Below are 61798 nucleotides of genomic sequence, written 5' to 3'. Positions count from 1 at the left end.
CCACCTCTTTGCTCCCACCTCTTTGCTTCCACCTCTTTGCTTCCACCTCTTTGCTCCCACCTCTTTGCTTCCACCTCTTTGCTTAGTGTGAGTGAAATGGGAAATGGCACAGCAGGTGCTTCAGAATGAAGCAATAATATTACAGTATTAATAAGTGACGCGTTCTTACCTGCAGCAATGAGTATGTATGGATCTTTCATAAGACTCCATAGCGAAGACCCTTTCTGGCTCTGTAGAGAGAAAAGGGACACGAAATGTAGAGCTAAACAGAGAGCCATTAATCTGTCAAAACAGATTAATACAAAAAAGGCAGCCAAAATATGATCTAGGGTACGTAATTACTACAGTGCTTTTACATCATTCCACAATGATGTTTAGTTACTATCTGTGCTTATGTCAAACTGGAACACAATTCTCCCTCTCTATTCTGAGGATCCCTGCTCTTACAGTAGCGAATAGAAAATGTCCACACATAGCCAATGAGTTTACAAAAGACTGGCACAGTGTTGACAACAACCCGTTATCAGTCCCTCTGACACCGTCTCTCAGCTTAATGACAGATATGTAGTAATTGTGAGGATTATGTCATGACCCAGACCCATTCCACTTTCCCCTTTTTAATATTCTTCAAGACATCAATATCAAACAAAAAACGATTTCAAACATAAACAACCTTCCCCTATCATCCACAACCAAACAACGTCTAAGCGCCATTGGTCTGACAATCACAGCCACCATCTAGCACTCTGATTCAGTCTCTGTCTTCTTGGTATCCGTGGTGACTGATACACATCAGCCCCATAGACCAAAGTCATAGGGGCTGTGATAGGAATCTCTATCACAGGCACACATCTCCTCTAACTGGAATGGTAACCCATCATACCAGAGACCCACACATTTAGTGGTTTAAATTCAGACAGTTTTTTTTGGTTGTTTTAACTCAGACACCCGTCGCGGGTTTAAAACCTCCCGTTGCGAGCAGCGACCCCGGCTTGAGTATCACTGGTGTAAAGCACTTTAATCATCTGGAAAAACGCTGTTTGAATCCAATCCCAATCAAATCACATATAATACACTACTGATATCACAGTGATCTGGTGATTGTGAACACATTCCAGCACAATTCCAATGAATTTACATCAATAATCCTAAAAAAGAGCTGTTAAATCAATAGCCATACACTCACCTCTGGTTCCACCTTTGAGGGCTGGAGAATGAACAGTTGCAGTGCTGTTGGGAGACAGAGTCTGTACTTAGTTAGCATCCCTAACAGGTAACTTCTGATTGGAGAAAAAAGAATGTCTGCTTCATGATAGAGAGAAACATGGCCACATTACCTCCATCCAGCACAGCCAGAACAGCCAGAATGAGGAAAGGTGCCGTTTTCCCCACAAACTCATACATGACACTGCCAAATGGTGGGCCCACTGGGTGGAAGAAAGCAAAGACGGTCAATGGTTTTGGCCAAACATAGCCTGTTACTGTAGTCTACAAAGAGCTCAAGTGCACCATGAATTGTGTACATACCCAGCACACCCATGGCGAGACCACCGAGGGCTATCCCAATGGCATTTCCCCTCTCCTCATCATCTGTGTACACACTGGCAAGCATCCCCATCCCTAGAAGAAGAACAGGACATGATAAATGATTGTTCAACTTGAGAGACATAAAGATGCATAACAAGGTAGGCCCACAGTAATGAAAATGTGAAGATTCTGGAGAAACTGTATGTTCTTGCGCAGCTGTCTCAAAGTGAAGCTAATCCTGAAAGCGTCCATAAATGTCAGGGGTAATGCCAAGGACCTTACCAGCCACAGAGGAGCAGGAGGAGCCCACACCCTGCATGGATCTGGCCAGAAACAGCAGAGTGTAGCTCGATGAGAAGGCGAACACTTAACAACAACGACGACAATAGAAATTCAGACAAAAGAAAACATCAATCATGAAAAAACATTGAAACACTGTGTGAGATCTGAAAACAGGTGTGGATGTGACGGGTGTGGATGTGGGTAATACTTACTGATGGTTGACAGGAACATAATACAGAACCCGGCAAACATGGGGATCTGGTATCCTATTCTGTAGGCACATAGAGACATCCCTTCTCAATACTGTTCAATGTAATACAATACAATATAAAACAAGACAACAATAACTACAGCTCATCTAACACTCGGCAGTCTAGTTGCAGCAGTCGGGCAGAAATACTCTGGCCCTGTACAAACTCAGGTCAAGTTGTACAACTGATGTACAATGCGTTTGCCACAATGGTTGTGATACAACTGATATTTGTGTGATGCACAACTGAGAGTTGGTCTCCACAGAAATGTTTACATAACCATTGTGTGGTGTCAATGCCTTGTAATTATTTTTGTGCAGGAAAAGTGCTGTTGTATCACAATAAATTGCACATCAGTTGTTATACAACTTGAGTGTGTACTGCGGGCCTTGTTCCATGTAACTGACATGCATGACTTGCCTTGTGTTGTCCTTATCCAAGCCGAAGGTGACTAAGGGGAAATAATAGGATTCTATTGTTTGCTTCAATTACAGCATATTGTGGTGCCCAGTTGAGACGGTAAGTACTAGCCTTGATGCATTTGCCAATACTGAGCAGAGAGCACTGCTAGAGCTCACATCTTGACTGATTCCATACTTTACCCATGGGCGCATTCCATAAGAAAATACCTCACAGTAATGTCTCTGACACCTTGGTCTTCAGAATGTGTGCTGACATATAAAATACTTGTTCTAGACTATAATCGATATTGAGCAATTTTAGAACACAGTAAGTAGTTCAAAACAATAACTACAAGTGCTTGTAAAGCCCTACAAGCAGGGATCCTTACTGAATGCATGCTGCATGCATGCAGGGAAGCATAAATCCAACACAAATCACAAAACAGAAATTTAGCTACATGGGAGCAGGATGGATTAGATCTAATTTACATGACAATTGGTCTCAAAATAGCAATATAATGTAATATAATGTATATAAATGTTATCAGTTTTTGATTTTCCTCCCTGTCACTTGAAAATAGTCTGTTACTGATCTTTCTTTCCATAAATACTGTGATTTGACTTAGATAAATACATAAATATTATGAAATAATGACCTTTGACTGAGTACCCAAACTCAGGATAAGCTTAGTCACCATTCAGCTCTGGGCTAGCAGGAAGCCACTGTGACCTGGCAGGCACCCACACTGCATGGGGCTATGCACTGAACTGGGAAGATACAAACACTGGTCCAGCTTGCCTGCCTGCTGTCATATCATTTTAGTGTAATTCAAAACTACTTGTTTTAATTATTAGTCAAATCAAGTCATAACTGTATGAAACAACCACTTTATACTCCCAGGTGGCGCAGCGGTCTAAGGCACTGCATCTCAGTGCTAGAGGTGTCACTACAGACCCTGGTTTGATGCTGGGCTGTATCACAACCGGCTGTGATCGGGAGTCCCGTAGGGTGGCGTACAATTGGCCCAGCGTCGTCCGGGTTAGGCGAGGGTTAAGCCGTCATTGTAAAATAAGAATTTGTTCTTAACTGACTTGCCTAGTTAAATAAAGGTTCAATAAAAATAAATGAGTTCCAGCAGTGAATCATTTTAAATGCTAAAACTTTTACATTTTTGTCATTTAGCAGACGCTCTTATCCAGAGCAACTTACAGGAGTAATTAGGGTTAAGTGACTTGCTCTAGGGCACACTGACGGATTTTTCACCTAGTCAGCATGGGCATTCAAACTACCAACATTCGCTTACTGGCCCAATGCACTGAACTGCTAGGCTACCTGCCGCCGCTCTTCATAAACAAGGGAAACATAAATAGACATGTCTTATGAAACCTGAATTATATGACTATACAGCTAAGCTAGTTGCCATGCAAACCAGTTCACAGCTGGCATTCAATTTAAGATAATCTAGAAATAAGCATAAAACTATTGTATTTGAAAAAGAGTGAGTAACAGAAAACACACCAGTGTGGACATGGGGAAATGTGATGATGGTTAAAAGCTTTCATTCACCCACCTGTTGGTGAGAGGCCCAATGAAGGGGTTGGTGATGAGCTGTACAGTGGCCTTGGAGGCAAAGAGTAGTCCCACTTTCACATTCTCATTGAGCAGCTGGTCGTCTGCTTTGGGGCAGTCGGGCTGTGTGGAGTTGTGGGGTGTGAGAGCCGAGGTGGAAGAAGAGACCCCCTGCGTCTGACCCAAGGGTATGGGTGTGGAGTCCATTGGGGCCCCGCTGGTTACCCTGACAGAGTTGTCATAGAGGGACACGATGGTCTGGAAGGTTCCAGAAGGGGTGTGTGGGGAGGCCGTAGTGTGATTCTTGGCCATGTTGGCTGCTGCATCATCAATTGTGTATAGGTAGCTAGGGATGATGGGGACTACCAAGAAGAAAGGATCAGAAGAAGAGATGAGGGGGAGGGGGGGTGGGGGGGAGGTTCTATCTACATTCTGATATAACTTCTCTCCAATAGACCCACCCACAATTTGAACACCGTCTGTCGGGAATATAATTAAGAAATGATTTTGTATTTATTTTATTTGTGTAGCGGATGGTACATTAGGACACACACTACATTTGTTTCAAAGGTTAAGAATAGATTGATTGGATTTCACTAATTTAGCTATAAATATGGCAGATAACACAATAATTGGCCCCATGAAGATGGTTTTAACCTATTACTTTCATATTATTATGTTATTATCATGTTTTTATCATATTGTAACGATATGGTTATTAGGGGGTCATGACCGTCCCAATATTTGAAACAGGACAATTGGACCCCCCCAATAATATACCATGATCGGGTTAATTGTTTGGATAAAAAACTCCCAATCTAAAGCGCCTGGCTTTATGTGGTTTTGCACCAGAGTGCCCCTCTGCAGTAACTGTTCAGCAGCCTGCACTAACCGCTCTCTCTCTTTCTCTTTGTATACATGTGTCGAAAGTTTAAAATTAGTAAAACTTCATGAACATTTCATAGATGTATCCCTATGTTGTTGTGTAACTAGCAAACTAATGGTGATGAGATAATAGTGTGTAAAAATAGTTTTATACAAGTTATACGGAATCATGCAATGTTAGGTTGGCTATTGTAGCTAGGCTAACGTAAGCTAAATTAGCTAGCTAAGCTAGCACCAAAGCTAGCACAGTCTCTGGATATTTTCAACTGCAGTTTCCGATGAGCAGCACTCAGTGAGTCAGTGTTCACCTTTGTGAAAAAGTAGATAGTGCCTTTAATGGAGGTGCCAAAACCAAAGAGGATAAAAGTGCTGTACATTAGTTTATTTTTGGGAGTGCAAAAGACTATGTAAATGAATAAATGGCGACAAAGCTAGCTAGCTAACTACACTGTACAATTCCTAATAGACTGGTGCCCAAGTGCTATAACAAATGTTGTTGCCCACATTCTGATTTAATTTGGTTGTCATGGCAGGGGTCAGAGACAGGTAGTATAGAGAGAGGGGGACAGAGAGCACCGCCCATGTTGAGGCAGGGAGAGGACGAACAGGTCATCAGATTGAACCATGTTGATGTCTGTCATATCCACCTGGAAAAGCTGGATACCATAGATAGGAAAACAATCTACCATAATTGTATTGCGTGCAGTGACATGCATAAAAAGGTATTTGGTGCATTTCAGTGAATTGAGACTGAAGATCTGACTCCTCTCTGTACCACTATATGCCCACCTTTGTATAAGGTTGCAACAGGTTATTGACTGTTTTTGAATGTGTTTGTTTTTTACTTGATGGTGAATGACAATGAGTTGTTGCTATGTATTTTTGAAGTCTATTGCTTGAGCATGAGGCCATACTGATTGGGATATTTTGAAGTCTATTTCTTGAGCATGATGGCATACTAATTTATTTATTTTGAAGTCTATTTGCTATAGCATTTTATTCCTTATTGAGGAGTTATATTTTGACTGTCACTGAAGTATTGTATGAAATAATATTGCAATAAAACAGTGTAACCAAGTGAGATGTTTCTGTATTCAGATGGCTTCGACTCCTTTTAAGTGAATTCAGTACGGGAAATGAGTTATTCAAGACCATGTACTAGCCAACCGTGGTGAAGGTTACACAAATAGATTGATGGGTTTTTACATTTAAATGTAGTTAAAGAAGGGTTGTGGTGGTGACTTTCTGGACTGTTAAGAGTAACAACACAGTTAGAAGTAATATTGGTATTTCAGTTTGATTGATGTATATTGACCAAATTATCAGGACATTTTTGGATGTATTTTCCCTTAGAAATTGACGAGAAACAACCATTTCACTGCTATGTTTTATATCTTGAGGGGCATTCCCCCAGACCCACCCTGAGGGGTGTTGCCACCGGAACCCATTGACCTAATATGCAACACAAAGTTATGCCCTTGCTGTATATAGATTTGCCTCCAATCACATATAGGCATATACGGCTAGCTACTCTAAAGTAATTTCTGACTGACATATTCTGACATTCTTCCAATGCGCACCTGTGTCCAGTGCTCAATGGACATGTCCGGGAGACCTGGCCAGCGTTGAGAGTGTAATCTCGCGCGAAATAACAGCATTTACGCACACATATTTGTCATCTATAATCTATCGGATACGACTGGGAGATTCATTGGCAATGGCAGTTTTGATGCTTTCAGGTAAATCAAGTGAACTAGGGACATTGGAACCAAAAACATATCTGTAGCGGGTACACCATCCCGGTCCACCAGATTTGATTTAATAATTACTCTGTACTTGGCTTCGTGAAAGGCAATATACATTATGTTAAATTATGAACAATTCATCTCCTTGTGAAGCTTTACACTATAGGCTACAGCGTTTGAAAATTCCCTAAGGTTGTAAGCAATTTGACGCAATCTGATAACATGACTAATCATAATGGACAGATTAAACGTTTAAGGAACAACATTGTTGCACATTGGCCGCCTACTAATATGTTATTATGGGTATAATAGCATTTTAATTCAGAATCTGTTTGATTTATGAAATATTTGATGCATTCATTCTTACTCATTGTCATATCTAATATTGGATATCGGATGACAAACCAATCAATGTCTATCTTATTTGAATTCAATTAAATTAAATGACCAGGTCTATGCAAAGGTAAGAACTGAAGTAGCTAGTGTCTAATTTCGTACATTATTACAAAGCTTAAGGCAATGCTAAATTATGAGCAAATCATAGGCTTTAGACTAGCATAGTTTATTTCTTTTTTTATTGGAAAGCAATAGCCAGGACGCTGACATGAAGAACTTTTGTTCCACACCAAAAAAATAATAATAATTGAACTACTCGAAACAAAGAGGAGAATACTACCTTCTTAAAATGGAAATAACAAAACATTGCATGGTTCAAAATAATATCTGTTATATGTCCAAATTGTTTATGGGTTATTTAGGCTAGCAACGGACTCGAATTGGTTTTAGAAATGCATTTTTATGCGAACTTCAACGGGTGATATAACAGTTGACGCAACAGGTAAGCAGTGTGAAAATACTTTATCCAAAGTTGAACCTACCGACCACCGTTAGAAGCATATTATCCAGCAGCAAGGCGATGAAAACGATGACCAGGATCAACTTCCTCGATTGTCTTTCCTCTCTCATCCATGACAATAAATTAAATTCTCTCAGTGTGTCTAATCTTCCCATTTTTAGAGTTCACAAAGGAGCAAGTGAAAAAATATTCGGTCTGAAAAGAACAAACGTTATGGACACCAGAGAGTGACAGTCTGGAAACCAAAAATGTAGGCTACTGTAGTATAGAAGCCTAATTGCAAATTACGCACGTTAAAATGTCAAATAAATAAATGTTAATGTTGTATAAATTGTATAGATTTCACACAAGGCAATGTAAAATGCTCTTATACAGTGTGGCGTAAACTAATATACATTGCTTATGTGCCAGTAGAATAAAGTAGAAATTGGGACATCCGCTTCAAAAGATCGTGACCTGAAATGTGTTAAAAGTGCCATAATGGTTGAAATCTTACCTTAGATGCACATTAGCAAAAATCCCTTTGCGGCCGCAAATCCGAAAGGAACGATAGATGCGGGGCGTTTTAGTTACTTGAATGCTCCTTGACGTCATGCAACCTTTATCATGAACATCCTCACATACAGCATCACAGTGAGGGATACGCACAAGCAAATAACATTGAAGACAAAGTCGAAATCGTGAGACAATGTGGTAGTCGGGGTTTTGATGATGTGCATACTATGAAATTAACAAAATTGCATGTTACTCAAAGTTTTTAGTTACTTACACTGCTGAGGGATATCATTATCATTTTGAAACCAACTACAGTTTATCAGAGTAACAGTATGATACTGACAATCAAGCATTTTGTTGACTATGTAAGTCAAATGCGGTTAATTCCTTATCATACATAAGCAATAGCCTATATGTGTGCAGTAGGTGTGTGTGTGTGCGTGTGCTTGTGCGTGTGCTTGCTAGCACGCGAGCAATGTGGAACACGCTTAAAATATATTTCGCATGGGGCTGCGAACCAAAAGCTGGAGCAAGAACACACACTTGTAACTTCCCATGTTTCAATACAGCGACAGGCTCTCTACAATGTTATATAGATGCCACAAAACCTGTCAGGCCAACCGTCAACCCTCACAAAGTCTGTCAGACCCCGTTTTTACACGTTTGACCACTCCTGCCTCATCAAAAATCACTTTTTTTCAACCATGTGACTTGACCTCCTGAGCGTTCGCTCTCTGCGTTTATCAGATACCCTCATATTCCTATATTTGTATGCAAGATCAGTGCAGAATCATCTCTCAATGATTAAACTCTGTCTATTTTGAAAAGGACTCATCATTATGAATGCTTTTGAGCACTTCATTGCAGTAAAGGGTGGCAATGGCACCACCTTGTGTTTTATGCTGTCTGTTGCATCTTCATGAGACAATGCAAAACGAACACTAGCAGGCCTATGTGTTGGCATACACGGGGAACAACCTATCTTTGCATTTCCACCTCTGTGGAGACTAAAAGATGCGGCTGTAATCTGTCTAGACTTCACGCGACTGAAAGTGTAATTGCATTGCATTTTTAGGCCCTGGATTTATCCACCACTTTCATCCAGTTAAACTGAAGCAAATCTTAACCATATTGACATATTCAAACTCCCACCAGTTTCATCCACATCTAAAGGATCACCAAGTCAAGATGTTGTCCAAGATGACTTGTATTATAAAGATTTTTTTTTAAATGACCATCACGTTTCACCCACTCAATTACATAATCCTACAACCATTGTAGCCTATTTACCCCCTTGACTGACCTATGAGATCTCCAGTTCATTGAGTAACCATAGCCTCCTGCCCCTTTGATTACATAGCCAACACAAGTTTACCAAGAACACCTTTTCTCAACCGTAAGTGAATTTGTACCTTTGTTTTTTTGTGATTTATTAGTGCGTTGTTGCTGTAGGAGTAGATCCAACTATTTTATCTATTGGTTACCTCAACATGTAATGACACAGCTTTCCTGAAATGTAGTTGGCCTGTGCTGTTGCTACTGGGGTTTTATGTGAAGTGGTATGTTGGTTGTGGTCTCTTGTGATTGGCCATTGACAACAAACCTCCCTTTACAACATTGTTCCTCAGGTTGAGTTATGGGCCTTTTTTCAGACCACTCTCTACCTTTCTTTTTTCTTTCTGTGCTCTGAGAATTTGCTGCCATACTAAAAGGATATAAGCATATCATATTTTGCTCTTTGGAATATACTGTGTGAGTAATGTCTCACGATGTCTCGTGTCATTTCTTTCATAAAATATTTAGACACCACACATTGACCTGAACGTGTTTTAATGGTGATGTGAAAGCAGGATATACAGTTTGCTAGACAGCATAAGCTTATGCATGCAGGGTGATTAACAACAAACATGCATTTCTCATATTTCTCCATTTCCCTACTATATTTGCATGTTAGGAGATACTGCTGGCACATAAAAAGCACACAGTCAAAGACTACCTTAATAACAGACACCTTAGCTCAATGAACACAGAAGGCAATTTGAAAAAACCTTATTGGTAGTACTTCATTTTACCGTACATACATTAGTATTTATACATGATACATACACAACAATAACCATTTGGTACCAGGTACTATAGCTACTAATTGTGTTGAATTATTTTAAGTAAGCACCAGAAGGTATACATTGATAATAAATACAAGGTAAAGAAATAACAGTGGTACAGTACTGTAAAAATAAACTGCTACCAAAATGCAGGTGAAAGCTTTAATGTGCACTTCTCACAACTTGAACAAAGACTCATAAACAATTCTAACCAATGCAAGAGTCATTGCAGCTTCAGTCAAATCTACCATCAGTAGATTGGGATGTCCCCATCCTCAATCAAAGGTAGAATATTGGACCAACAGGTTGAACTGTAGACCACATGTATATATACCATAGATAGTATAAGTAACTTGTTGGATAAATATATCCAGACAGAGTGCATATCTATATTCGGGCAACAGACATGTAAGATAAATCTCACATACATAAGTCACATAATTTTGCTTAAGCTTTGGGCACATGCACATTTTCATTTGCTCAAGCTGATGATGAGGGGTCAGCTCAAGGGTTAGCTTTGCACCCCACTGAGCTAGACACTGTTCCCAAGTCAGCCGTACAGAAGTTTGTGCTTAGCGCTTTTTGGACCCACAATGGCAGGGCCTCATAACCCTAAAACTCTTGAGCCGCCCGGTGGAGGCCGAAATCCTTTTTCTCAGTCGCTCCCCAACTCATCAAACCTCTCTACCATCCCCCCGCTGATGCAGCGCATGCACTGGCGGTAGCAGCTGACGATGCGTGACTGGCCCAGCTTGAAGGCCATGGACATGATGGCCATGCCCATGATGATGAAGACAAAAGTGAGCATGAAGTACTTGGGGTGGTTGGGCACGATGTCACCAAAGCCGATGGTGGTGAGGGTGATGAAGCAAAAGTAGAAGGCGTCAAAGGTGTGGAATTCTGTCTCCCACAGGGGCAGGATGAGGCCTCCAAACAGGATGTAGGCAAACACCACCACCAGGATGAGGAGCAGCGGCACATTCAGCTTGTCCATATTGTCCCCGATGCCTGTGAAGTCCCAGATGGCAAAGCCCTTGGGCAAGGGGGGCATGCGGTCCAGCTCAGGGCAGGAAAGGCTCCGCACCAGTGGGCCCTGCCTGTTAAAGTTCTCCCGTGCAATGATGCGGTTGAAGATCTCTGTGTTGTTTCGCAGCTGGATGGACTTGCGCTTCACAGACTGCTGGCTGTGGAGGACCTGTCGGATGTCCATGGGCTCCCGGACCACCACCTCGTGGCTGAAGGTATAGGTCCCGTCCCGGAAGCCCCCCTGGCCCCCGTGCCCTGGCTTCTCTGTGTCCTGGGAGGGGGACCAGCGGCCGTATTGGGGCAACCTGCAGAAAAGAGTGTGCAGGTGGCAGTAGGCCCTGGAGAGGAGCATGGCCAGGAGGTCTCCCACATCTGTGATAACCAGGAGCATGAGGGGGATACCCACCATGGCATACAGGATACAGACCACCTTACCAGGCAGGGTCACCGGATAGATCTCTCCATAACCTGAGACAAGAAGAGCAGCAGGGTATGGAATCATACAGGTAGGTAGCTTACTTATTTCCCTCTCATTTCCAAATATTCTCTTTATCGACAACAATAATTTTGTGTCTAACCACAAATTATATTGTAAAAATGTCCGCTCCTAACACACAAAAAAATATGTGCAGAAGATTGAAAGAATATAGTTTGTCAAACATGGTTTTAGATCTATTGCTGCCATCTGTCGGTCATTTCTAATACTGGATTTGCTGATGCTTCTCTCTAAGGGCATTCAGGGGCATCATACACCCATTCTTTTATAAGGGGCACGAAGTATTTGAGGATGGAGGGGGGAGGAAGTTTAGAGCCATAATAATTATTCAGACCCCTTCACCTTTTCTTACATTACAGCCTGATTCTAAAATGGATATAATTATTTTTTCTCTCATCAATCTACACACAATACCCCACAATGACAAAGCAAAAACAGGTTTTTAGAAATGTTTGCAAAAAAACTGAAATACCTTATTTACATAAGTATTCAGACCCTTTGCAATAAGGCTCGAAATTGAGCTCGGTGCATCCCGTTTCCATTGATCATCCTTGATATGTTTTTAGAACTTGATTGGAGTCCACCTGTGGTAAATTCAATTGATTGGACATGATTTGGGAAGACACACACCTGTCTATATAAGGTCCCACAGTTGACAGTGCATGTCCGAGCAAAAACCAGACCATGAGGTCGAAGGAACTGTCCGTAGAGCTCCGAGACAGGATTGTGTCGAGTCACAGATCTGGGGAAGGGTACTAAAAAATGTCTGCAGCATTGAAGGTCTCCAAGAACAGTGGCCTCCATCATTCTTAAGTGGAAGAAGTTTGGAACCGCCAATACTCTTCCAAGACTTTGTCCCCTAAATTATTTCATAATGGTTGCATCACTGTTTTAAATGCGCTTTGAATTTTTATTAAACCATTTAATCATCACATTAATCATTCTATTTGGTATTTGTTGTGGAATTGTTAGATATTACTTGTTAGATATTGCTGCACTGGCGAATCTAGAAGCATAAGCATTTCGCTACACTCGCAATCAAATCTGCTAACCATGTGTATGTGACCAATAACAATTGATTTGATTTCATTCTGGCTGCATGTGTCCCTCTCCTCTCCCCGTCTCTAACTGGGGCTCACGTTACACAACCGGCTCGAACGTCTGCTTCAAAAAGTGTTGGCAAAAACAATTCTCCGATATGATTGAGTTTATTTGGCCACTTGTGATAAATTCTAAAAGGAATTATAAAAGCAATCCGTTTGCAGTTCTCACTGGAAAGTATGTTGTTAATAATTTTCTAAAGGTAATGAAATAATGGATATTATGATTGGGCACTAGTCAGCCTATCAATAGCCTATTTGTTGCCTTACCTTTCTCTTACTGACAGTTCGAGTTGAGATGCATTTGGATTTGGAAAGTTTACGAGGTGAACTCATTCATTCTTTTTTTAATATTCTGTCTGCAGTGACTTTTGTCTGGGCTGCTTCAAATGGGTTACACTGGAGTTCGTTTTAATACCATTACTTAATTCCAACTAGAAAATGTCTTATGAAATCATGCATTCATTGCACATTATAATGCATAAGGGTGGTTTTGAAGATGTGTAATTTTAACATTGTGGGACTGCAGGCTGAGATCTGGCAGGAGCAGGTCAGTGTTGGCAAAAAAAACCTGTGGGGGCGGGCACGGTACTAAAAAATCTGTTCTCCGCAGACCTCTACTACAGAGGACCACGATGTGGGTAGTGGACAAACATTGACATCTATTTGGCCAAAACAGACATCTATATTGTGCTATACTGTACTCTACTGTACCCTACTCTACTATTCTCCACTGTACTCTACCGTACTGTGCTCTACTATACTGTACCCTACTCTACTGTACCCTACTCTACTATTCTTGACTGTAGTGTCCTCTACTATACTGTACCCTACTCTACTGTACCCTACTCTACTGTGCTCTACCCTACTGTACTGTACTCTACAGACCAAGACCACTAGATCAATAGTTCATGGGCCCTTTCTTCAATTGTTAGAAACGCAAGAAGAGTAAACTCGAGCACAGAGCAGTAGAGAACAGTACAGTAGGATACAGTATAGCAGAGCACAGTAACTTGTCATGGTCTCAACTCACTGGGTCTGGGTCTGAATCTTGGGACCAATGTCCTGGTATAAATCTTGGTCTTGGCTCCTAGATATTACCTTAGTCTTTGGTTTACGAACTATACGCAACCCAATTTGAAATAGACAATGCTCTCTGATCATTGGCTGATCACTCCCAACCCATAGGAATCCCCACCCAGTTGACTACACTTAAATGGCGGAAGCCCTCAATGCCAATGTCTATATCAAAACAAGTTCTATATCAAAACAAGTACTATTCAAAAGTTTGGGGTCACTTAGAAATTTCATTGTTTTTGAAAAAAAAAGCACTTTGTTAATTGTAATATTTGTGTTGTGGAGAAATGACCAGGCAGGAGACGGGAGTACAGTTAGTTTTCGTTTAGTCAAAACACCTCGTGCTCTACAGTTCCCGGCATTCCAGTGCGCATGTGCATTTCCTATTAGGTGTAGTAACGTAACACTGCCGTAATGCATTACTGCTTAGTAACCGCACAGTAACTAATATAAACCGATGTAGATCCCAGATACTACATTAATGTTGTAAATGACTATTGTAGCTGGAAACGGTAGATTTTTAATGGAATATTTACATAGGCGTACAGAGGCCCATTATCAGCAACCATCACTCCTGTGTTCCAATGTCACATTGTGTAAGCTAGTGCAAGTTTATCATTTTAAAAGGCTAATTGATCATTAGAAAACCCTTTTGCAATTATGTTAGGACAGCTGAAAATTGTCATGCTGATTAAAGAAGCAATCACACTGGCCTTCTTTAGACAAGTTGAGTATCTGGAGCATCAGATTTGTGTGTTCGTTACAGGCTCAAAATTGCCAGAAACAAAGAATGTTCTTCTGAAACTCGTCAGTTTATTCTTGTTCTGAGAAATTAAGGCTATTCCATGTGAGAAATTGCCAAGAAACTGAAGATCTCGTACAACGCTGTGTACTACTCCCTTCACAGAACAGGCCAAACTGGCTCTAAACAGAATAGAAAGAGGAGTGGGAGGCCCCGGTGTACAACTGAGCAAGAGGACAAGTACATTAGAGTGTCTTGTTTGAGAGTCCTCAACTGGCAGCTTCATTAAATAGTACCCGCAAAACACCAGTCTCAACGTCAACAGTGAAGAGCCGACTCCGGGATGCTGGCCTTCTAGGCAGAGTTCCTCCGTCCAGTGTCTGTGTTCTTTTGCCCATCTAAATATTACATTTTTATTGGCCAGTCTGAGATGGCTTTTTTGTTGCAACTCTGCCTAGAAGGCTAGCATCCCAGAGTCACCTCTTCACTGTTGACGTTGAGACTGGTATTTTGCGGGTACTATTTAATGAAGCTGCCAGTTGAGGACTTGAGAGGTGTCTGTTTCTCAAACTAGACACTGTAATAATAGTATGGAAATAATAATGTATTTTATTTTGTAAAGTGGTTTCTTGCATCAAACAACACAACAACATATTCAGTCACCTACTTGTCTGAAGGACAAGTGGATAAAACAGGTGAATGTCAAGCCCTGCATGCTTTTTTTCAAAAGTCTCATGGAACGTAGGCCCTACATTGAACACCACACATTGGCTGCAACTGAAGGCTGAATGATAGAACAGCTCAAATGTTATAGGATGCATTTTCTCCATTGTTTTTTTTTTATGGTAGTCCACTCTGGTAGGTCTACATTATGATCAAATAGCCACAGTAGCCTACTTGGTCACTGTTAAAACTGTAACTTAAAGGTGGCACAGCCTCAGTGTTCACAACGTTCAAGTTTGCGCTCAGCAGACCTGAAATTTGCTCAGTGCCGTAGCGGCATTTTGCCCTAGTTAAACCAAGGGACCAGGGTGCCGGTCTAGAAGCACAGCTTCGACTGCTCCTACAGTTTTGCTTCGGTACTGCAGCTTAACTGATGCTTGGCCCAGAAAGACAATTTTCATACACGGCTACATAGAGAAGTCAGATTAGAAAATTCCTATTAAGACACTTTAGTCATCACCTTTGTGCACAAAACATCAATTGAATTATTATAATAATTGTCGCTGAGGCCAATACACTTTTTCACAGCCGAAGAGATTCAAAATTCATCCAATGTCTGCCATGTTTTTTTGTCACGTATACTCCCTCTCCAGCCTAGGTCATCAGGTCATCAGGCTGCTGATTATCACGCACACCTGTCACCATCGTCTCGCGCACCTGCGCCTCTTGACAATCACCTGGACTCCTTCACCTCCTTGATTATCTTCCCTATATCTGTCACTCCCCGAGGTTCTTTCCTCAGGTGTTATTGACTCTGTTTTCATGTTGGTGTCTTGTTTGTGTTTCGTGTTTATTGTTTCATTTACTTATTAAAACACTCACTCCCTGAACTTGCTTCTCGACTCAGCGCGCTCGTTATATTTTTGGATTACGTGATGATGTCGTCGCTGCTCACGCTGCTTCCTGTGCACACTGAGTGCTAGCATGTGATGTTGTTCGGTATAAACCGGATGCAATCCGGATATAGACGGTCCATAAATTGGCACATGTGAACATGAGTAGATAACCTTGAAAACAAAGGTATTGGATGCAGTCTCCAGTTCTTACTATACCTCAATGAGCTAAACATGAGCACAATTCCCGCCTGCATTTTAAGCCCTGCCTACCCAAACTTGTGATTTGCTGGTAGAGTTGTCTGTCTGAAAAGGACCCTAACCTGATTTTTTTTTCTCCCTTTTGAAATGTCAGAGAGAGGCGGACATCCTCCCCAGACCTTGTGCCGTTGCCTAGTTTACGATATTCCAAGGTCTGGGATATCCAAGACTATTGAGAGAGTGTCCCTGGTAATGATGGTTTCATGATGGAACAGTGAAGCTTCATAAGAGTGACTATAGACGCAAATCATAGCATTAACAACACATGTATAATAATAACAACATGTCAGACAAGCTCAATCATTTACAATTTGACGACAAAGGGAGAAAGAGAAAAAATAGTTGAGATGAGATCCATTGTGGTTTTCTAGTCGTGACATAAGGATATATTGTGGTGATCTTGGAGATTGGAACCTAGAAAGCAATAATTATCAATAATGTGGAAAGAAGTCCGTCTTGAGACCTCTAATCTGCTTCTGGTGATGTGAAATGCATTTTGGTCTTCGAGGGACTTTCTTCAGCAATTTGCGGCCTTCCTGTTTGCCGACCAAGCTATTAGCCATTAACCCCAACATAAATGGACCATGATAGCTATCATATATCAGACCTTAACAGACTTCCTAATGTATTTTATGAACATAAAGTGGAACATTAACAAAAAAAATAGAGTGCAGAGATGTCATTCGAAATGGGATTCTGATGTAATATTACTTAGTTTGGAGTGTTTGAGTGTTTTCCAACATGTTTTAGCAACATTTGCATAATGCCTTGTAGTCAATGGCAAGTGATGACAATTGTATATGTAATGAAACAAAATATGGAGGGAAAAAAAACGTTTTTGGGGATCAACTACAATCACAGAAAGAGTGAAAAGAAGCCTACATGTAAAAATGTGTGAACTTCCCCTGCAGGTACTCCCACAACATTAGAAAATAACAAATGGAATCTAGCAACCTCTCCCTTTTCACTTTCCGATATATGATCGGTAAATGTTTGGTTCAATACAGCTCACTAGAAAATCATCCTGTTGAATGGTGTATGGCTTGCCAACTGTATAGAGGATGTCCCTAAAAATTGTCAGACTCCAGCTACCCAAGTTATAGACTGTTCTCTCTGCTACCACATGACATATGGTACTGATGTACGAAGTCTGGAACCAGCAGGACCGTGAACAGCTTCAACCCCCAAGCCATAAGACTGATAAATAGCTACCCGGACAATCTGCATAGAACTCTTTTGACTCATCACATACGCTGCTGTTACTGTTTATTATCTGTCCCTTTATTCCTAGTTAAATCAAAATCAAATCAAAGTTTATTTGTCTCGTGCTCCGAATACAACAGTGAAATGCTTACTTACAGGCTCTAACCAATAGAGCAAAAAAGGTATTAGGTGAACAATAGGTAGGTAAAAAAATAAAACAACAGTAAAAAGACAGGCTATATACAGTAGCGAGGCTATAAAAGTAGCGAGGCTACATACAGACACCTGTTAGTCAGGCTGATTGAGATAGTATGTACATGTAGATATGGTTAATGTGACTATGCATATATGATGAACAGCGAGTAGCAGTAGCGTAAAAGAGGGGTTGTTATATGCACATCCTGTATCTACATGTACCTCAATTACCTCTTACCCCTGCACATCGACCCATGTATATAGCTAAGTTATCGTTGCTCATTGTGTATCTATAGTATTATTGCAGAGTTAAAATTCTCTCTATTATTACAGTTTTACTTTTCATTATTTCTCTATTTTCTTTCTCTCTGCATTGTTGGGAAGGGCCCGTAAGTAAGCATTTCACTGTTAGTTCACACCTGTTGTTTACGAAGCATGTGACAAATACATTTTTGATTTGATACATTAAACGTTTCGAGATTCAGAACAATGCTGAACAAGAACTACACAATATGCATGTGTGAAAAACTGTCTGCAAATGCAGTTGATGGGAATGGTCCATTAGCAATCACGGCTAGGCACTAATGCTGAAACTGTGGCTTGAAATGGCTGTTGAGTGAAGTCAAGACTGGGGGTGAGGCCAGGTCAATGATCTATGTTCTTCACTAAAGGAGCGTTGAAAGAGAAGGCTAACCAGTATCTTATCTTGTTACTTTAACCACTGGACATACATTACATTGTCCTCACACTCCCTCAAGATGGTAGTAGTTGTATGACCACATATATCATTAACAGTTCATATTATGTATATAGGCACATCTTAAGACACAAATACTCCTGTATTAATCTAATGGGCACAGCCTCTGATTTCAATTATTTATATGACATCTTCATCTTAAGGTGCAATCAAAATAGCGGTTTTGTCCCTGGTGGTGATTATTGCAATCAGAGAGGGTCTGAGCCCAGCGTGAACCTGCACCAGGGACTGACACATGAAAAGCGCACAGAACATGGCAACCCCCCCCCCCCCCCTCCCATTCTTTGCAGCAGCTGTCTGCAGATGAGAGCCACAAGGTGCTTGCAAGAATTAATGCAGAGCACAGCCAACTGTTTTTTATGTCTGTAAGTTTTATAAAGTGTAAGAATAACATAGTAACATCCCTAACATAGTCTTCTGCCATTTAACTAATTTGGTTTTGAATACTGCCATTATAGCTCGTTCCTGTTGTCCCCGGAAAGGCTCATTTTTTTGACATTAATGCAGTCATTTTAAACTCAATTAAAAAATGGTTTCCTCTGGAAAATAATTGTATGGGAGGTGGTCAAGAAACCAAATTTGTTTAATTTAGGGAACGCGGTAATCTACTCTATGTATATCGACATTGCATGTGCTACTAGATACAAGTATGTCAATGCCAACCATTGTTTTAACAATTCATTTGACAAATGATAAGGGTTAGATGGATATGAATTCGTACTACAGCCCAGACTTTTTGGGGAAAATGTTTACACATCGATCTGTTAATACTACTGATAACTTTATCCATGAAATGCTCTGATGTGACATGCACAAATGTGTAATGTGTATTCCACAGTATTTCCATTTAATGACAAACTATTTATCAGGGAGGTATGGTAGGAGTCAAATCAGCTATGGTAGCAATTACAGATAGACAAATCCACAAAATATCCCATTTTCAATCCCTGTTGGCCAAAACCGTTGTTTCATGGTTGACTGCTGATTGATGGAGAGCGGATCCACTCTCATTTACAGCCTGATAACATCAGTTCACTCAGTGAGCATGGCACACAGCACACTAAGACCAAAGTTCATCAAGCCTGAGGCCAACAACATGATTTAATGTGGTGGAAATTTCAATGACTAAAGAGATGAGAGAGACAGTGTCCTATTTGTAAAAAAAACAACATAGTAATGACATTGTACTAATAATACATCATGCCTGGTGTTCCAAATCCATGGATATTTATTTCAGGTGGGCTTCATTTTGACAGGAAAGCCATTGTAGCTTAGAGGCAATCTATATCAGTGGTGACCATGCATAACAATCCATAACCAGACATAACAATTGATAGTATCTATCTATATTGTCCTAATGAGGCTATACATTTACAAAGAGAATCAAATGAGCCCAAAAAATTAGCAAATGGTCTACAACACCAGCACAATTATATTTTAGTATACTGTAGGCCTAATGTGCTGTCTTAATTAGGCCTATTTTGTGTTTGTTTTGCATGTCTTTTAACTTTAAGACGAAACTTAACTTAAAAGTTGGTAATTTAGATGACTTACCCACGGTTGTGAATACAGTACAACAGAAGAACAGGGATGGATAGAATGTCCATCGCTCTGGATGTTGAAGCCATATGGACTTGAACCCCCCGTTGATTTCTTTCTCTAGTTCTTTCACCAAATGTTGTTCTTGAGAAGAATTGCTGGACAAATTACCTGTAAATAAAAGGCAGTTATTTGAATGAAGTTAATCGTAAACATTTTTGAACACATTTTACAAGACATAAAAAAAAGTGTAATGTAAAAATCCTATTTTCACCCCATATACAAAGACTGTAGCCCTATATTATAACAAGTTATAACAATAATAATAATAATAAACATCGATCTAGCTTTCTGGCCTTTTTAGGCTGAGTTTCTGTATAGCACTTCGTGACATCGGCTGATGTAAAAAGGGCTTTATAAATACATTTGATTGATTGATTTACCTTACCTGGATAATTTTGAATTGTGCGCAACAGTTTACCCAAAAACTCATGATATTCCCCTTCTGTTTTGTACACACTCCCTCCCTCAATGCACCAGAATAGCACCGCTCCCAAGGCGGCATATCCGACGAGTGAAAGTATGAGAAAAACGTGAGGAAACAGCTTCCATAGCTTTGAAGTACACTTTTTGGAATTCTCTATCGAACTTCGTGTTTTACCCAATGCCAACGACATCTTGCAGTCTCTGAAGAGCTATTGGAACGTGATGCCAAATTCTCTCTCCATGGCAAGGCTGTCAAGACCGTCTGACGGCGAGAAGCGCAGAATGATATGTGTCCGCCATCCCCCCGCATTAAGCAAACACCAAATTGAAGTCCCCCGGGAGACAAGTGCTATTGACTTCATCTCTCAGGTAGGCTATTTTGAAACTCCACAAAATAGGACATTTATTCGTTTTGTACTTGATTCCACATTAAAGCCTCCTTAACTGGATAATGCAATTGCCATTTAAATCAGTAAACACAATTTGATCTTGCCCCCTCGCCTTTTTGAGCATTGAGCGACAGGTGTTGATGCCATCTATATTTAGCTAGCCCCATATGAATGCAGCTGTTGTTTCAGAAGAACAACTGGAGCTTGTCAAATTCCAGCCAGTAAAACAGGCATTTCCCTACAAGGCACAGCGACAAAACTGCATTAAAAACATCCTACAAACTTTACAACAAACTTCTGCTGCTGTGAATCACAATGGAAATCATTGGGTGAATTATGACCATTGCCTAAAACATTGACAAAATAGGCATACTGCTTTACTTAGTTGTGATATTACCTGTTTAGGTGTAGGATCTTAATTTGAACCAGTTTGCTACAGCAGGAAAATTAATTATTATGTGGATTATAATTCATGAACATGTTTGTAGGGTTGATACCAGATGAGGCTGGTGGGAGTAAATCAGTGGAAATGTATAAGCACATCAAACACATTGAAACATGTGTTTGACTCCATTTCATTGATTCCATTCCAGCCACTACAATCAGCCCGTATAGCTCCTCCCACCAGCCTCCTCCGGTTGATACATTTTGTGTAAGGGAACATTTAAAAGCAGAAATTACAAACTTCAGAAGCCTTTTTAAACCGCAGATACACTATAAGTTTTACATTTCCTGCATTGCAGAAATGTTCTGCAACAGAGTGATCAAATTAAGATCCTACATCTAAACAAAGAGCCTTCCGTGAAGCAAGAAATATACTCTAAATGTTTGTATTTAGCTTTCAATTAATCCTGTCCTGTTTAATCCAACAAATCACATTAAAAGGTGCACAATGTCAGACGGTCCATTCAAAGTCTTTTGAGACTGTTGCCAAGGTCCGAAAGGACTGCCTGGATGGGTGTGTGTTTTAAGGTCTCAAGCAAGGTGCTTCATCATGTGAGCGGGGGTTCACCGAAACACAAGTAACGAAACTAACCTACCAGAAGGTTGTCCAATTTTGTGAGACAGGCAATGAAGAACCTTCTATGGGTAGGAGCCTTTGTTGCTGCTCTATGCGGGGATAAGTGATAGAGTACGGGTAGGAGCCAACAAAGGGTTTATTCTCAGACTAGTTTTTTCTTATTCTTCATATCATGTTGTATAATGTAGGAGACAGGCGCAGGAATACGAAATAGAGGGATTTTATTTCTCTGCCCAAAATAGAGTACGTCATGAACATGACAGGGACGAAGCCCAAAACAAACACGTATATACAGTTGAAGTCGGAAGTTTACATACACTTAGGTTGGAGTCATTAAAACTCATTTTTCAACCACTCCACAAATTTCTTGTTAACAAACTATAGTTTTGGCAAGTCGGTTAGGCCATCTACTTTGTGCATGACACAAGTACATTTTCCAACAATTGTTTACAGACAAATTAATTCACTTATAATTAACTGAATCAAAATTCCAATCGGTCAGAAGTTTACATACACTAAGTTGACTGTGCCTTTAAACAGCTTGGAAAATTCCAGAAAATTATGTCATGGCTTTAGAAGCTTCTGATAGGCTAATTGACATCATTTGAGTCAATTGGAGGTGTACCTGTGGATGTATTTCAAGGCCTACCTTCAAACTCAGTGCCTCTTTGCTTGACAGGGCCGGCAGGGTAGCCTAGTGGTTAGAGCGTTGGACTAGTAACTGAAAGGTTGCAAGTTCAAATCCCCGAGCTGACAAGGTACAAATCTGTCCTTCTGCCCCTGAACAGGCAGTTAACCCACTGTGCCTAGGCTGTCGTTGAAAATAAGAATTTGTTCTTAACTGACTTGCCTAGTTAAATAAAGGTAAAATCATGGGGAAATCAAAAGAAATCAGCCAAGACCTCAGAAAAAAAACTGTAGACCTCCACCAGTCTAGTTCATCCTACACAGCTGTCATTCTGCTCAGGAAGGAGATGCGTTCTGTCTCCTAGAGAGGAATGTACTTTGGTGTGAAAAGTGCAAATCAATCCCAGAACAACAGTAAAGGACCTTGTGAAGATGCTGGAGGAAACAGGTCCCAAAGTATCTATATCCAACAAGTCCACTATCAACATAACCTGAAAAGCATCTCAGCAAGGAAGAAGCCACTGCTCCAAAACCTCCATAAAAAAACAGACGGTTTGCAACTGCACATCGGGTCAAAGATTGTACTTTTTAGAGAAATGTCTTCTGGTCTGATAAAACAAAAATAGAACATAATGGCCATAATGACCATCGTTATGTTCGGAGGAAAAGGGGGAGGCTTGCAAGACAAAGAACACCATCCCAACCGTGAAGCACGGGGATGGAAGCATCATGTTGTGGGGGTGCTTTGCTGCAGGAGGGACTGGTGCACTTCACAAAATAGATGGCATCATGAGTAAGGAAAATTAAGTGGATATATTGAAGCTGGAAGAAGGTCTGTTCAACGCTGGTCCGACCAATGTGATTCCACACTCCAAGACTGCTTCCATCACGTGGACTGGGATATGTTTCGTATTGCGTCAGGCAACAACATTGACGAATACGCTGATTCGGTGAGCGAGTTCATTAGAACGTGCGTTGAAGGTGTCGTTCCCATAGCAACGATTAAAACATTCCCAAACCAGAAACCGTGGATTGATGGCAGCATTCGCGTGAAACTGAAAGCGCGAACCACTGCTTTTAATCAGGGCAAGGTGACTGGAAACATGACCGAATACAAACAGTGTAACTATTCCCTCCGCAAGGCAATCAAACAAGCTAAGCGTCAGTATAGAGACAAAGTAGAATCTCAATTCAACGGCTCAGACACAAGAGGTATGTGGCAGGGTCTACAGTCAATCACAGATTACAAAAAGAAAACCAGCCCCGTCACGGACCAGGATGTCTTGCTCCCAGGCAGACTAAATAACTTTTTTGCCCGCTTTGAGGACAATACAGTGCCACTGACACGGCCCGCAACCAAAACATGCGGACTCTCCTTCACTGCAGCCGACGTGAGGAAAACATTTAAACGTGTCAACCCTCGCAAGGCTGCAGGCCCAGACGGCATCCCCAGCCGCGCCCTCAGAGCATGCGCAGACCAGCTGGCTGGTGTGTTTACGGACATATTCAATCAATCCCTATCCCAGTCTGTTGTTCCCACATGCTTCAAGAGGGCCACCATTGTTCCTGTTCCCAAGAAAGCTAAGGTAACTGAGCTAAACGACTACCGCCCCGTAGCACTCACTTCCGTCATCATGAAGTGCTTTGAGAGACTAGTCAAGGACCATATCACCTCCACCCTACCTGACACCCTAGACCCACTCCAATTTGCTTACCGCCCAAATAGGTCCACAGACGATGCAATCTCAACCACACTGCACACTGCCCTAACCCATCTGGACATGAGGAATACCTATGTGAGAATGCTGTTCATTGACTACAGCTCGGCATTTAACACCATAGTGCCCTCCAAGCTCGTCATCAAGCTCGAGACCCTGGGTCTCGACCCCGCCCTGTGCAACTGGGTACTGGACTTCCTGACGGGCCGCCAGCTGGTGAGGGTAGGCAACAACATCTCCACCCCGCTGATCCTCAACACTGGGGCCCCACAAGGGTGCGTTCTGAGCCCTCTCCTGCACTCCCTGTTCACCCACGACTGCGTGGCCACGCACGCCTCCAACTCAATCATCAAGTTTGCGGACGACACAACAGTGGTAGGCTTGATTACCAACAACGACGAGACGGCCTACAGGGAGGAGGTGAGGGCCCTCGGAGTGTGGTGTCAGGAAAATAACCTCACACTCAACGTCAACAAAACAAAGGAGATGATTGTGGACTTCAGGAAACAGCAGAGGGAACACCCCCCTATCCACATCGATGGAACAGTAGTGGAGAGGGTAGTAAGTTTTAAGTTCCTCGGCGTACACATCACAGACAAACTGAATTGGTCCACCCACACAGACAGCATCGTGAAGAAGGCGCAGCAGCGCCTCTTCAACCTCAGGAGGCTGAAGAAATTCGGCTTGTCACCAAAAGCACTCACAAACTTCTACAGATGCACAATCGAGAGCATCCTGTCGGGCTGTATCACCGCCTGGTACGGCAACTGCTCCGCCCACAACCGTAAGGCTCTCCAGAGGGTAGTGAGGTCTGCACAACGCATCACCGGGGGCAAACTACCTGCCCTCCAGGACACCTACACCACCCGATGTCACAGGAAGGCCATAAAGATCATCAAGGACAACAACCACCCGAGCCACTGCCTGTTCACCCCGCTATCATCCAGAAGGCGAGGTCAGTACAGGTGCATCAAAGCTGGGACCGAGAGACTGAAAAACAGCTTCTATCTCAAGGCCATCAGACTGTTAAACAGCCACCACTAACATTGAGTGGCTGCTGCCAACACACTGACTTAACTCCAGCCACTTTAATAATGGGAATTGATGGGAAATGATGTAAAATATATCACTAGCCACTTTAAACAATGCTACCTAATATAATGTTTACATACCCTACATTATTAATCTCATATGTATACATATATACTGTACTCTATATCATCTACTGCATCTTCATGTAATACATGTATCACTAGCCACTTTAACTATGCCACTTTGTTTACATACTCATCTCATATGTATATACTGCACTCAATACCATCTACCGTATCTTGCCTATGCCGCTCTGTACCATCACTCATTCATATATCTTTATGTACATATTCTTTATCCCCTTACACTTGTGTCTATAAGGTAGTAGTTTTGGAATTGTTGGCTAGATTACTTGTTGGTTATTACTACATTGTCGGAACTAGAAGCACAAGCATTTCGCTACACTCGCATTAACATCTGCTAACCATGTGTATGTGACAAATAAAATTGGATTTGATTTGATTTGATTTGAACATCTCAAGACATCAGTCAGGAAGTTAAAGCTTGGTCGCAAATGGGTGTTCCAAATGGACAATAACCCCAAGCATACTTCCAAAGTTGTGGCAAAATGGCTTAAGGACAACAAAGTTATTGGACTGGACATCACAAAGCCATGACCTCAATCCTATAGGACATTTTTGGGCAGAACTGAAAAACCGTGTGCGAGCAAGGAGGCCTACGAACCTGACTCAGTTACACCAGCTCTGTCAGGAGGAATGGGCCAAAATTCACCCAAATTATTTTGGGAAGCTTGTGGAAGGCTACCCGAAATGTTTGACCCAAGTTAAACAATTTAAAGGCAATGCTACCAAATACTAATTGAGTGTCTGTAAACTTCTGACCCACTGGGAATGTAATGAAAGAAATACAAGCTGAAATAAATCATTCTTAAAAATAAAGTGGTGATCCTAACTGACCTAAGACAGGGAATTTTTACTATGATTAAATGTCAGGAATTGTGAAAAACTGAGTTTAAATGTATTTGGCTAAGGTGTATGTAAACGTCCGACTTCAACTGTATATAACACAGGGCTGTAACCCAAACCAAGCGCGAGGTGGAAACCTCTAATAAATACACGGGACGAGACCTGTAATAACAACACACGGGACGAGACCTGTAATAACAATACACGGGACGAGACCTGTAATAACAATACACGGGACGAGACCTGTAATAACAATACAGGGGACGAGACCCGTAATAACAACACACGGGACGAGACCTGTAATAACAATACACGGGACGAGACCTGTAATAACAATACAGGGGACGAGACCAGTAATAACAACACAGGGGACGAGACCCGTAATAACAACACAGGGGACGAGACCCGTAATAACAATACAGGGGACGAGATCCATAATAACAATACAGGGGACGAGACCCGTAATAATAATACAGGGGACGAGACCCGTAATAACAATACAGGGGACGAGACCCTTAATAATAATACAGTCGGACGAGACCCATAATAACAATACAGGGGAGGAGACCCATAATAGCAATACAGGGGACGAGACCCATAATAGCAATACAGGGGACGAGACCCGTAATAACAATAAAGGGGACGAGACCCGTAATAACAATACAAGTGGACGAGACCCGTAATAATAATACAGGGGGGACGAGACCCGTAATAACAATACAGGGGACGAGACCCGTAATAACAATACAGGGGACGAGACCCGTAATAACAATACAGGGGACGAGACCCGTAATAACAATACAGGGGACGAGACCCGTAATAACAATACAGGGGACGAGACCCGTAATAACAATACAGGGGACGAGACCCGTAATAACAATACAGGGGACGAGACCCGTAAAAATAATACAGGGGACGAGACACGTAATAACAATACAGGGGACGAGACCCGTAATAACAATACAGGGGACGAGACCCGTAATAACAATACAGGGGACGAGACCCGTAATAACAATACAGGGGACGAGACCCGTAATAACAATACAGGGGACGAGACCCGTAATAACAATACAAGTGGACGAGACCTGTAATAACAATACAGGGGATGAGACCCATAATAATAATACATGGTAACACGAAAGCCGATACCATAATGGTTTTGTTATACTGTATTTCAGTCTTCTGTGATATATATACTGTGTAATTTGGGATGCAAAGTAAAAATGTAATCTGACATGGTACTTTTTTTAAGCCCATAACCATGTGTGTGAGGTGTATACTTTTGTTTCAAAGTAGATTTGTTTAAGACCAAGAAACACTCTGTGTGACCCTGATTTAGCCCAATGCAGTAAAAGGTTAAAGCAGACAGTTGTAAGAAAATTGTTAGGCCTAAGAAGAATCCTAACCTGGCCTAAGAGGTAAGTGGACAAATTTGACCATGTGAGTTCTCTGAGCCTGACCATATAGGCTACTCTCCAGGTGAATACCAAACCATTAAGAGTTCAGACCCCATGGCACTACTTCTGCAAAACATCCTTCAGTGGGCGTACATATAGGCCTACTGTACAATAATTCAGATGAGGAGTGGTCTTACTGTGAAACTTGCTGCACTATCTGTATGGTCATCATACACATTTGAGCATCATACAATCATACAATGGTCCAATGAATAATGATCAATTGAAAGGATCATACACAGACATTGCTGTAGTCTGTGACATGCTGTGTCACACTATGTCTACAATCGCAATTGATCAGTCTGGTGGATCCCAATCACCATAAAAGTGTTTCATTTGTACTCAACAATGAATTACTTAATTATAGTGTGCATTATTCCATAGCTTGAATACTCTCAACTCCGATAGCTTGTCCCTCAACCATTATCAACGACTGTTCAATGTAAACCTTGCACTGTATGTTTTGTACATACTGTCCGAACACATCCCAGTATGTGAGTAGTAAACCTGGAGAAAGCTACAAGAGCTCTTACCATATAAAACAACCTATTGTGTTAACAGCTAATGTCTGGTCAATGTTAACTTTGTAAATATTTAGCTGAAATTAAGGCTGGTATAAACAGAGATCAGTGAGTTTCAGAATCACAAGGCTCTGATAGGTGGCTTTAACGGCCAAGTAAGGCGGCATTCGGGCTGCTCACATTCTTATGTCTGGAGCAGACATATACTCTCAGACAAACCTTTTATTAGTGAAGTAAGTCAGCTGTTGTTTGAATTAGGTGACGTGCTTCTTGATGTTGGATGATTGCTATAGCCTCAACTTCTAGCCTGGTGGGGCCACAGTATTTTAAACTCTTTGTTCAAATTGTATTGGTCACATACACATGGTTAGTAGATGTTATTGCGAGTGTAGTGAAATGCTTGTGCTTCTAGTTCCTACAGCGCAGCAATATCTAATTCCACAACAACTACCTAATACACACAAATCTAAGTAAAGGAATGGAATAAGAATATATACATATTAATATATGGATGAGCAATGGCAGAGTGGCATAGGCAAGATGCAATATATGGTATAAAATACAGTATATACATACAGTTGAAGTCGGAAGTTTACATACACCTTAGCCAAATACATTTAAACTCAGTTTTTCACAATTCCTGACATTTAATCCTAGTAAAAATTCCATGTCTTAGGTCAGTAAGGATCACCACTTCATTTTAAGACTGTGAAATGTCAGAATAATAGCAGAGAGAATAATTTATTTCAGCTTTTATTTCTTTCATCACATTCCCAGTGGGTCATAAGTTTACATACACTCAATTAGTATTTTGTAGCATTGCCTTTAAATTCTTTAACTTGGGTCAAACGTTTTGGGTAGCCTTCCACAAGCTTCCCACAATAAGTTGGGTGAATATTGGCCCATTCCTCCTGGCAGAGCTGGTGTAACTGAGTCAGGTTTGTAGGCCTCCTTGCTCGCACACGCCTTTTCAGTTCTGCCCACAAATTTTCTATAGGATTGAGGTCAGGGCTTTGTGATGGCCACTCCAATACCTTTACTTTGTTGTCCACAACTTTGGAAGTATGCTTAACTTCCTGACTGATGTCTTGAGATGTTGCTTCAATATATCAACCTAATTTTCCTGCCTCATGATGCCATCTATTTTGTGAAGTGCACCAGTCCCTCCTGCAGCAAAGCACCCCCACAACATGATGCTGCCACCCCCGTGCTTCACGGTTGGGATTGAGTTCTTCGGCTTGCAAGCCTCCCCCTTTTTCCTCCAAACATAACGATGGTCATTATGGCCAAACAGTTCTATTTTTGTTTCTTCAGACCAGAGGACATTTCTCCAAAAAGTACCATCTTTGTCCCCATGTGCAGTTGCAAACCGTAGTCTGGCTTTTTTATGGTGGTTTTGGAGCAGTGGCTTCTTCCTTGCTGAGCGGCCTTTCAGGTTATGTCAATATAGGACTCGTTTTACTGTGGATATACTGTGGGGCAAAAAAGTATTTAGTCAGCCACCAATTGTGCAAGTTCTCCCACTTAAAAAGATGAGAGAGGCCTGTAATTTTCATCATAGGTACACTTCAACTATGACAGACAAAATGAGAAAAAAAATCCAGAAAATCACATTGTAGGATTTTTAATGAATTTATTTGCAAATTATGGTGGAAAATAAGTATTTGGTCAATAACAAAAGTTTATCTCAATACTTTGTTATATACCCTTTGTTGGCAATGACAGAGGTCAAACGTTTTCTGTAAGTCTTCACAAGGTTTTCACACACTGTTGCTGGTATTTTGGCCCATTCCTCCATGTAGATCTCCTCTAGAGCAGTGATGCTTTGGGGCTGTTGCTGGGCAACACAGACTTTCAACTCCCTCCAAAGATTTTCTATGGGGTTGAGATCTGGCGACTGGCTAGGCCATTCCAGGACCTTGAAATGCTTCTTACGAAGCCACTCCTTCGTTGCCCAGACGGTGTGTTTGGGATCATTGTCATGCTGAAAGACCCAGCCACATTTCATCTTCAATGCCCTTGCTGATGGAAGGAGGTTTTCACTCAAAATCTGACGATACATGGCCCCATTCATTCTTTCCTTTACACGGATCAGTCGTCTTGGTCCCTTTGCAGAAAAACAGCCCCAAAGCATGATGTTTCCACCCCCATGCTTCACAGTAGGTATGGTGTTCTTTGGATGCAACTCAGCATTCTTTGTCCTCTAAGCACGACGAGTTGAGTTTTTACCAAAAAGTTATATTTTGGTTTCATCTGACCATATGACATTCTCCCAATCTTCTTCTGGATCATCCAAATGCTCTCTAGCAAACTTCAGACGGGCCTGGACATGTACTGGCTTAAGCAGGGGGACACATCTGGCAACTGCAGGATTTGAGTCCCTGGCGGCGTAGTGTGTTACTGATGGTAGGCTTTTTTACTTTGGTCCCAGCTCTCTGCAGGTCATTCACTAGGTCCCCCCGTGTGGTTCTGGGATTTTTTGAGTGAGAGGTTGTTTACCTGACACCACACTCCGAGTGCCCTCATCTCCTCCCTGTAGGCTGTCTTGTCGTTGTTGGTAATCAAGCCTACTACTGTTGTGTCGTCTGCAAACTTGATGATTCAGTTGGAGGTGTGCATGGCCACGCAGTCATGGGTGAACAGGGAGTACAGGAGGGGGCTGAGGATGCACCCTTGTGGGACCTCAGTGTTGAGGATCAGCAAAGTGGAGATGTTGTTTCCCATCCTCACCACCTGGGGGCAGCCCATCAGGAAGTCCAGGACCCAATTGCACAGTGCGGGGTTGAGACCCAGGGCCTCAAGCTTAATGATGAGCTTGGAGGGTCCTATGGTGTTGAATGCTGAGCTATAGTCAATGACCAGTATTCTTACATATGTGTTCCTCTTGTCCAGATGGGATAGGGCAGTATGCAGTGTTATAGCGATTGCATCGTGGACCTATTGGGGCGGTAAGCAAATCGAAGTGGATCTAGGGTGACAGGTAAGGTGTTGGTGATATGATCCTTGACTAGTCTCTCAAAGCACTTCATGATGACCGAAGTGAGTGCTACGGGGCGATCATCATTTAGTTCAGTTACCTTTGCCTTCTTGAGTACAGGAAAAATGGTGGCCATATTGAAGCATGTGGGGACAGCAGACTGAGATAGCAAGAGATTGAATATGTCTGTAAACACACTAACCAGCTGGTCTGCGCATGCTCTGAGGATGAGACATGGTATGCCGTCTGGGCCGGCAGCCTTGCGAGGGTTAACACGTTTAAATGTCTTACTCACGTCGGCCACGGAGAAGGAGAGCCCACAGTCCTTGGTAGCGGGCCGTGTCGGTGGCACTGTATTGTCCTCAAAGCGGGCAAAGAAGGTGTTTAGCTTGTCTGGAAGCAAGACGTCAGTGTCCGTGATTTGGCTGATTTTCCTTTTGTCATCCGTGATTGTCTGTAGACCCTGCCACATATGTCTCGTTTCTGAGCCGTTGAATTGCAACTCCACTTTGTCTCTATGCTGACATTTCGCTTGTTTGATTGGCTTGCGGAGGGAATCTCAATTCAATCCGTTTATTTAGGTAATTTATTTTTTCATCCTCTGGACCTTGACTGAAGTATCAGCAATGTCACAAGCATAGGCCATCATGTGTTCTCACATCACCAGAGAATTGCATTTTACCACCTGCACCACTTTGAAGGAATTAACCTCTAAAGTTAGGTCAATAGCAAAAGCATTTGAAAATCTGGAGTGCTGAAAATATACTGTACGTTTCCCATCAAGTCTATAGTTGCATTATGATGAGTTGTGTACGATTTCTATTCAATCCTTTAGATACAATGCTGTATGCTGGACCCAGTGCCATTAACACAATCTAATTCCCATATTATGAGTCTCAAGACAGAGCTCGGATCGTGAAGTTATTTCCAATGAGCCTGCTCTCTGTCTTTACCACCAAACACATCATGTTTAGAAGTCTCATTTGCTCTGGGACAGATGCCAAGCTTTCTATCATTTCGAAAGACGCCTGTGTTAAAGAACCACTTTGTAAACATTTATTTTTCCTGTGAGTGATGCTTTGGTGTGACACTTATTTGACAGTGTTTTGAAGGTGTACTCTGTGGGGATCTCGAAGCATTATTGTGTGTGTGCAATTAGCCAATTTAAGAGTAACCATTACTAACTTATGAAAATAGCCATTCAAAGAGTTACTCTATAAACGAGGACTGCATTAACTCAAATCAACTAATAGATTTATTAGTCATGAATTAATTAACTTTCAAACAACAACAGTATACATTGAAGACATGGTACATAATAAAGCAGAGTAAATTACTATCAAGGAATACGATTTAACGTGGTTACATGTGTCTCCAGAATAACCTCCAAGAGAGAAAATACTATGTGTGTATAAACACACAGGAGTTCTGTGCTAAAATGAACTCAACAAGATACAATTGATAATATGAAACATACAGTAAGGTTCATAAAGGTAGAATGTAAAAAAAGACAGTCTAGAAAAACAACCCACGAGCTCGGAAACAAGAACTCAAAGTTACAACAAAATGCATTCTCCCCTTTAAACGTTTAGAAACACGGCTTAGGACGCACCACCAAGAAATTGCGGTTAGAGTTGCTCCTCTAAATCTGCTCTGTATGCATGTTGTTCTCTCTCTTCCTCCATGGAAGGGCCCCTGTTCAATGATATGAGTGCTGCTCATGGTGGTCTGATTCTTCCACAGGCACCTTCCTTTCGAGGACCTTCCCGAGAGCCTGGAGGATCTGCTCCTTGTTGTTCTGGATGTTGTATGAGGTAAGGTCTGTCAGTGCTCGGAAGTCCTTTGCTGTGTAGGTGAGATGTTTAGTGAGGTAGGGGGAGCTGCTTGAGCTAATGTCAACATCCCCTGCCTTCCTCTCCTCCTCACCCTTACGTGCCACACCTTCAGAATGAGAACATAACAATACGGTCAGCCTTAAACATTAAACAAACAAACATCAAACTATAGTTTAACTAACAATATCAACAAAGTGCAATACAATCCAGTCCAATACAATACAATACGATACAAAGGTTTATGACAATGATTTTTGGCCCTGATCTCTAAAGCACACAACATTGAAAATTGACAGAATATTGATTTGATTGACAGGCACAGGGCGAATGGCATATTGACAGCTTGAGCCATTAGCTAGCTACAGTAGGTCATTGACTACCTCTGCTTCTTTTACAATTATGATAATCTTGACAGTGCTTACCAGGGGCCTTGAACTCTTTGAATGAGATGTTGACTAAAGGGAAGTGAAGGACTATGGGAGCCTTGGGGTTCTCCTCCTCCTCAAAGATGTAGAGCTCTTTCAGGGGCTGTCCCTCCAGGCTGCTGAAGTCAATGCGGGGGAAGGGGATGCTGTGGTCTTTGCAGTAAACCTCAGTCCTCTTTAGGACCTGGTAGATTGATTAAAGAGATGTCAGTCAGACAATTCAAACACTGTGTATGGCAGTTACAAGTCATATGCACCTTCTGGCCTAGTGTGTGTGTGTGCAAACCTGTACGAAATATGGATCTAGCAAATTAAGTTCACTCTTGTATTATTCATAAACTCAACCCATTTACTTTGAATTGGTCCTCACACCACGAATAGTTGAGGGACATGATGATATCAACACCCCTCTCTGGTCTCAAGACAGGGGGACAGCCTGTGTTGATGGAGAACCCAGAGTCCGCCAGGTAGAGTGTGGGGTCAGCTGGAGTCAGTCTGTTGGGGAAGGCATCTGGATGCATATCTGCAGCAAGATTGGGAGAAAAACTTCACAAACATAATCTGAATCTACATGCATTAATAATACAATGCATAAATAGACTGCTGATGCCACACACACACACTGTATAACAGTGTTTGAGTAAATCCATGTTGAATTTGGATTAACAGCAATAGTTTGGGTGGTTCATGAGTGGCACCTTTCCAGGATGTAAAGTTGCTGTTGTCATTGTAGTTCCGGTGCAGGAAGAACCCACGCATGAAGTTGTAGATCTGAGTGATGACTGGCCGGCTGGTAAAGAAGCTGGTCAGCGCTGAGGCAGTGTTAGTGATAGGCTTGAAGAGGTAGGTGTCCAGGGTGGTTGGTTCATTGTCAAATTCTTTAGAGGAAGAAGCGGAGTGGTGTCAAACTCAAACATTGCCACACAGAGTTTATTGTGAGTTTGGCAGAGCAGTATGTTAGCTGCAGCAGTAAAATAAATAACCGAGACACTTAACATAGCTCTCCAGTCAGTTTTAGAATGGGTGACTAGCAATAGGCTGGTGCTAAATATATAAAAAACTAAAAGCATCATTTTTGGGACAAATCACTTGCTCAAACCTCGTTTAGATCAATTATTGAATAATGTGGCTATTGAGCAAATTGAGGAAACTAAACTGCCTGGTGTAACCCTAGATGGCAAGCTGTCATGGTGAAAACAGACTCAATGGTTGCGAAAATGGGACGAAGGTCTGTCCTTGATAGGGCGTTGCTCTGCCTTCTTGACGTCTCAGTAGACCAGACAGGTCCTTCAGGCCCTAGTTTTGTCGCACCTGGACTACTGCCCAGCTGTGTGGTGATGTGCGGCAAAGAAGGACATAGGTGAATTGCAGTTGGTCCAGAACAAAGCAGCACGTATGGCATTTAGATGCACACGGAGGGAAAGTGTCAGTAACATGCATGTCAGTCTCTCCTGGCTCAAAGTTGAGGAGAAATTGACCGCATCACTATTGATCTTTGTTCAGTCCTTGACTAATAATGTTCTGTATTATGTATTATGTTATGTGGACACCAAGAAGAGTAGCTAATACTTATGCAGCGGCTAATGGGGATCGTAATAAATACAAAATGCCAAATAAACATGTTAGAGACCTATTTTGTTGACTTCTTCCCCCAGCCATGTGCTCCAGGATGTTTGACCTCCAGTTGCAAAGTCCCAAAGCTGGGTCAGGTTAAGAGAGAAGACACTGCTCCAAAGACCTGTCAACACAGAGGCAAAGGTGCCCACACTGTAGAAAGTATTGCATTTACATTGAAATCCATAGATCATTAGTAGCAGGTATATTGTGACATACAGTAGAAGTCGGAAGTTTACATACACTTAGGTTGGAGTCATTAAAACTCGTTTTTCAACCACTCCACAAATTTCTTGTTAACAAACTATAGTTTTGGCAAGTCGGTTAGGACATCTACTTTGTGCATGACACAAGTAATTTTTCCAACAATTGTTTCCAGACAGATTATTTCACTAAAAATTAACTGAATCACAATTCCAATGGGTCAGAAGTTTACATACACTAAGTTGACTGTGCCTTTCAACAGCTTGGAAAATTCCAGAAAATGATGTCATGGCTTTAGAAGCTTCTGATAGGCTAATTGACATTATTTGAGTCAATTGGAGGTGTACCTGTGGATGTATTTCAAGGCCTACCTTCAAACTCAGTGCCTCTTTGCTTGACGTCATTAGAAAATCAAAAGAAATCAGCAAAGACCTCAGAAAAAAAACTGTAGACCTCCACAAGTCTAGTTCATCCTTGCGAGCAATTTCCAAATGCCTGAAGGTACCACGTTCATCTGTACAAACAATAGTACACAAGTATAAACACCATGGCACCACGCAGCCATCATACCTCTCAGGAAGGAGACGCGTTCTGTCTCCTAGAGAGGAACGTACTTTGGTGCGAAAAGTGCAAATCAATCCCAGAACAACAGCAAAGGACCTTGTGAAGATGCTGGAGGAAACAGGTACAAAAGTATCTATATCCACAGTAAAACGAGTCCTAACCTGAAAGGCCTCTCAGCAAAGAAGAAGCCACTGCTCCAAAACCGCCATAAAAAAGCCAGACTATGGTTTGCAACTGCACATGGGGACAAAGATCGTACTTTTTGGAGAAATGTCCTTTGGTATGATGAAACAAAAGTAGAACTGTTTGGCCATAATGACCATCGTTATGTTCGGAGGAAAAAGGGGGAGGCTTGCAAGCCGAAGAACTCCATCCCAACCATGAAGCACGGGGGTGGCAGCATCATGTTGTGGGGGTGCTTTGCTGCAGGAGGGACTGGTGCAATTCACAAAATAGATGGCAACACGAGGCAGGAAAATGGTTGCGATATATTGAAGCAACATCTCAAGACATCAGGCAGGAAGTAAAAGCTTGGTCACAAATGGGTCTTCCAAATGGACAATGACCCCAAGCATACTTCCAAAGTTGTGGACAACAAAGTAAAGGTATTGGAGTGGCTATCACAAAGCCCTGACCTCAATCCTATAGAAAATTTGTGGACAGAACTGAAAAAGCGCGTGGAGGCCTACAAACCTGACTCCGTTACACCAGCTCTGTCAGGAGGAATGGGCCAGAATTCACCCAACTTATTGTGGGAAGCTTGTGGAAGGCTACCCAAAGCATTTGACCCAAGTTAAACAATTTAAAGGCAATGCTACCAAATACTAATTGAGTGTATGTAAACTTCTGAACCACTTGGAATGTGATAAAATAAATAAAAGCTGAAATAAATCACTCTCTCTACTATTATTCTGACATTTCACATTCTTAAAATAAAGTGGTGATCCTAACTGACCTAAGACATGGAATTTGTACTAATATTAAATGTCAGGAATTGTGAATAACTGAGTTTAAATGTATTTGGCTAAGGTGTATGTAAACTTCCGACTTCAACTGTGTCTGTCTGTCTGTCTGTCTGTCTGTCTGTCTGTCTGTCTGTCTGTCTGTCTGTCTGTCTGTCTGTCTGTCTGTCTGTCTGTCTGTCTGTCTGTCTGTCTGTGTGAAACGCATGCACACACACAAGTAAGTGTTCTCTCACCAAGCAGAGAGGCGATACATATCTCTGGATGTTTCTTGACCAGGTGACCAAGGTAGAATTCACTCCCAAAGTCCTCCGCATGGACATAGGCCCCATACTTTGGGAAGCCCACCTCATATGGTGTGAACTCACACCACTCTAAAAGGATAGGAATAGAAAGATAAACAAATTGTTCTGTTATTATTACATTTATAGGTCATTTATACTGCAACTGCTATTTTCAATCGGTTGTAAGGCATTTTATCTATGTCTTGCCTCCCACTACAAAAATGTTTTAGTTTGTAACTGGATACATAAGGATATGTAAATAACATAAGTTAACACCATCAAAATGGTGTTACAATATTCCTTGCTTCAACATGTGGACCATTGTTTGGGTTTCATTAAAATACATATCAAACATAAGTTGCTCGAACAGCTTTACCAAACTCTGTTGTGGTGCCTTTCGCTCCGTCCTTTAGGTTGACAGCAGTACAGATGGGTAAAGGGTTCTGGCCCTCTGATACTGCCTTCTGCTGGTCAGACAGGGTACTGGTTTTCTTCTACAAACCCCACAGGAGAAATCAATGATTTACATTGTATGAACAACACTAATGTTAGGCGCTGTGTTGAAGCCACCGTGTCTCCATCATGGCACTTTCCCACCATTGTAAACCATATTTTGGAAGCTATAGAAATGCATTTATTAATGTCTACATTCGTTTTTGCCACCTTTATTCTATTAAAGTTAAAGCACCACAATCCCCACATTCCATGGGTAGTGACAGACAGCCAGGCTGAAGTGGCTGACTGAGCACAGAGCAAGGCTTGCTGTGACATCAGAGAGACCTGGTGATAAACACTCCCAGACCCACAGTGTGAAGTGTGAGAGACTTGACTGAGAAAGCAGCCCTGCTCCATTCAAATAGAGAGCTGCCTCTCAATAATTAAGACTATCTAGATCGCCACACAGTTACAAAGTTTAATACTAGGTCGGGTACATCTCATCCAATCTACTATCTAAGTGGAGAGCCAATTCTGCCCCTCTGTTTTTTTTCTGATTTGGTGGCTCATTTCTTTAGCGGGCGTAACAAATAGTCATGTCAGTCATGCTTTGTTTTGACAGGATTGATTTACCCATGTTTCTGGATCTGCTTGATCCTATAGTCATTTTATTGTGTTCCGTGTCTACCAGCAATCATTCTGTTATTTGATTATTCTCATTTAATCAGATTCATCTCTGGTAAACTCTAGCAATCAGAATAGGCTGAAGACAGAGGTTGGTTCTTGGTTGTTAGAGTTCTCACCAATGATTTATATATACACTAGATGACGGACAGGGGGGCGCTGTGTTGATACCACCGTGCCTCCATCTTGGTACTCCCCCACCGTAGTAAAAAAGTGTTTTGTAAGCTATATAATGCATTTATTAATGTCTACATTTGTTTTTACCACATTATTATTTCACAGACACCTTAATGCATACTTTGAAATTATATTATGTGAGCTAAACATACATTTTCCTTAAAGTATATATTATATGTTACTAGTACCCACCACAACAAAAAATACTTAAATACATGTAATTCTGTCCTTGAAACATTTAATTGAAATACTTTAGAATTCCATTCATTCCCATTGAGGACTGTTCCTACTGGGGAGTACCAAAATGGCCAACTGATGGCTTCAAAGCCTCTCTGGCCAATAGCATCAGCAATCCAGGGTTTATATACATCATTGGGAGAAATCAATCTGTCAAATACGCTGCTGTAACCAAATTCACAAAACACATTATGTAAAGTATCATAACTCAGTGTGAAAGACATAATAGTGTGTCTGTAGTAAAAACATCTCATAGTTTCAATGTAATTAAAGGCGACAAAACCATTTTTGCGGAACTTCTTCCTATTGCAGTGTGATTAGTACAGTGTGTATTGTAAAGTATGAGTGTACAGTAGGCTGCTGTACCTTCCCATGAAGGCAGTGCTCAATGACCAGACCCCACATGTCTATGAGTGACACCATATGTCCCTCCTTCTCTTTCTCTGCCATCTGGTGTTTGTAGTACAGCAGCTTCTCAGTGGTGAAGGCACTGAGGATACTCTTGGTGATTTCCTCCTCCATAGCCGAGATGGACTCATCCATATCACGCTGTGACCAATCTGCTTCCTGATACAGGGTGGCTAAGGCCCTGTTGAACAGGAATGTGTTATGTCACTTACTGTAAGTAGGAGTCTCAGTAGTATAAACTTAGTAAGTGAAGACAGGTTACAGTAGAGATTACAGGGTAAAAATACCTGTGAGCCAAAACTGTCTGAGCTCATAAGGAAATTCAAAGTGACAAATGTAATTTGTTAGTTTTTGTTTGTTTGTTAGTTTTTGTTTGATTGTTTGTTCGTTCATTCATTCATTAATTCATTCATTCATTAATTCAGCTTATTGCAGATTTAATTGCGATGGAGATAAATGCCATGCTCACCATGTGGAGCCTGACACACCAGTGATGTAGCTCACAGCGTCCAGTAGGCCCAGTCTCTGCAGCCCCTTCAGACTGCCATACAGGCCGGTCATTGCTCTGGTCCCTCCCCCTGAGCCAACCACAGCTACAACAGGCAACTGGGGGAAGAAAGACAAACAACATCTCTGGTTGGATTTTCCATCTGTCAGTCAATCTGTTTTAACACATTCTGTTGAGACTTGTTTCGTAATGACAGTGGATGACATCTGCACATCACAGTAGAAATGAACAATTTCCCCACAACAATGAGACTGAAAAAAGGCAAACAAATTTGGTCAGCATCAATATTCAGTCTCCATTAGTGTTGAAATTATGGCTGATAAGCAGCAATTAGTGTGGTGTGTAAATTAGTGCATAAAAATCATCACCATGTACCTTTTTAGGGTCAGGAGGAGAGGTGAGACCCAACTCTTTTCGTAAGGCCTGACCCACTAGCACCTTTCTCTTATTCAGGAATTCTTTTTCCTCCGAAGGGATGTCAAAATCAAGACGCACCTCAAATTCAATGTCTGGGCTGTGGATTTACAGAGGCCGTACATACACCCACCCACCCACCCACGCACGAACCCACGCACACACACACACACACACACACACACACACACACACACACACACACACACACACACGTACACACATCTAACACATTAATAACAACTAAATACGCCACGTGTTTAAATACTTCTGAATTAAATGAAGAGTTTATTTCCATCTATATATCAACCATTTTTTTTGTTTTTTCATCAGAAAGGATTGCTTATGGATACCTTCATGTGTAAAATATTACTGTTCTCAGATTTGTTATGAATAGATTTTAGATGTGTATGAAAATGTAGTTTTTTTTTGCAAAACGCATTGTTTAGCTGGAATGGAAGGTTTGCATCCTGTATATTTATTAGGATCAATGCACTCAATGTATGTCGCTCTGGATAAGAACATCTGCTAAATAACTAAAATGTCAAATGTAAATGTTTTACATACATGTCTCATATTACTGTATTATATTATTATTATAAATATGTATATACAGTACCAGTCAAACGTTTGGACATACCTACTCATTCAAGGGTTTTTTCTTATTTTTACTTTTATCTATATTGTAGAATAGTAAAGACATCAAAAATATGAAATCACACATATGGAGTCATGTAGTAACCAAAAAAGTGTTAAACAAATCAAAATATATTTTAGATTTTAGATTCTTCAAAGTAGCCACCTGCCTTGATGACAGCTTTGCACACTCTTGGCATTCTCTCAAGCAGCTTCACCTGGAATTGTTTCCTTCAGTCTTGAAGGAGTTCCCATATATGCTGAGCACTTGTTGGCTGCTTTTCCATCACTCTGTGGTCCAACTCATTCCAAACCATCTCAATTGGGTTGAGGTGAGGTGATTGTGGAGGCCAGGTCATCTGATGCATGCACTCCATCACTCTCCTTCTTGGTCAAATAGCCTTTACACAGTTTGGAGGTGTGTTTTGGATCATTGTCCTATTAAAAAACAAATGATAGTCCCACTAAGCACAAACCAGATGGGATGGCATATCGCTGCAGAATGCTGTGGTAGCCATGCTGGTTATGTGTGCCTTGAATTCTAAACAAATCATTGACAGTGTCACCAGCAATGCACCCCCACACCATCACACCTCCTCCATGCTTTACGGTGGGAACCACACATGCAGAGATCATCCGTTCACCGACTCTGTGTCTCACAATGACACAGCGGTTAGAACCAAAAATCTCAAATTTAGACTCATCAGACCAAAGGACAGATTTCCACCGGTCTAAGTCCTTTGCTCGTGTTTCTTGGCCCAGGCAAGTCTATTCTCCTTATTGGTGTCCTTTAGTAGTGGTTTCTTTGCAGCAATTCGACCACGAAGGCCTGATTCATGCAGTCTCCTCTGAACAGTTGATGTTGAGATGTCTGTTACTTGAACTCTGTGAAGCATTTTTTTGGTCTGCAATTTCTGAGGCTGGTAACTCCAAGGAACTAATTGTCTGCAGCTGATGTAACTCTGGGTCTTCCTTTCCTGTGGCGGTCCTCACGAGAGCCAGTTTCATCATAGCGCTTGATGGTTTTTGCAATTGCACTTGCACTTGAAGAAACGTTCAAAGTTCTTGAAATGTTCCAGATTGATTGACCTTAATGTCTTAAAGTAATGATGGACTGTCGTTTATCTTTGCTTATTTGAGCTGTTCTTGACATAATAAGGACTCTTTTAGGACTCTTTTACCAATTAGGGCTATCTTCTGTATACCGGCCGTAACTTGTCACAACACAACTGATTGGCACACATTAAGAGGGAAATAAATGTACTTTTAACAAGGCACACCTGTTAGTTGAAATAAATTCCAGGTGACTACCTGATGAAGCTGGTTGACAGAATGTCAAGAGTGTGCAAAGCTGTCATCAAGGCAAAGGGTGGCTTCTTTGAAGATTCTCAAACATAAAATATATTTTGATTTTTGTAACACTTTTTTGGTTACTACATGATTCTAAAATCATGTGTTATTTCTGAGTTTTTATGTCTTTACTATTATTCTACAATGTAGAAGATAGTAAAAAATAAAGAAAAACCCTTGAATGAGTAGCTGTGTCCAAACTTTTGACTGGTACTGTCTATACACTGCTCAAAAAAAGAAAGTTTACTGAAAGTAAAGGGGCTGAATAATATTGCACGCCCAATTTTTCCGTTTTTGATTTGTTAAAAAAGTTTGAAATATCCAATACACAATGATTGTGTCCCACTTGTTGTTGATTCTTCACAAAAAAATACAGTTTTATATCTTTATGTTTGAAGCCTGAAATGTGGCAAAAGGTCGCAAAGTTCAAGGGGGCCAAATACTTTCGCAAGGCACTGTATATAGCATTTGGCAAAAAAACATGATTTATTTGTCTCTCTGAAATGAAACCGTCAAGTGAAAGATATTGAACAAATACATGCTTGTCATTGAACAATGCCATGACATGATTGGATCGTGAAAAAATGTACACATTTTTCTCATAATTTCTTTAAACAATACAAGCTATTTTAATATTTCTGAAAATGGATATATAGCGTTTTGGAAAGAAACTCTTCAAATACTGATGGTTTGTTTCATAAAAAAGGAAAGCACTTTACCAGTCCTCTGTTCTCAAATGTAGATCCACCATGTCCTGTGAAGGGGGAGTGTCCATGTAAATCACATGGGCTTTATAAACATTGTTCATCAATAAGCTTTCCTTGGCACTTTATACATACACTAGAAGGGTGCAAAGAATTAGGTCTACTGTACCTCTCCCACAGGTAAAGATACTTTGAAATCATTACTGGCTGGAAGTTGCAGGAGTGGAACAGTAGATAAGCCAGTGACATTTGGATCTTCTACCTCACCCAATTTATCCTGGGGATACAAAAAATATGATTGTGGAATTTAAAAAATCATATGGAACTTGTATAAAGATAGGAAAGATATTGGTCAAGTAAATGATCAGTTAACCGCACCCTCACGCAAAGCTCTGTCTCCAGGTCTCTGTTGATGTAGTAGCGCAGAGTTTTGGTCAGGTTGGATGTTTTTTGAGGAGCAAGAATCTTATGCTCTTCTGGAAAGGCCCCACTCATTTTCAGGACCACATTCTGCTCCACTAGAACAATAACAACATAGATGTGGTTGCTCAGTTCAGTGATCTATGATCTCAGTTCAGTGATCAGTGATCTATGAATATCCTGTGTAGACCGGTCTGATTATGCACAGACAGACAGACAGAATGCATACATACATTGGGAGGTATTTAGAGAATAAGTGGCCCCTCCACTAGAACAATAACAACATAGATAATACATACATTGCAAGCAACTTTGCAGCAGGGGCAGTCTTTAGACTGATAGAACTTTCTTCTTTAATTTTGCAAACATTTTATGGGTCAAGTAAAGGCCAAACTATGTTCAACAGGACAGTAGATAATAATTTGAATGATACTCACTGGCAGTGGTCATCAGCTTTTCTATATTCACATCCACAGTAGAGAATGGGGAGGCCTAGGACAAAGTATACTACAATAAACAGCATATAGAATTGCCTTCTGTTCGTGGGTGTGAATTATTTGCTTTAATTTTGTACAGCATTACATTACACATACAGTTCCTTCAGATGGTATTCACACCCCTTAATTTATTGTACAATTTGTTGTGCTACAAATTGGGATTGAAATTAATTTAATTGTATTTTTTGTTTTTTTACGATCTACACCAAATACTCTGTAATGTCAAAGTGGAAGAAAAAGTATGTTTTTAAAGATTTATGAAACAATAAAACACTAATATATGTTGATTAAATAAGTGTTGACATCCCTGAGTCAATACATGTTAGAATCACTTTTGGCAGTGATTACAGCTGTGAGGGTTTCTGGGTAAGTCTCTAAGAGCTTTGCACACCTGGATTGTACAATATTTGCCTATTATTATTTTTTAAACTCTTCAAGCTCTGTCAAGTTGGTTATTGATTATTGCTAGACAGCCATTTTCAAGTCTTGCCATATATTTTCAAGCCGATTTAAGTCAAAACTGTAATTAGGCCACATTCAAGCAACTCCAGTGTACTGTAAATTTGGCCTTGAGTTTAAAGTATTTGTCCTGCTGAAATGTGAATTTGTCTCCCAGTGTCTGTTGGAAAGCAGACTGTACTTGATTTCCTCTAGGATTTTCCCTGTGGTCAGCTCTATTCCGTTTCTTTTCATGCCCCCAAAAAACTCTCTAGTCCTTGCTGATGACAAGTATATCCATAACATGCTTGAAAATATGAATGTGTTTTGATGTGTTTGACCAAACATAATGCTTTGTATTCAGGACAAAAGGTTTTGCCACACTTTAGTGCATTATTGCAAACAGGGTGTAGGTTTAGGAATAGTTTAATTATGTACACTGTATTCTTTTCACTCTGTCATTTAGGTTCGTTTTGTGGAGTAACTAAAATGTTGTTGATTCATCCTCAGTTTTCTCCCATCACAGCCATTAAACTGTTTTAAAATCACCATTGGCCTCATGATGAAATCCCTGAGCGGTTTCCTTACTCTCTGGCAACTGAGTTAGGAAGGACGCCTGTACATTTGTAGTGACTGGGTGTGTTAATACACCATCCAAAGCATAATAATAACTTCACCATGCTCAAACTCATATTTATTGTCTGCTTTTTCAAATGTTTTACCCATCTATTAATAGATTACCTTCTATGCGACGCATTAGAAAACCTCCCTGGACTTTGTGGTTGAATCTGCGCTTGAAATTCACTACTTGACTGAAGGACCTTAAAGATAATTGCATGTGTTGGGTATAGAGATGGGGAAATCATTCAATAACCATGTTAACCACCTTTATTGCACATAGAGTGAGTCCATGCAACTTATTATGTGACTTGTTAAGCTAAGTTACATTTTTACTCCTGAACTTATTTAGGTTTGCCATAACAAAAGGGTTGAATACTTATTGACTCAAGACAATTCAGCTTTTCATTTTTTATTAATTTGTCAAAATTGTGGGGCATTGTGGGGTATAGTGTGTAGATCAGTGGCACAAAACCTCAATTTAATCCATTTTAAAATTCAGGCTGTAACACAACAAAATGTGGAAAAAGGGGTGTGAATAATTTGTTGGTTCTTATAGCACATTGCTATGTCCTGTCATTATTGACCTCATCATTATCCATCTCTGACCATCCTTGTGATGTTGACTTTGCCTTAGAATGATCAGCAAACCAAATGAATGCCCTTACCACGAGTACACCATTAGAGAGATACTCGCCAGCAGGCTCTTTACTGCAAACAGGGAACACAAGAAACAAACTTTTTTCAGTCATTGAAGTAGTTCCCTTACAAAAAAGGTGTTTAAAGCAGCAATCCTTAATTGAAACATTAACAAAGTGTTCTCCCCTCCAGTTTCGGTAAAAAGCTGAGGGATGGGGCTGAAGAATTGCAACCACTCTCAAATCCATAGACTACAGGTGTCACGACCGTCAGAAGAAATAGACCAAAGCGCAGCGTGGTGAGCGTACATTACTTTTTTTCTGATGTCGCCAACAAAAACAATAAACAATACCACACGACCGTGAAGCTTAAGCGAGATATAGTGCCACTAACAAAGTCAACTTCCCACAATCACAACAGGGAAAAAAGGCTGCCTAAGTGTGATTCCCAATCAGAGACAACGATAGCCTGCTGTCCCTGATTGAGAACCATACCCGGCCAAAACAAAAAAATACAAAGAAACATAGAAAACAGAACATAGAATGCCCACCCAAATCACACCCTGACCAAACCAAAATAGAGACATCAAAAAGGCTCTCTCAGGTCAGGGCGTGACAACAGGGTTCCCCAATAAGCAGCCCGCTGTCCAAATTCGGCACACGAGTGATTTTATTTGTTTTGTATTCATTTTGTTGTCAGATATAAAAGACTGCAAAATCACCCGGAAATTAAATTGCGTGATTTTATTTTATGAAATCTGTTCCCAAGTAATAGAGAGGCATGTTTGTTTGTATCCCAATGTAATTAAAGTTTGAAATTATTCAGTTTTTAACTATGTTTCGACCCCACGACCATCCGCTCAAGGAAAAATTGCGCCACAGCTGAATATACAGTTGATGTCGGAAGTTTACATACACTTAGGTTGGAGTCATTAAAACTTGTTTTTCAACCACTGCACAAATTTCTTGTTAACAAACTATAGTTTTAGCAAATCGGTTAGGACATCTACACTGTGCATGACACAAGTCAATTTTCCAACAATTGTTGACAGACAGATTATTTCACTTACAATTCACTGTATCACAATTCCAGTGTTCCAGTAGGTCAGAAGTTTACATACATTAAGTTGACTGTGCCTTTAAACAGCTTGGAAAATGCTTCTTGAGATGCTTGAAATGCTTCTCAAGCTTCTTGAGAAGCTTCTGGTAGGCTAATTGACATCATTTGAGTCAATTGGAGGTGTACCTGTGGATGTATTTCAAGGCCTACCTTCAAACTCAGTGCCTCTTTGCTTGACATCATTAGCAAATCAAAAGAAATCAGCCAAGACCTCAGAAAAAACTGTAGACCTCCACAAGTCTAGTTCATCCTTGCGAGCAATTTCCAAACGCCTGAAGGTACCACGTTCATCTATACAAACAATAGTACGCAAGTGTTAACACCATGGGACCACGCAGCCGTCATACTGCTCAGGAAGGAGATGCATTCTGTCTCCTAGAGATGAACGTACTTTGGTGCGAAAAGTGCAAATCAATCCCAGAACAACAGCAAAGGACCTTGTGAAGATGCTGGAGGAAACAGGTACAAAAGTATCTATATCCACAGTAAAAACGAGTTCTATATCGACACAACCTGAAAGGCCGCTCAGCAAAGAAGAAGCCACTGCTCCAAAACCGCCATAAAAAACAGACTACGGTTTGCAACTGCACATGGGGACAAAGATTGTACTTTTTGGAGGAATGTCCTCTGGTCTGATGAAACAAAAATAGAACTGTTTGGCCATAATGACCATCATTATGTTTGGAGGAAAAAGGGGGAGGCTTGCAAGCCGAAGAACACCATTACAACCGTGAAGCACGGAGGTGGCAGCATCATGTTGTGGGGGTGCTTTGCTTCAGGAGGGACTGGTGCACTTCACAAAATAGATGGCATCATGAGGCAGGAAAATTATGAGGCAGGAAAATTATCTATGTAGATAGAAGCAACATCTCAAGACATCAGTCAGGAAGTTAAAGCTTGGTTGCAAATGGGTCTTCCAAATGGACAATGACCTCAAGCATAATTCCAAAGTTGTGGCAAAATGGCTTAAGTAGTAGTAAGTCAAGGTATTGGAGTGGCCATCACAAAGCCCTGACCTCAATCCTATAGGAAATGTGTGGTCAGAACTGAAAAAGCATGTGCGAGCAAGGAGGCCTACAAACCTGACTGTGTTACACCAGCTCTTTCAGGAGGAATGGGCCAAAATTCACCCAACTTATTGTGGAAAGCTTGTGGAAGGCTACCTGAAACGTTTGACCCAAGTTAAACAATTTAAAGGCATTGCTACCAAATACTAATTGAGTATATGTAAACTTCTGACCCACTGGGAATGTGATGAAAGAAATAAAAGCTGAAATAAATCCTTCTCTCGATTATTATTCTGACATTTCATATTCTTAAAATAAAGTGGTGATCCTAACTGACCTAAGACAGGGAATTTTTACGAGGATTAAATGTCAGGAATTGTGAAAACTGAGTTTAAATATAATTGGCTAAGGTGTATGTAAACTTCCGACTTCAACTGTAATTGGGGACCCCTCGATTACTCTATGGATGCAAGGACTGACCATCCATGACATTATAAATAGTTGTAACAATGCTTTTAGGCTACACAGAGCTTGTTTACATTTACTTTGTTTACAAACATTGGAGACAGGTAGCCTAGCGCAGGGGTCTTCAACCTTTTATTGCATTAGAGCTCCTTTTAAAAAATGAAACATGTCACGAGCTAGTCATTTCTTCCTAACTTTCAAATAGGCACATTCTTCTCCTCTCACCTGCAACTCTGCCTCGGGTCCTTAGTGTACAAGAGAAAGTAGTGAAGTAGTACTGTTGTAGTGTTTTCTGTCAATATACCTGGTAAAATAATTTTCTCGCAAATTTCATATTTTCCCAAATGATGTTCTCAGTTTTACTTTTCAGTCTTCAAATTACAATTGTTCATAGAGAAACAATGACATTGGATGTTGTCAATGCAGCATGTCAATGCTTAAAACATATATATTTTTTAATTGGTCTGGAAGAAATTTAGACTTTTGAGTGTATTTCCTCTTTAATTGTGCATCTGGCCCTTTAATTGAGCATCTAGCAAGTGAGGAATGTGCAATGTGCCGGTCTAGAGATGGTTCTGTACTACAGCAGCTCATGGCAAATTTTTCAAATAACAAATAATAGATGCAAATGATATACTTTACTTACTCATGATATACTTCTGACAGGAAAGCCTACTTTACAATTAACATTTAATATAAAGGTTTTGGGGAAAGTATTTCTGTCAACCCACAAGGAGGTTATCACATCCACTGGCTACACATGGGAGTGATAAACAAGCGCGGCACAGAGGGGCAATATTGCAGGAAATGAATTGGCTTTTTAAGCCAATAGTGGCTAACCAGGTGTGGGATAATGTCAATGTTGCGTTGATTAGATAGTCGCTAGGAGATATTTGTGAGATTTGTTTATGACAGTTTACGGTGGAACTAGGGCTGTGGCAGTCACAAAATATTCTCAGCCGGTGATTGTCACACAAATAATTGTTGGTCTCATGGTAATTGACAGTTAATTAACATAAAGACATTTAGCATCTCCTGGCTTCCACTGCCTCTGATGAATATCTACATTTTAAAAAGTCTAATAAATTAATGTAATATAGCCTACACTTCACAGTAAATATATTATTTACTTTAGACAGGTCTAAAGATGCACGATATGAAGAAAATGTAGCCTATTTCAGAAGACCAGAATATCATACTCTGAGTTGTCCTTACGTTAGGTCCTGATCTGGTTACGTCAAATGGCTGTGGGCTACACTAGTTCATATAGCAGACAAGATTTGCTTAGCATTCCGTGGCATTATTTTATAGTATGAAGAATTCAATTGAACAAAGCTGAATAAAATAGAAAGGATATTTTCTCCAAACGATTTGAGGAAGTGTGCACATGCGGCTATGTTGAGCCGTTAATGAACAAAGAAATAGATATTTACTATACAAACGTTGGTCTATATGTTTTGATTTTTAATACATTGTAAGGCTGCATGACGCAACTCTAATGATGATTTGAAAAAAGTCACTTGAAAGGCATGAGCTCAGTTTTTTTTGCTGCAGGCTGTACACACTTCATCAGTCTCTCATTCACAATTTGACAAGCACTTGATAATGCCTGGAATTTCGCGGTGGCATCCCCTTTCTGTGGCCATAATGCACCCTAAAAAAATCCATGCCTTTTGCGGCCAGTGGCGGTTGTGCCCTTTTCCCTGAGGGGTGCGCGCTCAGAATCACCTCTCACTCACATGGCTCTCCATCAAGTGATCGGGTCTTTCTGACAGGTTACAAGTGAAGGCAGACATATGTGGGCATCCTTATCCAATTCTGAGGTGCATATTGAAGATATTGGAAGAACTGTCCACATTTACTTTTCATCAGCCGAGAAGATGAGTAGGCCTAACAAACAGCAAAAGCACTAGCCTATGTCAATCTACTATCTCCCATAGTACAAACGTTGACCTATTCTATTCTGTGCAATAAATAAATATTCCAAACATAGTCTGGGACAGTTGTGGGATACGATACATCCCAAATTAATATAACCACTAGCATCAAAACATGTTTTTAACGCGATGTGACTGACGCAGCAGATCAGAACGTTTAGCTTAAAATGTTGAGAAGCTATTTGGATATTTCTTCACATTATAAGTGTAGAAATGAGCACATGGTAGTAGGCTATCAGCCGAATGTTCCATTAGCAGAAAACACCATTATCAAAAGTGACCATAAATGCAATTATGCATGTAATGCTTTAATTATAAAGGCGCATTTTTATGGTGAAAATGATTTTCCCCAAACTTGAAACTCAGGCGCTGTTTATGTAAGCCAGTTAGGCTCTAAACCCCTTGTAAAGCAGATTAACGTGCTTAATTTATTTGGCCACTTTAGTTGTGATACAAACCTTATCAAAACATACCGTATAGGCCTGTGGGCTAGGCTACATGAGGTGTGCGACTATGATTAGAAAAAGACGCAGAAAAAGGCATTGTTTCTTATTCTGGGCATCATTCACAAGTGATACTATATAATTCACAAGTGATAGGCTAATATTGTCATGTATTGTCATGTTGTGTGTTTCTGTCCTTTTTCTTCACCCTGTCTCCCTCTGCTGGTCGTTGTTAGGTTACCTTTTCTCCCCCTCTTTCCCCCAGCTGTGCCTTGTCTCCTCCTAACTACCCATTCACCCCGTTTCCCACCTGTTCCCTTTTTCCCTCTGATTAGGTCCCTATATCTCTCTGTTTTTGTTCCTGTCCTTGTCGGATTCTTGTTTGTTGTGTTTCATGCCTGAGCCAGACTATCGTCATGTTTGCTGTAACCTTGTCCTGTCCTGTCGGAATCTGCCGGTCTATCTGAGCCTACCTATGTTTGGTTATTAAAGAAGCTCTGTTTAAGTTAATTCGCTTTTGGGTCCTCATTCACTCTCCGTGACAGAAGAATCCGACCAAGAATGGACCCAGCGACTTCGGATCCTCTCCACTCAGCCGTCGAGATCCAGGGAGCGATGCTAGGCAGACACGAGCAGGAATTGTCTGCTGCTCGACATGCCGTTGAGACCCTGGCCACCCAAGTCTCCAACCTCACAGAACAGGTTCACCATCTCCGCCTCGATCCACCGGCCACTTCCAGGGCTTTCGAATCTCCGGAGCCCAGAATCAATAACCCGCCGTGTTACTCTGGGGAGCCCACTGAATGCCGCTCGTTCCTCACCCAGTGTGATATTGTGTTTTCTCTCCAGCCCAACACTTACGCCAGGAGCACTGCTCGTGTCGCCTACGTCATATCTCTCCTTACTGGACGGGCTCGTGAGTGGGGCACGGCAATCTGGGAGGCAAGGGCTGAGTGTACTAACCAGTATCAGGACTTTAAGGAGGAGATGATACGGGTTTTTGATCGATCTGTTTTTGGGGAGGAGGCTTCCAGGGCCCTGTCTTCCCTATGTCAAGGCAATCGATCCATAACTGACTACTCTATTGAGTTTCGCACTCTTGCTGCCTCCAGTGGCTGGAACGAGCCGGCCTTGCTCGCTCGTCTTCTGGAGGGTCTCCGCGCAGAGGTAAAGGATGAGATTCTCTCCCGGGAGGTTCCTTCCAGCGTGGATTCCTTGATTGAACTCGCTATTCGCATTGAGCGACGGGTTGATCTTCGTCACCGAGCTCGTGGAAAGGAGCTCGCGCGCTCCGTTGCCCCCCTCTCCGCATCACTACCATCTTCCTCTGCCGGCTCGGGAGCTGAGCCTATGCAGCTGGGAGGTATCCGCATCTCGACTAAGGAGAGGGAACGGAGAATCACCAACCGCCTCTGTCTCTATTGCGGTTCTGCTGGTCATTTTGTCACTTCATGTCCAGTAAAAGCCAGAGCTCATCAGTAAGCGGAGGGCTACTGGTGAGCGCTACTACTCCTGTCTCTCCTTCAAGATCCTGCACTACCTTGTCGGTCCATCTACGCTGGACCGGTTCGTCAGCTTCCTGCAGTGCCTTAATAGACTCTGGGGCGGAGGGCTGTTTTATGGACGAGACCTGGGCTCGGGAACATGACATTCCTCTCAGACAGTTAAGGGAGTCCACGGCCTTGTTCGCCCTGGATGGTAGTCCTCTCCCCAGGATTCAGCGTGAGACGCTACCTTTAACCCTCACTGTTTCTGGTAATCATAGCGAAACCATTTCTTTTTTAATTTTTCGTTCACCTTTTACACCTGTTGTTTTGGGCCATCCCTGGCTAGTTTGTCATAATCCTTCCATTAATTGGTCTAGTAATTCTATCCTCTCCTGGAACGTCTCTTGTCATGTGAAATGTTTAATGTCTGCTATCCCTCCTGTTTCCTCTGTCTCTTCTTCACAGGAGGAGCCTGGTGATTTGACAGGGGTGCCGGAGGAATATCACGATCTGCGCACGGTGTTCAGTCGGTCCAGGGCCACCTCTCTTCCTCCACACCGGTCGTATGATTGTAGTATTGATCTCCTTCCGGGAACCACTACCCCCCGGGGTAGACTATACTCTCTGTCGGCTCCCGAACGTAAGGCTCTCGAGGATTATTTGTCTGTAGCTCTTGACGCCGGTACCATAGTCCCCTCCTCCTCTCCCGCCGGAGCGGGGTTTTTTTTTGTCAAGAAGAAGGACGGGTCTCTGCGCCCCTGCATAGATTATCGAGGGTTGAATGACATAACAGTTAAGAATCGTTATCCGCTTCCTCTTATGTCCTCAGCCTTCGAGATCCTGCAGGGAGCCAGGTTTTTCACTAAGTTGGACCTGCGTAACGCTTACCATCTCGTGCGCATCAGGGAGGGGGACGAGTGGAAGACGGCGTTTAACACTCCGTTAGGGCACTTTGAATACCGGGTTCTTCCTTTCGGCCTCGCTAACGCTCCAGCTGTCTTTCAGGCATTAGTCAATGATGTCCTGAGAGACATGCTGAACATCTTTGTTTTCGTTTACCTTGACGATATCCTGATTTTTTCACCGTCACTCCAGATTCATCTTCAGCACGTTCGACGTGTCCTCCAGCGCCTTTTAGAGAATTGTCTTTTTGTGAAGGCTGAGAAGTGCACTTTTCATGCCTCCTCCGTCACATTTCTCGGTTCTGTTATTTCCGCTGAAGGCATTAAGATGGATCCCGCTAAGGTCCAAGCTGTCATTGATTGGCCCGCCCCTAAGTCACGCGTCGAGCTGCAGCGCTTTCTCGGCTTCGCGAACTTCTATCGTCGTTTCATCCGTAATTTCGGTCAGGTGGCAGCTCCTCTCACAGCCCTTACTTCTGTCAAGACGTGCTTTAAGTGGTCCGTTTCCGCCCAGGGAGCTTTTGATCTCCTCAAGAATCGTTTTACATCCGCTCCTATCCTTGTTACACCTGACGTCTCTAGACAGTTCGTTGTCGAGGTTGACGCGTCAGAGGTGGGCGTGGGAGCCATTCTTTCTCAGCGCTCCCTCTCTGACGACAAGGTCCACCCATGCGCGTATTTTTCTCATCGCCTGTCCCCGTCGGAACGTAACTATGATGTGGGAAACCGCGAACTGCTCGCCATCCGGTTAGCCCTAGGCGAATGGCGACAGTGGTTGGAGGGGGCGACCGTTCCTTTTGTCGTTTGGACTGACCATAGGAACCTTGAGTACATCCGTTCTGCCAAACGACTTAATGCGCGTCAGGCGCGTTGGGCGCTGTTTTTCGCTCGTTTCGAGTTCGTGATTTCTTATCGTCCGGGCTCTAAGAACACCAAGCCTGATGCTTTATCTCGTCTCTTCAGTTCTTCAGTAGCCTCCACTGACCCCGAGGGGATTCTCCCTGAGGGGCGTGTTGTCGGGTTGACTGTCTGGGGAATTGAGAGGCAGGTAAAGCAAGCGCTCACTCACACTCCGTCGCCGCGCGCTTGTCCTAGGAACCTTCTTTTCGTTCCCGTTCCTACTCGTCTGGCCGTTCTTCAGTGGGCTCACTCTGCCAAGTTAGCCGGCCACCCTGGCGTTCGGGGTACGCTTGCTTCCATTCGCCAGCGTTTTTGGTGGCCCACCCGGGAGCATGACACGCGTCGTTTCGTGGCTGCTTGTTCGGTCTGCGCGCAGACTAAGTCCGGTAACTCCCCTCCTGCCGGCCGTCTCAGGCCGCTTCCCATTCCCTCTCGACCGTGGTCTCACATCGCCTTAGATTTTGTCACCGGACTGCCTTCGTCAGCGGGGAAGACTGTTATTCTTACGGTTGTCGATAGGTTCTCTAAGGCGGCTCATTTCATTCCCCTTGCTAAGCTTCCTTCTGCTAAAGAGACGGCACAAATCATCATCGAGAATGTTTTCAGAATTCATGGCCTTCCGTCAGACGTCGTTTCGGACAGAGGTCCGCAATTCACGTCTCAATTTTGGAGGGAGTTTTGCCGTTTGATTGGGGCTTCCGTCAGTCTCTCTTCCGGCTTTCACCCCCAGTCTAACGGTCAAGCAGAACGGGCCAATCAGACTATTGGTCGCATCTTACGCAGTCTTTCTTTTCGCAACCCTGCGTCTTGGTCAGAACAGCTCCCCTGGGCAGAATACGCCCACAACTCGCTTCCTTCGTCTGCGACCGGGCTATCTCCTTTTCAGAGTAGCCTCGGGTACCAGCCTCCGCTGTTCTCATCTCAGTTCGCCGAGTCCAGCGTCCCCTCCGCTCAGGCTTTTGTCCAACGTTGCGAGCGCACCTGGAAGAGGGTCAGGTCTGCACTTTGCCGTTATAGGACGCAGACTGTGAGGGCTGCTAATAAGCGTAGAACTAAGAGTCCTAGATATTGTCGCGGTCAGAGAGTTTGGCTCTCCACTCAGAACCTTCCCCTTAAGACGGCTTCTCGCAAGTTGACCCCGCGGTTCATTGGTCCGTTCCGTATTTCTCGGGTCATTAATCCTGTCGCAGTTCGACTTCTTCTTCCGCGATACCTTCGTCGCGTCCACCCGGTCTTCCATGTCTCCTGTATTAAGCCCGTTCTTCGCGCCCCCGCTCGTCTTCCCCCCCCCCCCCCCATCCTTGTCGAGGGCGCACCCATCTACAGGGTCCGCAGGATTTTGGACATGCGTCCTCGGGGCCGTGGTCACCAGTACCTCGTTGATTGGGAGGGGTACGGTCCTGAGGAGAGGAGTTGGGTTCCCTCTCGGGACGTGCTGGACCGTGCGCTGATCGAGGATTTCCTCCGTTGCCGCCAGGTTTCCTCCTCGAGTGCGCCAGGAGGCGCTCGGTGAGTGGGGGGGTACTGTCATGTATTGTCATGTTGTGTGTTTCTGTCCTTTCCCTTCACCCTGTCTCCCTCTGCTGGTCGTTGTTAGGTTACCTTTTCTCCCCCTCTTTCCCCCAGCTGTGCCTTGTCTCCTCCTAACTACCCATTCACCCCGTTTCCCACCTGTTCCCTTTTTCCCTCTGATTAGGTCCCTATATCTCTCTGTTTTTGTTCCTGTCCTTGTCGGATTCTTGTTTGTTGTGTTTCATGCCTGAGCCAGACTATCGTCATGTTTGCTGTAACCTTGTCCTGTCCTGTCGGAATCTGCCGGTCTATCTGAGCCTACCTATGTTTGGTTATTAAAGAAGCTCTGTTTAAGTTCATTCGCTTTTGGGTCCTCATTCACTCACCGTGACAAATATTGTCACCCCATCAGACTATTCTTGATTTAATCTTGTTTTTACATATACTAAATAATATATGTGTGAATTTGTATTTATTTAGAATGGACCATTATCATGCACCTGTATCGAAACAGGGGCAGCAGGAAAAAATATATGTAATCGATGCACTTAAATAGCGAATGGAGGACGCTGTTCCCGTGGTTCATTTTCATGCCAGCCAGGTAGGCTATACTCCTGTTGTAAATATAAACAAAGTGCTTAAAATTAGGAAAGTTGAGAAATAAATATAAACTCAGCGAAAAAAGAAACGTCCCTTTTTCAGGACCCTGTCTTTCAAAGATAATTCGTAAAAATCCAACTAACTTCACAGATCTTCATTGTAAAGTGTTTAAACACTTTCTTGTTCAATGAACCATTTACAATTAATGAACATGCACCTGTGGAACGGTCGTTAAGACACTAACAGTTACAGACGGTAGGCAATTAAGGTCACAGTTATGAAAACTTAGGACACTAAAGAGGCCTTTCTACTGACTCTGAAAAACACCAAAAGAAAGATGCCCAGGGTCCCTGCTCATCTGCGTGAACATGCCTTAGGAATGCTGCAAGGAAGCATGAGGACTGCAGATGTGGCCATGGCAATAAATTGCAATGTCCGTACTATGAGACGCCTAAAACAGCACTACAGGGAGACAGGACGGACAGCTGATCCTCCTCGCAGTGGCAGACCACGTGTACCAACATCTGCACAGGATCAAGTACATCCGAACATCACACCTGTGGGACAGGTACAGGATGGCAACAACAACTGCCCGATTTACACCAGGAACGCACAATCCCTCCATCGGTGCTCAGACTGTCCGCAATAGGCTGAGAGAGGCTGGACTGAGGGCTTGTAGGCCTGTTGAAAGGCAGGTCCTCACCAGACATCACCGGGAAACAATGTCGCCTATGGGCACAAACCCACCGTCACTGGACCAGACAGGACTGTCAAAAAGTGCTCTTCACTGACGAGCCGCGGTTTTGTCTCACCAGGGGTGATGGTTGGATTCGCGTTTATCGTCGAAGGAATAAACCGAGGCCTGTACTCTGGAGCGGGACCGATTTGGAGGTGGAGGGTACGTCATGGTCTGGGGCGGTGTGTCACAGCATCATCGGACTGAGCTTGTTGTCATTGCAGGCAATCTCAATGCTGTGCGTTACAGGGAAGACATCCTCCTCCCTCATGTGGTACCCTTCCTGCAGGCTCATCCTAACATGATCCTCCAGCATACAATGCCACCAGCCATACTGCTCGTTCTGTGTGTGATTTCCTGCAAGACAGGAATGTCAGTGTTCTGCCATAGCCAGCGAAGAGCCCGGATCTCAATCCCATTGAGCATGTCTGGGACCTGTTGGACCGGAAGGTGAGGGCTAGGGCCATTCTCTCCAGAAATGTCCGGGAACTTGCATACTCTTGGTGGAGGAGTGGGGTAACATCTCACAGCAAGAACTGGCAAATCTGGTGCAGTCCAAGAGAAGGAGATGCACTACAGTACTTAATGCAGCCGGTGGCCACACAAGATACTGACTGTTACTTTTGACCCCCCTTTGTTCAGGGACAAATTATTCAATTTCTGTTAGTCACATGTCTGTGGAACTTGTTCAGTCTTGTTATCTTGTTATGGTCATACAAATATTTACAAATGTTAAGTTTGCTGAAAATAAACGCGGTTGACAGTGAGTGGACGTTTCTTTTTTTGCTGAGTTTAGGAGGCCTAGCCTATTGAAAGCTGATGGGATCCTCCTCTTTTTAATAGAGGCCATCACTCAGTTTTCTCGCACAACTGCATAGCCTATTGAAATGTTGCGCAACCGGAGCTCATGGGCTCTCTTGAAGCGTTTGGTTAGATTTTCGATTACATTTGCATTGATGTCAGAGTGATTAGAGGGACAATAGAGTGCTGAGTACCAGGCAGTTAGCAGGTTTGGTAGGCTACTAATGACCAGCAGCATCACAGCTTGGAGAAGCCTAATTACAGTGACTAAACGGTCACGTGGAATTTGACTGCCTTCATGACGGTCACTGCAACAGCCCTGGGTCGAACACCTGAAAATACTTTTAGAATTATTTGGAGGCACACAACTGGCCTTGCGGTTAAGAGCGGCAGGTAAACTAGTGGTTAAGAGTGGCAGGTAACCTAGAGGTTAAGAGCTTTGGGAAAATATCCTAAAGGTTGCTGGTTCGAAACCCTGAGCCAGCTAAGTGAAAAATCTGATGTGCTCTTCAGCAAGGCACTTCATCCTAATTGCTGTGGATAAGAGTGTCTGCTAAATGAATAATTGTTTTGTTACATGTGAAACTGCAAATTTGATTTTTACTATCACATTTGGAGAAACAATCACAATGGAAAGTTTTTCACATAAGAAACTGTAATTGAGATTGTTTTTCACATGTGAACTTGCAATTCCATAGGTGAAATTTAAGCTCAACTTGTGAAAACAGCTATTTCACTTGTGCTTTTTTGTAAGGGTTGTTACAACAAAACTTTTAATCCTCTTCTGCTTTGATAGCAGTCCCACAATGGCATGGATGTCAAAGTTGACACTCACCTCTCCAGCAACTCAAACTCAACCCACAATTCATCTTTGGTCTGAAATAGAGAGGAGGCATAGGAGACTAAGGATGTGATTCATTAATTACATATTCTAGTTATATTCCTTAGCGCTAGAACATGTCCTACCGGTTCACAGATGAAGGTCTTGGTCTCCTTCTTCCCAGGGATGAGGTTATTGATGTCAAACACTACGGTGGAGCACAGGTCATCGTCATTGCCAATGAAACTGTCCTCATCGTACACTTTCAACTCCACGATATTCTGAAAAGACAAGGGCATCTCTTTATCACAATTGGATGTACTGTATTTTGATTTACAGCATACGTTTGTTTACACATGCAAAACTAGTAAGTCTATAAACTCTCTTTCTGGAATTGACTGGAATTTTCACACAAGATAACGCATTCCTTTTGCAATTCTAATCTGTTCCATGGCATGTGAAATAACACGATAACCTATTATTTTCAATATATTTAAGGGAAAAAAATGCATCCAAACTAGCTTTTCAGGTGTTTGTGAAAGCAAAGTCGGGTAGAAAGTATTTTTTATGTTTTAAAATTCAATTGGTGTTACAATAAAATGTATTATTTGAGCTGCACAAAAGTAAGTCACTGCATTTGTGTAGTTTGCTTAAAGTGTGTAGCAGCCTTAAGGGGATTCCAAGGGATGTGACTTACCAGCATGCCCGAACACCCAAAATGTGTAGCTACGCCTGTCATTCAATGTTGCCAACTCCTCAGTAAGGAAAGTAGCTATATTGGCTGTCCTAAAAGTCGCTAGAAGTCACAAAATGACATCATCGCCTAATTTGCATATTTTGCCATGTGCATGTAATTGTGATGTATGCTGTAGGAGAGAGGAATAACGTTTGTACTTTCTTTTGTTTTTTTTAATGTCACAATTCCAACCCTCCTCCTTTATCCGGGCTTGGGACCGGTAAAAGTGACCCAAAAGAAACACTCTGGCGGAGTAACTTAGTTTTTAATTAAAAAAAAATAGCATTTCTTTTTTTTGTTTCGTTTTTTACATTTACATCGCGTCCTGAATGTAAGCCAGGGCGGAATCAGCCAGCTGCGGCTTTCCGCCTGCTCTGACTACAGCTGGGAGGGACTGCTGCGCGAGGACTGGGCCGCCTGTGAGTGCTTTGGGACAGGGCTGGGGCCCATGGCAGCACCCGCTGCTCTTTGAGAAGAGTAAGAACGGTACCTGCTTTCACCAAAAGTCTCCAATAACACCAGAAAAAGTAGATTTGTTCGCTAGTTGCCTTTTTGAAAATGTGTCTCTAGAGGGGTCTGAATACTCGCTAAATATATAGCAACAAAGTCGCTAAGTTGGCAACACTGCTGTCATTACACCCTATATGCAAATACATAAGATTTAGGGACACCATATCCCTCTGAGGTATATCTGCCTAGTGATTGGCATACTGTATGAGGGGGTTTACCTTGACGTGACTGTGGACCCTGAATTGGAAACTCTCATTCCACTCTGGGGTCTTGCTGTTGGGCACAGTTTTAGTACAGAGGGTCCTGGCAGACGCTGTGGGGAGACCTACAGTAACATAACAGTCGGACTCAGACCCTGCAAAACAAAACAAAATAAATATTATTATTCACCTGAAATAATTGTCTGCTGTGATAATGAATTTAGAAATCTATGAAAAGTATATTGAAAACAATATGACTCACAATAATCATGAGAGCAGTTGTTTATTGCTCGGAGTACGGTAACTGTCAGGCTCTGGTAGGTCATAACCTCTCTCTAATAGGGGAGGCAAAAACATACATGGTTACAAAAATACAAACACATACTACATGATTTTTCAAAGTAACCTACAGTGTTGTTTCTCAGTAGCCTACAAGGTTGTTTCAAAGCACCCTACAGCGTTGTTTCAAAGTAGTCTACAGTGTTGTTTCGAAGTAGCCTACAGTGTTGTTTCGAAGTAGCCTACAGTGTTGTTTCGAAGTAGCCTACAGGGTTGTTTTGAATGGTGAGCAGATGATGTTAACAAACCATAGAATAGCCTACCTGTGTATTTTGCCTAGTGGCGCACGCTGTTGAGTGTTGACCACGTGAGAGAAAAATGTGGTGGTGTTACGTTATACTACTATGCTAAAATGTTTGGTTCTGTTTTGTACAATAACGTGATCATTATGGGCTCTTGCAGACACTGATTCAGCTTTAATCTAACTTTATTTAATGACCACCATTCTCTTGAGTGGCCTGTTCTCTATGCGTAAAGTAAAGAATATACAGATGCACAGAACATGAAGAAGGAAATAAATTCCACAAATTAACTTTTAACAAGGCACACACACCTGTTAATTGAAATGCATTCCAGGTGACTACCTCATGAAGCTGGTTGACAGAATGCCAAGAGTGTGCAAAGCTGTCATCAAGGCAAAGGGTGGCTACTTTGAAAATTCTCAAACATAAAATATATTTTGATTTTTGAACAGGTTTTTCTAAACTACATAATTCCATATCTGTTATTTCATAGTTTTGATGTCTTCACTATTATTCTACAACGTAGAAAATAGTCAAAATAAAGAAAACCCTTGAATGAGTTTATGAGAAGAAAAATCATATATATATGATTTTTCTTCTCATAAAATGTTATTATTATTTTATTTAACTAGGCAAGTCAGTTAAGAACAAATTCTTATTTACAATGACAGCCTAGAAACAGTGGGTTTAACTGCCTTGTTCAGGGGCAGAACAACAGATTTTTACCTTCTCAGCTCAGGGATTTGATCTAGCAACCTTTCGGTTACTGGCCCATAGCTCTAACCACTAGGCTACCTGCCACCCCAACTTGGCTGGCCAAACACAATCACCCGCGGGCCACTAGTTGAGTAACCCTGGGCCTACACTGTCCTCACAAGTTCTCAGAAGATCTGTTGCATAAATATTCTAGCTACATATTTAAAATAAAGAGGTACCTTCAACATGGTTAGTTAATGTTCCTCCTACAGTAGGTTTGCAGAGAATTGAATGTCCTGTCAGCTGTCGGGTATCCTTCTCCCTGCAGAGTGGAAGGTATAAACACTATATAGGTGAGGCAAAATGGGAGGAGCCGCTGTTCCTCTTTTCTCAGGCTCAAGCATGTCAAACTTCACGTAGGTCAATGCGAATGTGGAGGAAGGTTGCTCTAAAGCTGTCCTTTATGAGATGTAGGGTTTATAAGGGCTCGGTTGCAACATGAAAAAATAACTATTATCAACAGCCAACATTCTGACAAGAGAAGCTGCTGATCAAAGCGTAATTTTATTAAATTGACGCCAGACACAAAAACCTTTCTATGTTCTGACATGTATGTATATATGTGTGTATGTGCTTGAATTGGACACAATTACACTTTGATCAGCAGCAACTCATCAGTATGTTTGCTGTTGGTAATAGTTCATTTTTCATTTATGTCATTCCATTCTAACAGAGGCCTCATGAAACCTGCATCCTATAAAGGACAGCTTTAGAGCAACCTTCCCCTACATTCACGTTAACCTGTATGGAGTGGGCACTGGCCGGGACTGGTCTGTCCATTAACAGTTATTAAATGGCCTTCAAAACCTTTAAATGAGCCGTCCGGGATTCGAAAAACAACAAAGCAGTTCCCCTGCCACTTGTTTTGGTAAAAATGGATGACCAATTCTAGATTAGGAATGGTACATAATTTTTTAAAACTTTGATGTTAATATAATTGTAAATAGACA

The 61798-nt window shown here is 42.0% G+C and overlaps 3 protein-coding genes across 3 annotated transcripts in view; all 3 read right to left on the bottom strand.

Moving 5' to 3' along the window:
* The window catches only part of LOC110528148 (synaptic vesicular amine transporter), a 20035-nt gene extending 11458 nt beyond the window's left edge, over nucleotides 1–8577 (bottom strand). Inside the window, exons 1-9 of the mRNA XM_021609975.3 lie at nucleotides 8014–8577; nucleotides 7540–7712; nucleotides 4033–4393; nucleotides 2022–2080; nucleotides 1810–1893; nucleotides 1528–1620; nucleotides 1338–1427; nucleotides 1187–1230; nucleotides 170–230 (exon numbers count right to left, since the gene is read on the bottom strand). Of these exons, the coding sequence (XP_021465650.1) occupies nucleotides 170–230; nucleotides 1187–1230; nucleotides 1338–1427; nucleotides 1528–1620; nucleotides 1810–1893; nucleotides 2022–2080; nucleotides 4033–4393; nucleotides 7540–7672 (925 nt within the window). The 5' untranslated portion in view covers nucleotides 7673–7712; nucleotides 8014–8577. The remainder of the gene's footprint in view (nucleotides 1–169; nucleotides 231–1186; nucleotides 1231–1337; nucleotides 1428–1527; nucleotides 1621–1809; nucleotides 1894–2021; nucleotides 2081–4032; nucleotides 4394–7539; nucleotides 7713–8013) is intronic.
* A 1248-nt stretch (nucleotides 8578–9825) lies between these two features.
* LOC110528139 (potassium channel subfamily K member 18) lies at nucleotides 9826–21251 on the bottom strand. The gene is made up of 3 exons (XM_021609964.3): nucleotides 20518–21251; nucleotides 20085–20240; nucleotides 9826–11611 (listed from the first exon to the last, which is right to left on the bottom strand). Exons 1-3 carry the CDS (start codon nucleotides 20744–20746, stop codon nucleotides 10773–10775), a joined length of 1224 nt encoding a protein of 407 aa, XP_021465639.3. The 5' UTR covers nucleotides 20747–21251; the 3' UTR covers nucleotides 9826–10772.
* An 11269-nt stretch (nucleotides 21252–32520) lies between these two features.
* LOC110528130 (cytosolic phospholipase A2 zeta) lies at nucleotides 32521–61238 on the bottom strand. The gene is made up of 20 exons (XM_021609953.3): nucleotides 61028–61238; nucleotides 59774–59846; nucleotides 59530–59666; nucleotides 58212–58346; nucleotides 58081–58121; nucleotides 45366–45408; nucleotides 43582–43636; nucleotides 43103–43242; nucleotides 42894–43001; nucleotides 42740–42774; nucleotides 39996–40134; nucleotides 39582–39718; nucleotides 39071–39293; nucleotides 37548–37665; nucleotides 37124–37261; nucleotides 35174–35281; nucleotides 34242–34421; nucleotides 33897–34066; nucleotides 33541–33727; nucleotides 32521–33224 (listed from the first exon to the last, which is right to left on the bottom strand). Exons 1-20 carry the CDS (start codon nucleotides 61034–61036, stop codon nucleotides 32983–32985), a joined length of 2418 nt encoding a protein of 805 aa, XP_021465628.1. The 5' UTR covers nucleotides 61037–61238; the 3' UTR covers nucleotides 32521–32982.
* Between the last annotated feature and the right edge of the window lie 560 nt (nucleotides 61239–61798).

Source organism: Oncorhynchus mykiss, chromosome 1 (genome assembly GCF_057628025.1).
Source record: "Oncorhynchus mykiss isolate SJ-2025 chromosome 1, ASM5762802v1, whole genome shotgun sequence".
NCBI lineage: Eukaryota > Metazoa > Chordata > Actinopteri > Salmoniformes > Salmonidae > Oncorhynchus > Oncorhynchus mykiss.
This window is presented reverse-complemented; position numbering and strand designations above follow the sequence as displayed.

Bases quoted from the DNA above. Each gene is read 5' to 3' on its own strand.
- LOC110528139 (XM_021609964.3), bottom strand. From the start codon at position 20,746: ATGTCGTTGGCATTGGGTAAAACACGAAGTTCGATAGAGAATTCCAAA. The intron at 20,241-20,517 runs GTAAGGTAAATC...TTTTATTTACAG, and splicing joins CACAATTCAAAATTATCCAG to GTAATTTGTCCAGCAATTCT. The intron at 11,612-20,084 runs GTAAGTCATCTA...TTCTTGTCTCAG, and splicing joins TACTGTATTCACAACCGTGG to GTTATGGAGAGATCTATCCG.
- LOC110528130 (XM_021609953.3), bottom strand. The intron at 58,347-59,529 runs GTAAACCCCCTC...TTGTCTTTTCAG, and splicing joins GGGTCCACAGTCACGTCAAG to AATATCGTGGAGTTGAAAGT. The intron at 35,282-37,123 runs GTGAGAGAACAC...CTGTGTTGACAG, and splicing joins ATGTATCGCCTCTCTGCTTG to GTCTTTGGAGCAGTGTCTTC.